Here is a 57,497-nt window from a genome sequence, read left to right on the forward strand (position 1 = left end):
AAAATATAATTGGGAAAATAGAGTTGTTAATTTTTTTTAGTTTGGTATCTACGACATTTGTTATAGTATTTAAAGAACTCTTTACGTCGAGGTAACGAGTTTATCTAGATAATATTTTTTATTCAAACTCTTTACTTTGAGGTGACGGATTCCAATAAAATATAGTTTTTTTAATCAATTTTTATCACATTGGAAGTGAAATTTTAAAAAATATATTTTTATTAAAACTCGTCACCTTAAAGTGACGAGTTTCATGTACTGTAAAAAATACAATAGATCGTTAAAAAAATGACAACCTATTTTCTTAATTATATTTTTGGACTGTCGTATTAAGGGGGAACCCAAATTACACACTTTGAAAACCTTCTCCCACCACCCACTAATATTGGGAAGAACCAAAAATTGGGGACAACACCGTCGACTAGCAACCAAAAGGGGCTTGGCGTCAACACAAGCATACCAGAATCCAGTGGCGAGCGTATATTGGAGTTACGTGGGCACATATTTACCCTAATTTTTTTTGGAATTTGATCTTTTTTTAATTCAAAGTTTTTTTAATATATATTTGTCTATTCTAAAATCTTATCATATTCGTCCTAAAATTTGATCGTATTTATTTAAATATAAATTTGAAAATTTTTCTAAATCCACCACTATCATAATCACTGTAATATTTCAGTAGCAACAAATTATGCATGAATATTTCACTCAACAAAGAACCAACCAGAGAACACTCAAAGCCACAATAACCAGGGAGGCACAGCTGTAAAAAATTATATATTCAATAAAATTTAGTTTAATAGAGTTTTAGTTCATATAAAAATAAATATTTAAATTTAAAAAATACAAAAAATTATTAAATATTTAGTTAAGTAGGGGTAGAACTAAAGAAAAATAATATCATGTTTTCAAAAATTTTAATCTAATGACAATTTAGATCATTATAAGTTTAAATATTAAACAAACTAAATATTATCTTCTGAATTTTAAATTTAAATATATAATAATCTATTGTATTTTTTTTTAAATCTAATATTCAACCTCAGTCAATATTTCATTTTGGTTTCGTGACAACGCCATTTAACTTGAGCAATATCGGCCACTCAAATATCGAATCCTTAAAATATCCTGACGAGAAGCAGAAGCAGAAGCAGCAGAGTCTATTTAACAAAACCAAATACCAAATAAAATTACCGGTAAACAACACCAATAACCATTTAATTATAAGAATATTTTATTTTGATTTAATTTTGCCAATCAAACCATTTAATTATTTTAATATTATCAATCAAGACAGCTACATTATCATTTAACCGATATACTAACGTAATAGTTAACAAAATTGATATAATTATACATTTGATCCTTATTATTTACATATTTAATGTGTAATTTTAATTTAATTTAAAACATTGACCCTCTGATTAAAAAATGACACGTACCAATACTTTATAAATAATATATCATTTAAAATACCCACCAGTCAGGTGATGACACGTTTTACTATAGCACAATAGAGTCTTGTCGATTTTTAGAAAAAACAAAGAAACATGATGAGAGAGATGAGAGCCTTTTTTTTAAGAGGGGGAAAATGAATTTTTTGATGGAATTTTGGTTTTAAATAGGCCCTCTCGCACGATATCATTTTGGATGTCTTCTTTCAGATCCTTAATGATACAAGTTTAGTCATAATCTGAAATTCGACTTAATTTTTTTTAAAGATCTACATGTTTTAAATTTCATACGTTAACACAACTTTTATAAGAAATTTGAAGAATTTAACAAATAAATTGAATCAACCGAGTTTCTGAAGTATAGTATTTTTATTATCCCAAATTTTGTTTTAAATTTCAATATGCATCTTTATTTGGGAAATTTTGGCTCTCCCAACCTCTATATATATATATATATATATATATATATATATATATATATATTATGAATTGCAGTCACTCCCAACCTATCATCTCCAAGGTTGAATTTTAACATTTTAGAGCATTGATTTTCTATCAAATTAGGTTGTGTTAATACAAAACATATACTAGTCACTATATTAAAAATATCCAAATGAAGTGTTTATTATTAGATAATAATTTGACTTAATTTTTTAAAAATATTAAATTAAATTAGATAAAAATTCGACTTTTAAACATTTATAACTCATATTATATATTCACCATGAATTGGTCTGAATTTATGGGTAAACCATGAACATGGATGGCCAAATAAAGTCACTATGTTAAAATTCAATAGAAAACAAGCATGACTATCCCATCGATTTTGTCATAGTCGATCAAGTCAATTATATAGGCGTCGATTATTCTCGATTTGATCAAATGTTACGGTTTTCAAATCTTGTTTTCATAAAGATATAATTTTAAAAATATTTTTATTATTTTTATATATTTTTAAATTATTATTAAAAATATTAAATATACTTTTAATTATAATTAAGGGATCAAAAGAGATATTAACTATTTAGCTGACGTGTCAATTTAATTCCTTAACAACAGTTAAGACTATAGTGATAATTTTATAATTATTAAAAAAATTAATAATTATTTACAGTTTCAAAAAAATAAAGTGATTAAAAAATTTATTTAAGTATAATTTAGTGATCTTTGGGTTTAATAAACTAACTTTACACATGCATTGCTTTTGCTAGAAACAATTTGATTACTATTTGCCTCCTTTTCTGGGCATTCCGCAAACTTTAGCCATAAACTAAACAGGCTGCCCTCCCAATTAAAACTTCTCATTTGCCTTTGTTTTCATTTAGAGCAATGCGAGTGTTGCAGATGTATACCTGAATAATTAACTTTCAGATTATTTGGATACAAATGTGAGTGTCTATTACGAATATGCTTTTATATATATATTTGAAGGATCATAAATATAAAAATGAAGAGTAGCATATTGAGATTGCAAGATCAGGAAGAATTGGCCAATAATTAAAAGATGTACCACAATATCTGATATCAGCAACATCCTTATTGAAATCAGTATGTGATAGACAAATATCGAAACAACATAGTATTCAGAAATATATACAATCTTATGAATTTCGATAGAAAATATAAAATAAATACCTTAATTATACGATAATTTTAAAATACAAAAATCAGGGCTATGGAAACCCGAACAACATTTCATTTCATCCCAATTATCTGATCAGTCTTTCACAAATTGAACCGAAGAAGAAGCTTATATATACAGAGAGAGAGAGAGAGAATTCAGTTCATCAAAGACATTGGAACCCATAAACAGAACAAATAACATATATGACTATTAGACAAACCAGGGATGAGAAAAGGCAGATTCAGTAGCAATACTTCATTGTGAAACATTTTCCACAAACGCAGTAGTAAGGACGCCGGCAAGAATCGGCCGACAACCAACGAACAACGAATAAAATAGCCAAAACTGCGATCAAAACAAGCCAAGTCATACTAGCCTCGGCACTTTCCATATCGATCTCAAATTTGATTAAAGATGACAGGGCAAGAAGCATCAATGCCAGAGCCAAGAACAGCAGAACCGAGTACGGGAGAGGAGCCGAGGTGCGATGATGGCATCTTCCGCAATAGCAGTGTCCATAATAGCAGTGAACCATGATGGATCGATTTGAGAAGATGTTTCGAAGGCAAAGGCCTTAAATCCCAGGTTTGTTGATTATCCAGATCTTCAGACGGACTCAATATTCCATACAAAAGTAGGGTAATTAATGGGTGAAAATGATGTGTGTTTATGCAATTGAGAAGGTGGGAACATAAGCACATGGTGGTTGGGCGATCAATCTCATTATCCTTTAGCTACCAAATGAAGGCACTAAAACCATCCATTGAAAGAGTAATACACATGGATCAATAAAGATTCTTGATTTGACTAATTCTTGCTGGCCCTATTTATGTAAAAATCCAAAACAAGGCGGCCTCACCCCATCCCACAAACGTAGAAAGTGGGTAGTTTTGAGAAACCAGGAGGGTGGTTTTGGGAAGTTTGATGGTACACACCATCATTCATGGCTGCTAATTTCATCCAATAAGTAGCAGCCAAGAGGCGCCTAAAAGTCTAGGGCACAAAAGTACAATTCAACTAACTCCAGTAATTCCATAAGCCAACCACACTGGGTGAAGTCCCATACTTGACAATCGGTTCAAAAGCCCCTTTAAAGTTTAGTTTTAACAAGATTGAGTTAATTGCATTAAACATCCCCATATCATAACTTTTATTTTGAATTTGTCTCTAAACTTTTGAATTTTCTATTCCAACCCTAAACTATGACTCTTGTTAAGGTCCCCAAACTTTTTAATATTCTAAAATAAACCCCAAAATATGACATTCTATATTAGTCTCAAAAATTTTATTGTTCCAATTTCAGCCCCAAACTTTTGAATATTTTGAGGGACATTGTTGGAATATTTAAAGTTTGCACATTAGTTTAGAGTGAAGGTCATAGTTTGAGGATGAATTCGGAATGTTAAAAAATTTGGCGATAAATTTAGAATGATATTTGTAGTTTAGAGATGAAATTGAAATATTTAAAAGTTTAAATCTCAATTTAAAATTATAATCATAGTTTGAGAGTGTATTGTGCCAATAATTCTTAAAACAATAAAAGAAAAGTAGATACATTACCAAGCTCCACCCGAACATTTAAAGAATTAAGTGTTAATTGCATCATATGTCCTCAAAGTATAACCATCATTTTAAATTAGTCCTTAAACTTTTAAATATTACAAATTTATCCCTAAATTATGACTACCATTATAAATTAGTTTTCAAAATTTTGAACATTTCAATTTCATCCCCAAACTATGACATTCATTCTAAACTACTCCCCAAACTTGTTGAACAATACATATACACTAATCACATCCCTTGTTAATACTGACTGCCGGAGGTCTTCCACGGAAGCTACTCTCAACCTGGCGTTGGGGGCAGCCTACTACCCTACCTCCCCCTTACCCCATTGCATATGGGAATTGGGTTTTGTTGTTGTTGTTGTTGTATCCCTTGTTAATAAAATCGGTAGGTCAAGTTATATGTATATGTTTGAAAAAAAAACAAAGTTTAGGTTAAATTATTGTCAAAACTAATTATATATTTGGATGAATTTGGGATGAAATTAGAATATTCAAAAAAATTGGGGACCAATTTATAAATAGGAACATAGTTTAGGGATGAAATTGAAATGTTCAAAAGTTTGAAAATCAATTTAGAATAAGAGACATAGTTTGATGATGAAAATAGAATATTCAGAAGTTTAAGGACCAATTTAAAATGAGAGTTATAGTTTGAGGATATATGATGCAATTAACTCAAGAATTAATTATAAATATATTTAATTTTCATTATTTTAAATAGTTAATAATTCATATTTTGTTTAAATACATTTAAAATTAAATTTAAATATTATAATAAATATGCACAATATGATATAAATTGAAAATGAAAAATAAAAGTATATCATGAGATTTTTTTTTTTAATCTTAGATAATTATAAGGTAATATTTGTTAGTAATCTCTTTTAATAATTGACAACACACATATACCCTTAGACATAACTACTTGAACACGAGATCTTTACAAAAAAAATACTTCCTTTAACCATTGACGTTGCTTGTTGAATTCATATTATGAGTAAACCCTTTTTGACTAAATATAAGGAGAGACATTTTTTTGGATCAACATTAAGGGAGATAAATAAGAAATTTACTTTTATTGATATTGATCTCACAATTTAAGAGAGAGAAAATGTCAACCAAATTTTTTAATTAAATATTCTAGAAATTATTGACAATATTACGAAAAACTTAAAACATGATTCTATACAATATAAATAAAAATGAAATAAATATATGATCTCTTCTATCCTTCTAAAACCATTAATATCTATAAACAAATAATTTAATCATGTGAATCAACTCACATGTGATTATATAGACTGTAGTTTAAATAAATCAAAATAAAATTTTCATATAGAATTAAATATGAGTTTTAAAGGCGATATTTCTTTTATAAATTTAGAATAATATAAAATAATATTTATCTAAAGTTTATCAATTATTTGATAACAATATTTATATGTATGTGTTAACTTTTACGAACAACCGAAATATGTTAAGAGGGGTGAACCAACCTTTTAAAAATTTTGTGGAAGCAATCGAAAAATAGAAAGATTTGCACAATGATTTAGAATGGTTCAATTTTAAACCAAGGTTACATCTACTACTTAACATCTACACTAAGAATTTATCAAATCCACTAGACTTGATAACCTTTGAGGATAAGGTGTAACCTTACAACAACACACAAATTTTATATCCAAAACCTTGCTTATACTCTCTACAAGAGGAATTACGAATAAAGCAAATAATTGAGAAAACCTCACAAGGCAAATATGTTTGCACAATTTAAGCACTCACCCAAATTATACTTGATCAAAAATGAATAATGTAGCTCACAAGCGTGTTACAATGAAAAGATTAAAAAATTAAGTACAAAGACTTATTTAATATTAGTATGATTGTTAAATATGGTTCTTGTTGATCTTGGTATGTTTTGACCTTCAATTATACATTCTCCATAAATTTTAACCGTTTGGAATCATTGTGGATTATTAGTCGTTATTTACAATCAAAAACAACATTTAATGCACAATGGATTGATCATTTTGTAAAAGGGATTGATAATTTTTCATACAATCGACCGTTGCAAGAAAGAGATCAATCATTTTCATCGAGGGATATATCATTTTCCTCGTGGGATCGATCCAAAACTTATTGGAATCCAAGGGATCGATCTTTTTTCAAGAGGATCGATCCGTTTGTTAAGAAATCTGTAATACCCTAATTTAGGGTTATGTTTCTTATAGATTAAATATGAAGTTGGTTGAAAAATAATTGTTTTATTAGACCATTATTTTATTAAACAAATGGAGGATAATGAGTTTGGCTGAAGTGGACAAATTATTGGGTGTGATGGGATTAAATTATGATAATGGCATTGCTATAATCCATTGTTTCCAGCTTTTATTTTCAGCTAGTATCCACCATTGTTTCCAGCAGAATGGTCCAAATGAAATTATAAAATAATGTAGTGTTGGATGATGATTGCAGTGGTTGAGTAGCCTCATATCATTGCTCAATATTTAATTATTTTATGGGGATTATTTGTTGGTGGGTTCAAGGAATGAAAATAGACACTGCAACCACTTCATCTCTGTTGCTTTCCTCAGCTGCCACTTATGGAAGTTTATGGACCATTAATTTCATGTTTTTGGGTTTGTCGAAACCTCCTCCATTTCCCAACCCTCTGGTGGGTCGAACCTTCAAACAACTAGTAAAGCACAATCAACACACTCCGGGGCTAAGCAACCGTCATCGAGCACATCTTCAAGCCAACACCAAAAGAAAGTAGTTGAAGATGTGAGGCTTTCAAAAGTTCCTTCACAGTTGGCTAAACCACCTTCACGTTCAACATCCTTAAATAATAAGAAAGCAGCTACTGCATCTGAAACAACCAGCCAACATGTGGAAACTGAATTGTTGCTACCTCTGGAGAATGGATGTGCAGACTCTCCCCCAAAAGAAACTCTAATTGAAGAAAGCATTCGACTCATGGATGGTAAATTAAGGAAACCTAGATCTGCAGGTCAATGAAATAATGGAGATCGACCGGACTAATAGACTATCAAGCTAAACATCCTGAGCCATATCGTTAAACCACATCAGCCTTTGATCAACATCATTACAGTAGCTGAGATGCAAATTACCACCAGGCTTAGTTGAGCTCCAACAGTATCAACAATCGACGATGTGAGCTCCATATCGAGTACAATTCCATTATCTGTAGCTATTTATAAATATTACCGATGATCAAAGGCTGGATTTCTGATAGGAAATGAGGTGATTCAAATTGTATAATTTGGGTTTCGACTGACGATTAGCGACGACGGCCGATGTGGTGTCCACCGGCAGAAAATGGAAGCCGATGATCAGCCGTTGGAATATCCTTGCGAGAGATATTAACAACACAGAATAATAAAGAAAACAATATAGAAATGGTGGAAGGTTGCGTGAAATGAAGAAGTGGTTTCATAATTTCTTTTGAAATTCACGTGGTTGTGGGGTGTAGAAATAGTAAGATGAGCAAATCATAGTTTCAGTCCTCTATGTTTGGTAAGGTTAACTTGTCCTTAAGTTTTAATAAATTTCAATCAAGCTATGATAAGTTTAAATTAATTCGATATAGTACCTGATTTTAGTTATTAAATATTTTAGCGACTCTAAAAGTTTTAGTTTTATCATTTGGATTCCCAAACTATTAAGTTAGTTCTAATAATAATTTTTATCACAAGGGGAAATATATTGGATTCAAGTTTGTATATTTTATGGTCCGGGTTCGTGAGAGAAAAAAATTGGAATCTCGACCCAGCACCTTCCGATCCATCTGTATGTATCGAGGACGTTCGAATGGAGTTTAAATGGTCGATCAGTATGGCATGAAAATCGAGGTAATACTTTACTACCTCTTTATGCTTTATGGAACATGTTGATATTTGTAAATGCATGAATAAGATAACGTTGGTCACTTTTGTGGAGTTGAATAATTTATTCACTCAATATGAATGTGGTAGAAATTCTGTAACTGAATACGGATCGAATGACTAATATAAGAGATTGAGGAATTGTTAGAATTAAATTACAAGTTTGTGATAAGTGATAAAGAAATCAACCCTGGATTTGTAACTTATATTTTATATCATCAAAGGTTAAATGTTAAAGGTACTTATATGAGAAATTATGATAATTTCGATTAGGTAAAATTACGAAATTACCCTTATGTTGGAAAATGACTAGAATTGTCCCTGGAAGTGGATTAGTAAATCTGAAAAGACATATTGATCTGATAACTTTATTGATGTGCATAAGAAATGTTAGTTTTACTTGGAAATTATGGATAACTGGTTTTTAACCTCAATAGGGATTTTGCAAGATACTAGAAGTCTGTTAAGGAATCATTTCAAGATCAGAGAATGTTCGAGGAAACAATTAACCATAGGATCTTTAAATTATAAGTATGCTCGTTAAGAGTTAATACCGAAATCATCTGGTTAAGAAATTATGAAAATGCCCTTGAAAGGTAAAAATAGCTCGAGTTGACCCTGAATGAGAAAGTTCTTTGAGGATTTGTACTTAACTCAATGAATTACGTATTTAATTGTTAAGATCTTGTCTTTGTACATAAAATTTCTGATAACCTGTGGGTAACATCTGAGAAGACAATCGATCTGAAAATCTTCGAGTTAAGAATAAATTATCGAGGGTGCTCTTTTGTCAGAATTATTGAAAGGTCTGGAATAAATGATAAGTTAGAATTAAATAATAAGACAGAATTAAAGGAAAGAATTGAAATACACTGGATCTGTAAAATGACCAGAATACCCCTATAATGAAAAAGACTCAAGAATATTACCAAGCTCAGGAATGATTGAATATCCTCGAGCTCTGAAAAGAATGGAATAAAACTGGGCACCAGATTGACCAAAATACCCTTATGACCTAAAATTAGTAGAAGTGTTGGATTAATTAAGGAATCCAAATAAACATGGATATGGTACTGCTCTTAAAAGTTATGGATCACATATTAAGCCGAGCAATCAATGCTAGTGTATATGTCAGTACCTGAAATGTATAGATGTTACTTGAATGCGTGTTCGTCTTCTCAAGTGTGGTTCAATGATAATTTTGAAAGTACTTAGCTCAACTCAACTCTAGGTCGCATTCGATAATAAGAAATGAATATTTGTTAGACAAATCAACCACGAAGACCAAATTAAATTAAACGGAAGTACAATATATATATATGAAATTCAGAAACGTCTAGATTATCTGGAAAGCTCTAAAGTAATCGGGATAGACTTGACTGATAAACGAACTGAGTAACCTCAATGACTATGGATTAAATAGGTGATTTGATGAGTTTGGGAACACTGTTGAACTTACATGATGAATTATCCTTATGGGTCATAAAACATGAATCAAGTACGTATGTATTTCCTGATATCGTTGAAATATGGAAATGAAATAAAGACTATTGGAAGATCTATTCAGCGATGATTACGAAGATGATTTATGGACAAGAATTTTGGTATTTAAAAGTAAATACTCTGAAAAGGCAGTAAATTGACGGGTCGACATGCATTAGTTCAGAAGCTTGTTCAGTTCGAATTGTTCGATAAACCGATCGATTAACATGGATTGTAAATGTCTTGAAGCTTCGTTTCTCCTTTATTAGCTCAAATTACTCTGGGCATTCTGGAACGCTTTCCTGATGCACATGAATCATAGTGGAATTCTAAAGTATCAACTTTAAATGTCTGATTAGATCGGTTAATAATCGATTCTCTCCAATAGGACCTTGTTCTTAGAATCCGATCAAATTGTACGAGCTTCATGTTATCCTTACCGATAATTACAAAATGCCTCTGAAAAATACTTGGATCCTCTAGTGTGTTCCCTAAGTACTATTTAATTATTTTATCTGTTTTGAAATATGGTACATTGAAAGCTATGATTTATTTTTATTGATGGTTTATGGATAATGACTGATATATGACTATTGGTTTCATTAATATGATAACGATGTTTACTGATTTATGGAAATTATGCTTACTGCATAGTATTTTTGAAATACTGATTTTAGGTTGGATTGAATTACGGAAGTATAGCTCTGATCAAGCTGGTAAACCTTACGGACTTAATGGACTCTTGGGTAGGCTCACGAGCCCCAAGATGCTCTATTAGGTTGGCCCTCTTTGCTGTGTGCTTAGAGTAAGCCCTACAGTCCAAAAGCTTATCCTTATGTAGGATTCCTTTTTGCTGTGTGCTTAAGGTAGCCCTACGGACGTAGTTCTGAGGAACTGCGGATGGTGTACATGAAAGGATTTAAACTACGAGTTTCAAAAGTGAAACTTCATTATGGTTTTATGATGATTTACTGAACTGTTACTCGTTTATTGTACCTATTATGATTTTATTGTATTGTTGGAACACACTAGACATCCTATTCGATATCCTAAAAATGTGATACTATGAATGCTTCCTATGAACTGAGATATTCATGGATTCTATTCGATGAACTACCAGTGGAACCTCAGATTATTCTGAAAATTTGTATACGTCTGATTCAATAAGAAAATTATGGCTTTCCATTTATCTGCATGTCCTTTAACATTATCAGGTAGTTCTGTATTACTGAGCTTTCCGAAGCTCACTCTATTACTCATCATTGCAAGTTAAAAGAATTGTACCAATGCAGTTATCGATATCAATAAGGGAGTTCTTCCGGCGTTGCTTACAGAGTATGGTACATGCGATTAGGGGGCATGTAATTATATTTTGTTTTATATACGAGTATGAAAACATGTTTTATTTCTGAACAATGATAAATCAATTTGTTAGTTACATGTTTTAATAAAAGTTTTAAATTTTCTGAGATTTTTACAGTGGGTCACTCCGGTGGCCCTAATGTGACACTCCAGATCGGATCGAGTTATCCATATCGGTTTGAGGGGGTTACAAAATCGATCATTTGAGCAAAAAACATTGGAAACTCAACTTTAAAGCACGAACATGATCAAATATATTTTTGGAAAGGTTTGACTAAGTTAGAAAATATTTTTAAAAAAATCAAGTTAATTTGTACTTTGAATTATTTTTTGTGAATTTTTGACAAATTCGATTAAATTCAAAATTAATTTTACAATTTATTGTTACATCAAAATCTTAATTTAACATTTTACATATGTGGTGCTCGAACTCAAAGTCTAAAGAGATAATAACAAATCTATTAACCATTAAGAGATCGTTTGATTCATGCTAGAAAAAAATAATCAAATTAATATTATTTAAATAGTTTTACTTTTTTCGAATGGCTAGTTATTTGCATTAAATTAGCATATGATCGACTCTTTAAATACATAATTAGAACTTAAATAACTCTTTAAATACATATTTAGAACTATAATTTAAATGCACAAATCAAGTTACTTAAATGATAAAAGGGATCTCTAAAACAAATAGTTTAAATTTTAAAATAGTAAAGTAATAAAAATAGTTTAAATATTATTCTCTAAATCAAATTTTCATAAAAATATTTAAATATTGATACAATACTAAATTTTATGATAAAAGTATTATTTTAATCTCTTGATTATGAAATTATTAAATTCAAATAGTTAACGAAAAAACAATATTTAAATTTAACGTGAATAATAAATAATTAAAACAAATTTATACATTTAAAATTATCTATATTCACACGAGTTACCATCCCCAAACATAACAAAAAAATCGTCTAGGGGTGGAAAGTGATAAGGTAAGTATTTTTTTATTATTTTGAGAAAATATAAGATAATATATATTATAAATAATTTCTCATTATTTGATATTAAACGTTTATATATATATATATATATATATGATATTTTTTGCGTTCAAATTTAGGATTATCTCATTTAAAAGTATTTTTTAATTTTATACTCATTCTAAATTAATTTTTATTTCGACATATTTTTATGTTATAAAGTGAAATGTACTTTCTTACATGAAAGAAGCTTTCTATAAATAACGTCTTTTATTTACATGACACACAAAAATTAAATCTCTAATGTTGGGTTAAAAAATAAAGGTAACAAATATAAAAAATATATACAAATTTTATTAAAAAATATGCATAAAATATATCGAATAAAAATAATTATACTAGCATGAGGACGAGTTACGTAGTGGGTAGTGGTAGTAACTCAAGTATATTAAACTTATGTTCAATAACTCATAAATGCATGTATAAAAAGTTATATCTAAATACTTAAAAACTTACGTAAATAAATAATGTGAGATTCGCGGTATCTTAACTAGGAGTAAACTAAACTAAACATACCCACTCTCTCTTCCATTTCTTTATTTTTTTTCTTTACAATGTGTCATATTCTATATATTAAATCAACTTTTTTTCTTTGAGTTTATTTAGTCGGCGATGTCACCGTTTTTGTTGTTGGTTGTCGATAGTCTATTATCTTTTCTATTTATTTTTTTAATTTTTCTTTTAGTTTTTTAATAAGAATAATTATGTCATTAGGACACGTTTATCCTTGACTTTGTGGCACATATGTGTCTAACTTTGCGACACATTTTTATCTATCTTTTGGCAGTTTTAAGTTGTTTGACCGTTATTTTTCGTTTATTTTTTTCTCAGTGTTGGATTTGACTTCGCCATGATTAATCAAGATGACGCTTATTTGTTATTATGCCGACATTCCTTGCTTTAGACTCTCATATTGATTTGGATACACATTTTGTGTTATTGGATAGTTTTCTCACGTCGTTTGATTCTGATTTATAATTTGTTGGTGGTCTTTCAATAGTTTCACCTCTTTTATAGTTCGTTTGTCGATGCAATCATATTTGTTTATATCTTTATTTCGTTCGAGCATTTTAGTTAGGTTTTTTAACATTTTACTTCTTTGGTCCATGTGTGATCTAGGCGACTAATTTTTATGTTAATAGTTATAGGAAAATGTTCTAATTATAATTTAGTTTATATTTAACTCGTAAATTTTTATTATAATTCTGAATATTTTCTATTTTTAATAAAACTAATAAAATTCTTTTGAAAAAATAATGTGAGATTTGAGTTGAGTGTCATCGACCAAGTAAGTTTACTTTTTAGACTATATATATATATATATTTCCTTTTTTTTTCTTTTTATTTTAGTCCAATACAATCATATATTATTACCATGTAGAAGACATGTCGTGCAGGATACACTTTTGTCATATGACCGAAACATATACTAGATTAAAAAATAATTGTCAATTGGTGTTAAAATAGAAAATTATTTTTAAATAGATATATTTAAATAAAAAAGTTAATAATGTTGAACACTTTGCATATACTTAACCTTACCCATTCATTTGTTTAGGCCGAATAAGTTTATTTTTTGGGTCGCCAAACATCATATATCCCATATCCTTATTTCTCGCCGTTGATCCATCTTGCAAACCCCGTAGAAATAAATAAAATAATCTAATTTAATTTATTGTTCGTAAAATTAAGATTTAGATCAGTGCAATGAAAACATAACTTTGACGTCGACCCCCCAAAAGACTTGCATTAGCAATCCACAAAATCCACTTTCCCCAAATCCAAAATTTTTCCCACACTTTCTCTCCGGGGAAGGAAAAAAAAAAAAAAGAATATAAACATGAGGACACATCATAGGCCGATCCACGCGGTGTCGATGTGGGTGAGACGACAGCCGCCGAAGGTGAAGGCTTTTCTGGCGGTCATATCGGGGATGGCGGCGCTTGTTCTTCTTCGATTCATCGTACACGACCATGACAACCTCTTCGTTGCCGCTGAGGCTGTCCACTCCATCGGAATCTCTGTCCTAATCTATAAGCTCACAAGGGAGAAGACTTGTGCTGGTAATTTCGAATAAAGCTTTAGTTTTTATGTTTCTTAATGCAGAAATTCTAGATTTTGTTATTAGAATGGTTTTTTTAGCTAAAATTAATACGTGGGTGCTTCCCCCCCCCCCCAATTTAGCAATTCAAAAAACTCATGAAGGGCAATCAATATGCAACATTTTACTGATTTAGGTTTGGCAACTTTGTGCCTAGTGATGGTAGACTTTTGCTTTTTAGCTGCGTCTGGTTGAATTTCTGGCTTGGTTTCCATTTGATTTAGAATTTCTTGTTTGGTGACTTTAATTGTAATTCCTGATGCATAAAGTTTAATGTTTTTCCTAATTATTCTCAACTATCATTACCAAGGAGTGGAAGAGTTATACTGCTGTTGGAGAAGTTCAGACTTCATAGGACATTCTGCTCTTGTGGCAGGCTTTGATGGATTTTTTGTTTTATTGAGGGTTTTCAAATTTATCTGTGGTGCCTAGAATTAGATTATATAAGTACTTTTTGTTTGCTTCACTAGTTTCATGAATTTTATGTGATTGGTATGTTTTTATCCTATGGTAATTCTTCTGCAGGAGTAGCCTTTGCTATTTTTAGGGTTTTACTTATCCCTAAGTGTTGTATTGCAAGAATGATTGATAAATAGATGTTTTTGGTGTGAAAGTATTTTTTTCTCTCACGCACATATGTGAAAATCCTAGCCTACATAATACTTGTTTGATGTTAAAATGTTGCGTGCCTGTTAATTTTGGTCACCTCCTTACACTACATAAATGAATGAATTAATTAGCTCTAGGTTATGGTTAAATACGTGAAGAAAGTTTTTATTGGGTTTCTCATTCAATAAAAAATTGAATGGTTGCAGGACTATCGCTTAAATCCCAGGAACTAACAGCTATCTTTTTAGCTGTTAGACTTTATTGTAGCTTTGTCATGGAATATGATATCCATACCCTACTTGATTGGCCACATTGGCTACAACTTTATGGGTTATTTATATGATACATTTCAAACTAAAGTCCAGCTACATGGAAGAGAAGGACAACTTTGCTTTATATTATGTTGTGAGTTTTCTTTCCGTCTTATCAACTTTTTCTTTACTTGCAATTAAATGTAACTATATATGCGGCCCTGTCTTATGTATTGCTGGATCTAGAAGTGAATTTTACCAGTTTTTTCTCCTGTATTTCATCTTTTAGTAGTCGAGATGGTTATGTTTGCAGTAGAGCTTGTGCTTTTCCTCTCTATCAACGAAGGTGTATGTAACTTGAAACAGCTACCCTTGCTTACAGAGGCAGATTGCTAATGTTATTCTCCATTACATGATGGTGTTTTCCATTGGCGTGCAGATCTACAAATTTGAAAAATATGAAATCTACCCCCCTCCACATGTTGCTCTTTAAATCATGGGTAGTCTTCTTAGTGTCTATTGAGTTATTATTGGTCTTCAATTTTCTTATTGCTGTTTGTTTCTAATTCCACCATAAAAGTCACCTTGTACCTCATCCTTCGTGTTTTGATTTATGGATACAATCATGTAACCAATTGAAGACAATTACTGACTTCTTTGTGTTGCAATGCACGGGCACATACTAACTGCACAATTATCTTCTTTGTTGCTCAAGTGGATTCTTTTTCTGAACATGTTCCGGAGTCATATCCTGACATTTGAATTTGAATGCAGCTTGTCCCATGTGCAGTATTGGCTCTACTTATTCACCCCTCAACATCTCATAATCTAGTGAACCGGATTTTCTGTGCATTCTGTGTGTATCTAGAAGCTGTTTCAGTTTTACCCCAGTTGCGAGTGATGCAAATACTAAGGTATAAATTACTTAAATGCTAGATAAACATTTAGTAATCTTCATCTGCAACTCATCTTATTTTTTGTGCTTTCAGATTGTTGAGCCTTTCACAGCTCATTATGTATTTGCACTGGGTGTTGCAAGATTCCTCAGCTGTGCTCACTGGGTTCTCCAGGTTTGATCTTGTGCTCTGAAGTTGAATGTGATTGGTTTCGGTTAATTTTGTTATTAAAGTTCAGCAGTTTTGAAATTGACGTACAGTAATCTTTTGGTAAAATTTGTCAGCTTCTTAAATAATCGTGCTAGTCAGAACTGGATTGGACCAGCTGGTTGAACTGGTGGGTTAAAATCGGAAATTGTGAAACCATTAAAAATGGAAACTGGGGTAAAAAACCGGTGGTTCAACCAATTGAACTATTTTTAATTCTTTTTCCAATTAATTATTGTTGAACCGGAAGCTGGTGATCTAACCAGTTTGACCACCGTTCCGGTTCTTAGAACATTGGAAATAATAGACAACTTGAGTCTGCTTGATGAATAATGATCCTGAAGGTTGAACTGATTGCATATTGCTCAAGATAAGTTCTAGATGTTCATTCATGTCATTTCAATTAGCTACATTCTATGTTAACATAAGTAGTTCTGCATGGAGGGGAAAATTTTGCATGATGCTGGTTGGAGCAGTGTTGTGAATTTTACAAGGGCAATCACATTATGATATTAATTCATTCCTACTGCTTTCAACAGGTTTTAGACAGTCGAGGACATTTGCTGGTAGCCCTGGGTTACGGATTGTGGCCCTCGATGGTTCTTATATCGGAAATTGTCCAAACTTTCATTTTAGCAGACTTCTGTTACTATTATATCAAGAGGTTGGTTACATTCACATTATAATGTGTGGTATACAAGTATAACTAAATACCATAATTAACCTAACGTCATTTATGTTTGCTTATATATTCCTTTATGTTTTGCAGTGTCTTTGGAGGGCAGCTCGTTCTCCGTCTTCCCTCTGGTAGTATAAGTGAAGATGCGTTTTTCTTTGGTTGACGAGCTCGCTGTGGGAAGGAAGTTCTAACTTGTATCATTGTATAAGTTCTGCTTTTTCTCGGGACACATTTCGTATGACTGGAAATTAGCGGATTGTTTGTAAATTTGGGGTGCTGAAGATTTGGGTGGATATTTATTTATAAAAACATTGCATAGATGGATTAATTTTCGGTGTCGAACGCTAATCTTCAGCTTATATGAAGTTAATTATTATATACTGTTCCTAAATGTGATATGTATTTTTCTCTTATATAGGCATACAAATTTTCACTTTCACAGAATATAAGGAAAGAGATGTGATCACGTAGATTAAGAGTTTGAACTTTTCACATAGATTCCTTGTGAAACATGAATTGATTAAGGTCTCCCATTGCATAGGGGAGTTGATTTTCAGTATGATATGATGGTAAAAGATGCAACTTTTTTAAAATATAAGACGACATTATTCTTATATCGTCAGGTTTCTTGCAAGAATACCCTCGAAGTAACTCCTGGTCCAAAAGCTAAAATCAAGCTCCATTCACTCTCTTCTCCGTTCTCTTCCTTCTTCAAGCTCTCTTCTATCATGTATTCCAGCACATACACGGTCTTGTTGCTGCTAGCATTTCCATAATCCATCAAAGCTCTTCTACTGGCAGTTAGTTTCTGTGGGAACAAATCTAGTCGTTTTTCGATTCGCTTCAAGATTGCAGGTCCCCCAGGATGAACTGCCCAAAACATCTTGTTATAGTCCTTGTCAGTCAATCCAACAGTTCCTATCAGTTTCTCACAGAAACTTTCAACGTTATCTTCAATTATCTAAGGAAGCTCCCTGGAAAGCTTGAAACGAATCCCCTCTTCCATAAGTTTCCCATCGATCGTCTTCTCTGTATTGGGCAGGAAATTCTGGATTGCAGTGTGAAGCTCGAAGAGGGGTGTCTTGATGCTCAAATCTGGAGCAGAGCCAATGATCATAGCTCCAGCACCATCGCCGAAAAGTGCTGCACCAACCAGGTCATACGGTCTATCTGCACTTGGCGGTTTGAAACCGATAATTGTAGTTTCAGAAGTAGCTAACAAGATCCAGCTTCCAGAATTGTTTTCAGCAATGTCTTTTGCTACACGAAGGCCAGCTGCACCCCCAGAGCAACCCATGAAATAGAGCAATACACGTTGAGTCTCGAGGCTGAGTCCTAGTCCTTTTGCCAAGTAAAGGTCACCACCAGGAAGCCGAACTTCACTCGAGGATACGTACACCAAGTGAGTTAATTCCGATATCGGCCTACCCCATTTTTCGATACAAACTCGAGAGGCTTCAACGGCCATCTCCGTCACCGCATCATTACAGATATCCAATCGCTGCTTCACAGTGGGGAGTCCCTCAATGGCAAGGTCAGGGTACTGCTTCAGGATTTCTTCCGACATCACCACATACCTTGTCTTAACAATAGTGTCTTGCCTGTCAATAGCCAAAATGCATGGAAACGTGTTAATAGCATTTGTTTTTCATTTAAGACCAAAAAAATGAATCAAAAGTTGATGGAAGTTTCATGGTATTACAGAGTCGGGTTATCTTCTGAGATCAGGGTCATCGCAGTTGTTGTTCTTAAAATATCCATCAACCAGAAACTCCTGCATGACAAGCTGATGAGGGAAAGCCATGCCGAGAGCCAGGATTGTAGCCTTTCCAGGGTTCACCATCTTCGAGAATCCTTGTTGTGGTTCTTCACTCCCCATGTTTTTCTTTCAATTGAAGCGTTACTGAGTTTTCTCGTATGCTGCTGTATATATATTATGTTCAATGCCATTTTTTTAGAATAAGCTCAAAGGGAGTTGTGGATTGCTGATTCCAAGTAGTGAAAATGTAAAAGGTACCGTTGTTATTATATAGAGAAAGGGTCGTTGAGAAGCAAGAACTTCGTGCACTTGATTTTAACAAGCGTCGGTTGGGGGTTTGGTTTGAGGTTTAGATCTGCATTTTTACTGTATTACTATTGCAAAACCCTTAATTTACTTGGTGGAGTTTTGCCGATCAGAAATAACAAATCTGCATCACATGCCATGCTATTCTACTACCTACAATGTTGGTATGCTTACATCAAGTCGCATATAAGGGTTGGTGTATAAGTTCCATCTTTATATATATATATATATACATAAAGGGTTCGTCTTTGTAAATATGTTAGAAAAAAACCCCTCATACCTTACAATGAATTATAGCCTTGTACTTGAATATATGACAAATGTTTCACCTTTGATATTGAATGCATTATGATGACTCAAAAGTTCATAGAGAACTTTTATTTGGCACAATGCAGAATTAATTTCTAACGTTTATTCGGGTGATCATTTTAATTTTTATTCTTCTTTTAGGACTGATCTCTATCTTTACCACTTGATCAAAATGATCATTATTGGATTAAAACTGTTAGTTAACTAACATTTAATGCATATTACTAATGTGTCATTTTTACATGTGTTGAATTGCTTACATGGGACGAAGCCATTCTTTGTATGGGAGGGGTTATTGTCTCTCCCAAATATTTTGATATAGTAGCATTCTAGGTACCTTTTAATTTATATATTAATCAAGTAAGAGCTTTGTCATTCCCAATTTTTTTTATAGACTCTTATCCTTCTCAATATTCAATCTTAGTATCATGCGTGCTAACATGTTACATGTATGTCATATCATCTAATATGATGACGTGATATGCGTCACATCAATAATTAAATATAAGTATATATGTCATGTTAGTAATATGAATCGGTCGGTCAATCAGTTAACAATTTCCATCTAATAAAAATCATTTTAATAAAAATTTAAAATTTAAAACATTTGGATTAAAATGCAAAAAAGAAAGAATGGGACTAAAATGATCATTTAGATAAACAAAACATTGGAAGAATCATTTTGACATTAAACCCTTTTATTTATCAAAGCCAGATAGCAAATGTCTTGAAAGCCAGATAGATGAAAAGAAGAAAAACAGGGTTGGTAGGTTTCAAGGTGGAGCAGTGATTTGGTAGCATGGGGAAAGCATCTGGAAGAGGCATTTGACAGTTTTCACCATTGAAATACACTCTTCGAGGCAACGCCCAACCATTCCCAAGTGTGAAGGAATCTAAATCCTTAGTAAAATCTGTGTGGACACTGAACCAGGTTCATCTTCCTCAGCACTAATCAGCTCCTCATTATAGTACTCAATTCCCCAGAATAGAGCAACCTCATCTGCAACAGTTCCTCCCATATCAACCCTCATCATTACAAGGAATATTGGAAAATGAATCAAAATATTTGGTTACAAAACAAGTACCTGAGATTCCAAAAGAGGGAAGCATTGTACTGTTAAAGCTATAGGCTGTTGTACTCTGACTGAATCCAGGATGCTGAATCAGCACATTCCAGTTTGAGTAGTTTCTTTTGTAATTGTAGTTTGAGATGGTTAGCTTCACTTTACAGTGTGTGAAGTAGTTGTTCATAACATGCCAGTGAATTCGAACCAGGCACATATGATCTGCATTGCACTGTATCTTGATTACCGAATGAATCCGATTCTCTGGTGGCATTGCATGAAGAAACAGAAGATGAGTGACGTTGAAGGTAGGAAACGATGGTTTTGGATTTCAGATGAAGACAATTTTGACCCACCTTATGCATGAAACTCTGTTTTTATCTGCTTCTCTGCATCCATAGCTGCAATCAGGGCAAAATGTGATCTTGGGGTTGTAAAACGTTGAGAGTGAAACAGCATACAGGTGCTAGATTGGCAACAAAGCTGGAATAAGTGCATGTTGATTTCCATGTTCCTAACAGAAGAAAACTTGATTTGTATGTTACTCGGACTCGAGTGAGAGTTTCGAATACGGGTATTTAGTGAATGAAATGGATAGTAATGGAGTCGAATTGTGTACTTACCGTAAGCTTGGACTTGTCTTTTACCCCCAATATCAGAATAAGCTGTGGGATCAGCTTCTTCAATTGAGCTACAAGTATAACTAGGGCTAGGAGCCATTAAAGTAAGATTGATTGGCGCTTGCACTTTCGGATTCGCCCCCAAGTTTCCGATACTCATTTCGAATGATGACAACGACTTAGAAGCTTTGATAGCCCAGGCAGCAAGAAGATCACCTGTTTGGTAAGGCATCCGGCATAAGACCAGCAATGGGGGATTTTCTCGCAGGAATGCGGCACGGTTTGCGACTTGAATGACGAGCAGTTCCCTTGTTTGGTCGCGAAAGCCCCGGACATAGACAAGATTATCTCATCATTAGCCCATGTCCAACCCAATGTCCAACCAGGTTCATCAACATGGTGATATTGATAGTAATTCTGAATTCAGAAAATATAATATTTGATTATTTTCGTTTTCATTTAATTTAATTAAGACGTGATCATTTTCATTTAATTTCCTCACTTTTTCTTATTAAGGCAGTCAAAATTATAGTGACTAAACATTTAAAAGTCGATAAGGTAAGTGACCACATATTAATTAAATAAAAATGAATATAATCATATCTCAGTTAAATAAAAATGAATATAATCATATCTTAGTTAAATAAAATGAATATAATCATATCTTAGTTAAATAAAAAAGAAAGTGTCATGATATTATATTTTTTGAATCCAACAAGAAAATGTGTACAAAATTAAAACGAAAGTGACCAATTTTATATTTTACCCTAAACTTTAAAGTGTATTATATTAGTTCAAATCACAAAAAATAGGCTTATTGATTAGCTCCTTTCCACTTTTTCCTTCCTTCCTTTCTGCAATAAAAGACTTCCTTTACTAATCAAGCAAGCATAAAAAAGAGATTTCAAATCAAACATAAGATTGAGAGAAACATTATAACAAATTTAGAAAGATGAGAATGTCATGGATGAAACTTACAATATCCCAATGACTAAAACCCTCATAAAACTCCAAGCTTGTCTTACATCATCTTTCATGGAAGATGTGGAGCATTTCTTGAAGCTTATAAGATCAACATCTTACCTTCTTCAACCCGAGATGATGATTTAGATACTAAAAATGATCTTTTTGAACTCTTGAGAATTATGGTTCCTATTGAAGATTTGGGAGAGAGAAGGATAAAGGGAAGATGAAGGAAATGGGGAGAACGAGCTAAACGCTCAATATTTTACCCTCTCCCATGCTCTCAAAAAGTGACAAAATTGAAAAAAATTCAACTTCATTTTCATCAATGATATAATTATCTTTGGTTCATCATCTTTTAATCTTAATTCAAAACTCTCCATTTTTTATGATCCAATCACACCCTATTATCTCTTGTAAACCCATGCTTTGCCTAACAGGTCCACTCATATTTTCTCATCGGTTTATAAATCTATCGGGTCAACTCTCATTCGTTGGCTCAGAAATTCCTCAAGGAGCTTCGAAAGATCAACAATCTTTTACAACATCCTCCTCCTTTTAGGCACGAAAGAAAGATCGTGCGATTCAAAGTGTGCATTAACACTTGTTAACTTATGGTGGATAGGAACGGACACATGATTTTATATTAGGGGAACACATTTTCTTACTCTAGTAAAGGCAAGAGACCAACTTATTATAAATCAATAACGCCGATGACCAATTCGTTACTTTTAAAATATCAATAGGGGAACCATTTACTCTAACGTCAGAAACCATTTGTATAATTCACCTTATTCCCCCCCCCATAAACTATTGATTACTTTGTTTGGGTTTGGATTTGATGATAATGTCATAAGAACGCAAGGGTTTATGATATTTTTACCTGTAGGTTTTAAAGTTTTGTTATTGTTGTATTTTACTGGATCTTCTCAACAAGTTTCATAGACAACTCCGAAACAAACATTATTGCATGTCACAGGAAAGAATTGGCATATTAATTATCTCCTTCACCACCATGAACTAAAACCGGGTCAAGGAGTATAGACGTACTCTGCTTTTATTTCAAAATACAAATCATATATATAATCAAATGTCCTTAAGAATTGAGGATATGCAAAATGTAATCCATTTTTATGAACCAAGTATTGGGTCTAAGATCAACCACTACACTTTTTCTTCCTGAAAGCCAAGTATCAAATGATATATAATTGCTCTACGCAAATTACTGATGCCACTATCAAGTATAAGAAGCAATGTAACGTCTGGTATTCGAAAACTAATGTACCGTCTTTCTTCGTGATCGCCATCAGAGGAACTCACTTGTCAGAGATTTGCCCCTGAACTTCTCGGTGATTGATGCTATAGGAGTTTTGTCCTGCTGAGAATATTCCTTCTCCATGTCATCCAAATGAGCCTTGGTCTTGGCAACCAGTTCCTGAGCACAGGCAGCCTCCTTTTCTTTCTCAGCTAGATTTTCCATTTGAGATTCCAGTTCTTTCTTTACCGACTCTAACGAACTTTCATACTTTACCTTTTGGCTTCAAAGTTTGTAGTTGATTAACAAGATCAACGGCTTCCGAGATTTCATTGAGCGGACCACGCAGCCAACTAACATCAATATTTGCAGATTCAACATCCTTGAGAACAGCAAACATTTCTTTAATTTTTACTTTGGTCAGTTGCTTGAATGAAGTGAACTGAAGATCTTGAACTACAGCACACAAGCACTCTAAATAATATGCACGCATGGAAGCAGATTCCAACTGACAGTTAGCTGCTATGTCTCCATGTTTATCGAGAATTGACTGTAGGGTTGAGGAGACGCTTGCTTTCACATTGTATTTTCCAACTGATACACATGAATCAGAAATAACAGATTGACATCTTCCTGATCACTGTCTTCTAAAGCTCGAATGATCCCTGAGAAACTAAAAGTTAAGCTAGTTGCATCCTCGGTATTTGCATCTGAACTTACCTTTGCGGAATTTAGAACCTTCTTTGCTTCATATTTGGTATCACCAGGAGACTGCCAAATAGGGGAGGATTTACATGCATAAAAATGTGGGAATTACTAAACTTTCACATGTAAGGGTTTGCGAGTTCATGAAAAAAGTGAGGGACCAACCGTGATTTTGTCAGACATAGGCAATGGTTGGGAGTACTGAATTTGGGCCTTGTCGGAAGATTGATCTCGGGAATAAATCTCTTCAGAGTGTCGCTCAGAAGAAGAAAAAGACTCACCATTCTCTTCTTCCATCTTCTCCCTATATAAATGAGACTGAAGGGATTTCTGGTCACCATGGTAAACTGCGCCTAGGGCAGGAGCAATCTCAAGTGCTTGAGGGGATTTCGGCTGAGACTCAGATCCCTTCTTTTTCCGGTCAAAGCTTTTGGAACCATCAACAAATTTGGAACCTACAATGAGAAGACTGTAGTCATGAAAATATAACAGTGAATTTGTGCAAGTTGAAAGAAATCAAACATCTCGAGGGAGAATCAAATCGTTAGATGTCATCAAGCCTGTGGAGATACACCTAAAAGGTGTATCCGACTTAAAATTACCTCGAAACAGAATATCTTAATCATGTACAAATACAACAAATCTCTTAATCATATCATCAGAAACCTGATTCTGCTATGGCCTCTGTACTTCTTTCGAAGCAATTTTCATCACATTCATGATATGGATTTGATGACTTTATGCAATTTTGGTGCACTCGTCCCTTGTCATTCTTCTTTCTGATAGAGTCACCTTGTTTTATACCGTTGCGATTATCTAACAAATAAAAAGACATAGACAGCTAGTTTTAGAAGGAGATCAACACAACTTAAAATAAAGTAACTTTTAATAATGATTGGAAACCTGATTCTTTTACAATCCCCAGAGTAGCAGCTCTGGAAGTTTTCTGGATGCAATTTTCATCGCATTCATGGTAAGGGTTAGATGCTTTAGGGCAATTTGGTTGCGCTCTGTTCCCATCATTAGTCCTTTTGTTATGCACAGCTTCTCCTTTACCATAGCGGTTACCTAACAATTCAAGACAAAACCCCGTTCTTAGAAAGTGATTAGCAAAGCTTTGATTTTTACCTTGTTCTTATATCATTGAGATAAGCTAACAAAACCAAAGTTTCTAGGTTAGACTTAACATGTCTATATCTGCCAAGAACCAAGGGAACCTTAATGTTCAGGTATAGACAAAACTTATATTCTTCATACTCAACCAAGCTGCATTTGATACCGAAACAAAGATATTTTCCAAATATATCTTTTCCCTCAAGTCGAGCCAATAAAGACATAAAACGGCATGTTCCTTATTCATACTTTCTATCACGCAATTCAAGCTATCCTTTCTAGATTCATGGTCTCTGCTTTTTCTTCAGTGACCACATAAAAGATAGACGAAACCTCCTCTACATGGATGATGCATTAAATAATTTCACTTTTTAGACTAATTAGTTCCACACATCAACTTTTATTTGTTTACTTAAACCATCAACTAGATTTCAATCATCCACCTTGCATAAATCACGTCAAATCAATCGTGAACCAGCAGTTCATGAAGGATAAGGGATTCCAGTGTTTTCCTATGCAGTCCTAAAACTAATTGATCATCTTCGAAAATGCTAAAAAAATAATTATAATTGAACAACTTCAAGGGATTCTGTGGAATAACATGTTTTGTAAAGATAAATTCAGAAAAACGAGCATGAGGGTGAAAGATTAATTACCTAAAATGACCTTTTTGTCATTTTCTTTATATCCCTTGCCATCAGTATTCTTTTCTAGGCAATATGCACCACATTCATGGTAGGGATTAGCAGCTTTAGCACAATTTTGGTGTACTTTTCCATTCTCACCCATATCTCCTTATTGTTGATTCCGAGCTTACCTGTATAAGAAATCAAAATAAATTAGCACAAATCCAACTCACTAAAAGCTATCTCATGCCATTGCATAGGATGCTCGAAGATCATAGATTGCTATGATCTCCCATTTCTTAGTCAGAATCTTTATCATACACCAACTCTTTTATCGTTTATCGAAATACCTTAAAACCAAAATCCATTTGTAAATTTACAAAGATAATTCAAGTTTAATCTAAAAGTAACAAAGTATGAAAAAGAACTTGAAAAGTACCAAGCATGAGAAATCATTACCATAGATTAGGTAAAGGGGAACGAAATATGGTAAACAACAACCGTTTCTCTCCGATAAATAAGCAGCCAAAAACACTTTTTGCCTTTTGTTAATTTAAATAAATCAAAACCAAAAAGTTAAAAAGTCAAGAAGAACAAAGAAGACCAAAAGAAATCCCAGAAAACAGAAGCTTTAGAACAGCAAGATTCTTTGCATTTCCAAGCTCTTTCTCCCCTTCCAAACAGAGGATAATTGTATTCCAAAAGAACAAAACATCAACTAAAAAATCTCATCTAATATATAAAAAAAAAAATCTCGTAAAACAACTCAGACAAACATAAACAACATACAAGCAATTGAAATTAATAAATAAACCAAAGGAGAGAGGGAGAAGGGAGGAATACCAGAAGGGGGGGGGGGGAATACAAAAGAAGAGAAGAAGATGGGTATGAGAGTTTATGGTTGACAGTCTTGTATCATAAATAAAGTTTGACCAATGAACCCTCCCTGAATAAACAGAAACCAAAATGAAATTCTCTCTGGTCTTTGAGATTGTCGCACTTTGACCCTCTCCCAGATTCCTTCTAGATTGTTTGTATCATCACAGTATTTTATTTCCTTCTTATACATTAAGTATGTAATTACTATTTTGCTGTAAGAATGGAAAGAATATGTGTCATTCATCTGTCCCCGTTTTTTCACCATTCCATTCTGTTTTTTTTAATTAAACTAGAATGATTAGGAGTAGAGACAAAATCATGATTTTAGTTCAAGAGATAAAATATAATTAACAATATAAAATTAGGATAAAATTATAATAAATTCAAAATTGAAGTCTTGAATGGTAATTTTCCAAAACTTTTAATGATAAAAAAATTTGAGAGAGGGGGCCTTGCAATGGCCCAAGGTACCGCGTACCTCCGTCCTTGATTACAAGTAGAATTAGTAATATAAAAATTATTTGATAATTAATGTTTAAATACCATATAATTGTCGTCGCTTAAACTTAAGATCTATAAAAATAACATTTATCCTTTAAACATTAATGTTGCTTAGTTTGTGCTTCTATTATATTTTCTATTAAGTCATTTGTTTTGTAAAATTAAATTTGGTATAATTATCTATATTTGATAAGTATTACACATATATTATTAGGGATGTGCACTAGACTCGAACCGAAGGTTTATGATATGACTCAATTGAGTCAGAGTTTTTTAGGGTGAAAAATATTTGACCCGACCCAATCCGAAAAATAATTTAAATTTACCTTATATACTTAGAGATAATTGTAATAATAACCCTTTATTTATTATTTTTTCAATTAGATCACTATTTTTATTGAATAAAAATAATATTTATATATATCAAGTCAGGTCAGTTGGGTTTCGGGTGAATGATATATTTTTTGGTCGAATCGGATTGATCGAAAACCCGACCCGAAGTCGACCCATACCCATCTCTATCTTTTACATAGACGACCATTCCAATACAATTTACTCCATTTATAACATTAAGATTTAAATTTTCAACCTTAAAAATTTAATCATCATCTTATTATACCAATAAGTTGTTGGTATATAAACACCTTTTAATAGATTATATGATTGTATCAATAGAAATATTTCTACACTTTTAATTTTTTTTTATTTTTAAATTAATATCTATTAAATAATTTAATTATATCTATTTTTTAATAATCTACAATGAAATATTTTAAATACTTAATCTTTTATTAACTATCAATATTTATTTATGAAATAATTAATCTAATTATAAGGATATATTATAAAAAATACTATCCAAGTCATTGTATTATATTCATTCACCATACTATTATTGATATTTCTAGATGTCTTTAAAATTTTATTTTAATAATTAAGTGAATATTTAATTTTTAACAACTAAAATTTATTTTATTAAAACATCTGAATTGAATTAATATAACGATTCAAATGATACATAAGTTTGAATTGACTGTTTAAGGTGCAGAAAATAGAACACTCGCTTCACATTTATTACTTAACCTAACATTAAATTAATTATACAAAACCCATATCTAAAACGTGTCCTACCATTTAATATTTGGTGTTATTATAAATTTGCGCTGGCTGTAGGCGTAGCTGCCAAATTCGTCGTATAACTTATAATTATTTTCTGTGAAATGTTACCACAAAGAGACTTTCTTCTATATCAATTTGATGTGTTGAGGTGATACCACGTAAGCATGATATTCCACGTTTGGTAATGATGTTTAAAATATTTTTATTTAGAAAAATTATTTTGATCGTAAAGTTAATGTTATTCGGGTAAAAATTTAATAATTGTAGAAAGGGTGATTCTAATGAACCGAAAAAGTTTATTTGTTTGATTCTGGAAAATATTATTATTTTGTTTTCTATTTTATTTTCAAAATAATTTTCATTCTCAGTTTTTTAAAATTTAGAAAACATGTTAGTTATATAGATGAAAATTTAAATTCAAAAAATAAAAATAGTGGAAATATATTTAGTATCAATTTTTAAAATATAGATGAACAAATAGTTATTAAATAATTAAATAAAATATAATTATTAATAAATTTAACTTGTGAGTTATACAATTATAAAAAATAAAATTATTAAGATATTTAACACAAAAATTGTTTTAGTTTATAATAAAATATCATTAAAATAAAAAGTAAAAATATATTTAGTGATGTTTAAGGCCCTCAAACTGAGAAAAAAAATTTGCGGACTTATTTATTTTTTAGAAAAATAAGAAATTATTTAAATTTAAAATATAAAATATAAATAATTATTAAGATACTCGGTATATTAAATATAAAAATATTTAAAAAAATCAGTTTAAGGATCACATTGAATATAAAAAATTTTAGGGACTATATTGATTTTTTTTTAAAGTTTGAGGATTTCATATACCATTAAGTCAAAAATTTATTGTTAGAAGGATTTGAACTCGTGTAAGTTAAGTTAAAAAATCTAGATTTCATATTTTCTTATTTCTAAATTTTTAAAAATAACTTTAATGAAAATACTTAAAACTTTTTTATGTTTTCATATTTTTGCTTAATTTTGTTTTCATTTTCTGGAAATCATTTTCTGGAAATCATTTTGTTTGCTAAGGAAATTAAAATGAAAATACCCTATATTTTTTAAAACCAAACAAACCCTGATTTTTAGTTTTTTTTTTCATTTTAAACTTTGCGTTTAGAAATAAACTTATATTTTTACTCTTTCTAATCAAATTTTGGGAGGAAGCAAGTTTCACTAGCTTCTATTTGTAGTTTTGTACAACATGCAATGATGCATATCCTAGAAAAGCTTGATAATGATCATGCAAATGAATAATTACAGGTTTCACAATTTGAAATTCTCCTACTCCTACCTTAGATACACAGAAACCAAGAAGTGGGAGAAGAGGATGAATTCGCCGACAACGGTAGTCGGAGAGTGTATTCCAAGAAACGGGACGATATCTACCTGCAACCAGTTTTCAACAGCCGATCTAATCAATGTAGCCTTACCTGCAAAGACAAGGAGGAAAACCTAAGTTTTAAACAAATGAAATTTGTACAATCACGCAGCCTAATCTATTCGCATGCTTTGGCAGAAATGAGCATAAAATCCCAATGGCATGCCAACTTCCTTCGGCTCGAGCAAAGCATGAAAACTTAGCTCAAAGAGAGAAATGAACTAAGAATCTTATATAGCGAGCAATATAATCCATATGCATGAAACCTCATTACCTAACTTCACATTCTTCCGGCTCGTGAAATACAAGGAAGCACCAAAGCTACTTGCTAAGATAAGCCCGGGAACGTCAGGTCTGGCATAAGGAATCACCGAGGATGTAGAAGCTCCGTTCACATAAGTTAGAACCATAAGTGCTCCATACACACTGGCCTGTATTCCCAATTCACTAGAAACTGGAGTTTCCACTGAAACAGGTAAATTCTTCACAGTTGTTTGTACCCACCGAGGCATCAATTCCACCCCGGGAGGGTTAACAGGTTTAACATCTGCTTATCAAATGCTTCTGTCCACGACTTTCCCAGTTCGTCGTTGGGTTAAGCTCCGCATGAGCAGCATATCATATGCAGCCTCAACCTAAAACATAAACAACAAAAACTAAAGACAACCATACAGTACATATTTATCAGGAAAAAAAAATGGTGGTTCTTGTCTATTGAATCTTCTTAGTTAAGTGAAACACAGATATAGATGAACACCATAAGCATCATATTTTTATTTCATGGCAACAAAATAATAAGCATTTGTCTAATCCAGAAAATGGGAAAGGTTCAGGTAATCGACATTCGACACAAAGTAAAAACTGAAATCCCAAATTTGAGAATAGAAATAAATATAGGAATTTGCAAATTTCCATAGAGAAGATTGGGAATGCTAACAAGTAGAAAAATGAACAAATTTACACAAAAAGTTGAATATTCTATCACCCAAATCTTTCTAACGTTAGAAAATTGTCAAACTGAAAAGAGAAAGGCAATGAATAAAACTCAGCAATAGCTCCTTGGTCATCCTTAATAGAGGCAACAATCGAGTGCTTGGCGAGAAGAATATCATCAAAAGAAGCACTTTCGGAGACTCCAAGGAGCTTGAGTGCGTTCTCAACAGACATCTCGAACGGAGCCGAGTCATCGGCTCGTGAACCAGCTCGAGCGGCTAATATTCGCCGGGCGTGGAGGATTGGCGCGGCTCTCCAGGGCTCGGTCTTCGTGGATTTAAAAGAAGGATGTGTTTGGTTGACCGGCGGTCTAGGAATAGAGCTGCCCGGAGTGAGACGGTTCGGCCTGAAGGAGAGTGTAGCTGCAGCCATATTTGGAAAAAAATACCTTCTTTTATTTTTGAGGGCAACAAAAAATCTAAGGTGAATTTAATCAATCGATCAGACATGAGAAAAAGCTTATGCTTTGCGCTTGGGTCAGGAGTATGTTTTCTTTTGATTAGGACCGTTCAATTGTCTGACCATATGATCCTTGTAAATTTTCTTCTTATAAACAGTGCATTAAAAATTCAGGAATTAAAACAAAACTGTCTTTTTAATAGATCTCAGGCATGGCATAGCTTAAGATGAGAGCACGCGGGTGAGTATTCTATTGAATTAAATTGAGTTAAAAAAATTATGAATTATTTAGGTTGATGAATTTTATCTTATAATTTTAAATTTTATTTAGTTTTTTTGAGTAGATTGAATATTGATTTAATCTTGAAAATTAATTTATTAATTATTAAAATTTTATTTTATAATTCGATTTAAGTGTAAAATATTTTTTTCCACTCGAATTTCTAAAATTATGAAATCAAGCCGAGGTTTTTTCGAATCAAACGAAATAAAAAAATAATAGTTTTTTAAAGTAAAATCGAGTTTTATCCATCGGGAGGACATGTTAAAATGAAAGGGAAAAAACCACTAAAAATTTGTGGCTATGAGAGTGAACAGTGAACACCACGTCTCTAATTTCTGGACAGTCCCTTAATTAAACAAAAGAGAGAGTAGGAGCAGTTGAAAGGCGTCACGTTGAAGAACAAACGTGAAGAAAACCATGTTGGCTATGAGTAAATGGTTCACGCTGACACCTTTTATGTCAAACAGATACAATAAGAGAGTTGGGTTTTTAGGCAGAGCTGATTCTGTTCGAGTCCATGCCAATGGAGGAGGAGACAACAACAGTAAAAGCATCGACAAGAGGAAGAAAGTTGTTGTGGTTGGTTCGGGGTGGGCTGGTCTCGGTGCTGCTCACCACCTCTGCAATCAGGTACTTAGTCCACTATCAAAATAGCAGCCGTTATATAGCGGTATCGTCCAAAACAGTTATTGCACTACCGCAGCGGCTATTTAAATCCCTACTTGCTATATTGCTTATAAGGGAAATAATGTTGCCTTTCCTTGATTTAACTTTCAGTTTTGTGATTTTTTTGCTTTGTTTTCAGGGATTTGATGTTACAGTTATTGATGGAGGTGATTGTATTGGCAATCCAGATGATCTCGGCATCCAAGGTAAATCATTCCAACACCAATTTTGATGCTTTTCTGCCATTATTGAATCATACAGATGCAGTGTAAGCAAATAACAGAAATCCCATATTCATTTGCCACAGAAGGAATGGTTTTCCCATTGATAAGAATCAACGACGAGCTTATATAACTGTGAACTTTGTTTCATATGAATCCCATTTTCTAGAACTATAGGCTAAGTTAGCAGTGGTGCAACCACATCTTTGTTCTTGATGTTAGACTTAGAGGACCTAACAGGTCTCAAAATATTTTGATTAATTCACTTAAATTTAGTTGTACAACGTTGTGCAGTAGTATACTTTATGTTGCTCCAATAACAATTTGTTTATTAGATTCTCTCATTGAAGATTGAGGACTGATCTCCATCTTTTGTTTGGGGGGATAGGGTTTTGGTATCCCTATAAAAATATATTTAGTCTTGTTGATGAGTTGGGTTTAAAACCCTTCACTAGCTGGACAAGATCTGCACAGTATTCAGATGAAGGATTGGAGGTATTTACCGGGAAGTCTGCAGGTTGAATATCATTAGCCTCCAATAAAGTTGCTTGTGGTTTTCTAAACGGATTCAGGATAACCATGCAGGTCGAATTCCCGGTGTACCAGGAACTCCCACAATTGCCAACTCCATTGGGAACCTTGTACCTCACACAAGTATTTCTTAATTCCATCTTCATGTTTTTTGTTAGACTGTAAAGTCATACTTCTCTTTTTTAACATTTGGAGATTGTACCATATTTGCAGTTCGTCAGGCTCCCGTTCCTGGATAGATTATCATCACTTCCTCTGATGGCTTCAGGCAAGTAGCAATGATTCATTCTCCTTGACGAGAGGCGAATATCGTAACTTGATGTTTAAGCTATTGTTCTATGTCGATCTTTCTTCGCTTTCTAGTTATTTCAGTCATCAGTTGACTCCTCTTTCTGTTTCCAGTAATCGACTTCGACAACACCGATGTTGCCTGGAAAAAGTATGATTCAAGTAAGGATTCCCTTTCTGTAGTAGAATCCATCATTGAGGTGAACTTTTCAAGTTCCTTATTCAGAGCTTTAACTGGTAGTTACTGCAAGGGAGCTTTTTAAACAGTTTGGATGCTCCGAGAGGCTCTATCAGGATATTTTCAGTCCATTACTTCAAGTGGGTTTGTTTGCTCCAGCAGAGCAATGTAGTGCTGCAGCAACTCTTGGATTGCTGTATTATCTAATTCTTGCCCACCAGGTTTGATTGTTGAAATCTTCTATATCCGATCTTTTATCTGTTCGTTCTTCGAATGGAATCGGTGGAGTTTTATTTATGGATGGTTATAGAAGCATTTCGATGTAGTATTTTGCCGTGGCTCCACAAAGGATATGATCTTGGAGTCTCTGAAGGCTAAAGGTTGTGAAATACTGGAGGGTAAAAGGGTGACAGATTTCAAAGTTGATAAGGAAACGGGTTGCATAACGGAAGTAGTTTCGGGCAAAGAGACCTACACTGTTGATGCAGCTATATTGACTGTCGGGATTGCCACACTTCAAGAAACGATCAAGAACAGGTTTTCCCTTCTGGACTTTTCTTACATAGGATGCATTTTCATGCAATATAGTTTTAGTATGTTAATATGTTGATGGAAAGCTAAGTTCAAAGTTTTGATTAGATGGTCATCCATGCTTTATGTTTTCTCCACATCTTTAGTATAGTTTTAGTGGTTCAGTTGATGGCTCTTTTCAGCTATCCTGTTTAACTGGCAGTTGAGTCCTGTTTAGTGCAGCATTATGTAAACAGGAAGAGTTTCGTAAAGTTCTGAACTTGGCCGGCGTGGATTTGGTTACCGTCAAGTTACGGCTGGATAGGAAGGTCGGTGCACAGATCTTCCCTTGGTTTAGAACTGAATATCATGACAGAAATCTTGTGCATTTCTGTAGTGGATTTCCTTGTTTTAATCAAGACTATGCTTTGACAAGGTGCTAAAGTTGACATTATGTATTGAATACACCAGGTTTTCATCCCGAATTCGAGCAACGCTTGTGCTGGGTTCGATGATCTATTTGGGTGTACCTTCTTTGACTTGACCGCAATTTATGATGAGCATAAAGGTGATACGGAAACCATATTACAAGCTGATTTTGTAAGTTTTTGCATTCAAACATGGATTTATCTTTGTCATTGGAAGGAAAGAATTTTGAAACTTGTACTAAAATATGGATATGATCTTTATCTTGCCATGCAGTATCATGCCAATGAGTTTCTGCCTTTGAAAGATGAACTTGTAACTGAAAAAGTCATGTCATGTCTTTCTAATTGCATAGATGGCCTTGAGAGAGCCAATGTGGTGGACAAAGAAATCAGAAGGTTTCCGAATGGATTGACTCATTTTTTCCCAGGTGAGTAATCAACAGCCTAATCGAATCTAACCATGATATTTGATGACAACGAAGGTATGTTTTGCCAAAGAATTTATAACTTCAGGCTTAAAAATTAATCTTGCAAGATGTTTTAACAACCCAAGGAAGATTATGATGAGGATGTGGGGGAAGAAAACCTATAAATATACCCGATCAATATCATCTTGTACCTTTTTCAAGCATTCTGCAATATGTTTTACTTTTGGACTAAATCAACACCTAATTCTGTGTTCTTGCTTCTTGAAAAGGTTCGTACAAGTACATGATGAGCGGATCTACATCATTCCCTAATTTGTTTATGGCCGGAGACTGGATTATAACCCGACATGGTTCCTGGTCACAGGTTTGCTTTTCTGATCTCGAATTGCATATCATTTAGAAAGGGACTTTGAAAGAATTATATAACCGGTTCGAACACGGTTTCCTGTTTCTTATAATAGGAGAAAGAATTGCCAGAGTGATTCCTGTGGAGGAAGATGAGCCTCACATCGAAGCACTTCGCAACTTAAATAGAAGGCTTAATGAGATTATCAGCCAAGTTCCGTTGTCCGGTTATTTTCTTCAATAGATCTAATACAAATAACTTATGCAAATTCCTACATTCATGCAGCATATTTCACTTATGAATTGGGATATTATGTATAGGTAAAAATAATTATTATCGACTTCAATATTAATAATGCTCAGGAGATAACTTCCTTTCTTTTCCATCTATTGTACAAAAGTTTACAAGGGCATCCGTGCTAAGAAAATTAGGAAAGGATCCATAAAAGAAACCATGTAATAAATGTTTCTAGTGCAAGGAGATCATGATTGCTTACGATAAACATCAGCCAGCTTTCGATGTTCTTACCACCAGAGGCAGGGTAACAGAATCAAGATTCCTGGGATAGGGAGTCCACAACCCGAATCCACCTCTACTTTCTTTCATGCTACTACCACTGCCCCTGAACTCAAGCTTTTCACCCACTCTAATTTAGAAGAATGTTCCCGGGTATGCGGGTGCAGGACAAAAAGTGAGTAGTACTCGCAATATCGAAACATAAAGAACTTAAACAACCCCTTTAACCTGTATACAACGTAGGCAAAGCTCAGCTGGTCTCTAGGTGTGAAGAGATTAACCTCATTGAACCACAAGCAATAAACAAATTATTCAATGCGGTATGTTCCCTTATAATTATGGCTCCCTCAGGCACATCTGCATTTAGTTTTTGTGTTAGTACCAAGAAACATAAAATGCATCAATAGAAGAAAAAAAAAAAGAATGTTACGCATCCTTTATGAACTCTGGAAGGTCATGCACTTCACTACTTAAGGTAACCCTTCCATAATTCATAGAAGAACACCATGTCTCTCTTCATACCGCTAATCGTATTTTTCTTCAAACTCCATGGCTCCATTCCCTCAGAGTAATATATCTTCATGTGCAGATCAATAATAGGTCTGGCATATCGCTTCCTCCGCTTGTTTGCATCAGCCTCCTCATATATACTCCTATGATGTTTGTGCTGAGCAATAGCATAGGTATGCTTATCACGCCATAGGTATCTGCCAATAGAAATATTCATATAATCCAACAGTCTCTGCATCAAGATAATTCAAACATTCTATAGCTAGAAAAAGGTTAAAGCAATAAGCTACATAGTTCATAACAGTTCAATAAGATGACAATATCTTTGCAGGTCGTCTTTCCTCTCATTAGTCAACAAGGAAAATAATGGAAAAAGCAAAGTTGTTAACAATTTAATCAGACATGAATATATCTTTCAAGAATGAGCAATGGATCAACTATCAGCTCCTTTTTGCCATCAATCCAAATGCTGTACTGTGCTTGAGGGAATAACCTGTGGGTTAAAATTTTGGGAACCTTCCCTTTCCTTCTGGGTTCATCATAAGGTGGATGCTTCAATGGGATAAGACGCCATATACCTACCCACATCCCCTTATCTTTATCCTTCCTCACGGTCACATTACTTTTAATAAATTTGAGAGATACTTCATCAACAACCATCAGAAAACAGAAGAGCTTCTTAGAACGAGTACTTATATTTGATGGCTGATGAGGCACATCATATCCATAAAAAATCCCAGATGCAACCACAAACCTACATCTGTTGACATATTCGATGTCCACAGGATTCATGTCAGCACCACCATTTTGCAGAAATCCACAGTGCACCTAAACGGACTTTTTTTACATGATAAACCACTTAAATCAATTTCCAGCCATCTATTTTGTCTGGTGTTCTTCCGTCTGGAATAACTATTTTGTCAGGGTCATCAACTACTAGAATTGGACAACCTATTAGATTAATTTACAATCAATATTACTCATTAAAATGGAGTGATCAGCATTTTGATAAACAAGAGTTTGCATGAACTTTACGATGTTCTGGTTTCGGAACCAATCCAAGCAAGTCCATTGCAATGAATACATTGCTCTCTTTGTTACACGTGGCTGAATATGAAGGGAACAACACATCGTCTCAAACCAATAAGAAAAAACGGTTACAATTTACAGGTCGAAAATTTAGATTGCTTGGGACATTTTCACTAGTTATGAATATAACCTTGATAAATGAAAAATCCTGACTAAATCAAGAATTAGCAGAGGACAGCAAAAAGGAAGCCAAAAACCTCCCTAATACAGAAAAGAATCAAACCAATCTTTATATCCCAAGTACTTATCTGATTAATTAATTAACAAATATAAAAGATGTCACTACATCAAACAAACATCATTCATTAAGTAATGTAATTATGCTGCTGTTCAACGTTGAAACATAAATTTCAGTCAAATTTACAATGACCCGTTGCCGGAGCAAAAGTTAGTGCACTAGATCAGTATCTGTTCAAATTTTAGATCAAAATAGCAGAAAAGCAATATGAACTCTATTCATTATCCTAACTCGTATTTCTGTAGAAACTAACAGAATTTGACTATTTAAATCCGAACAAGATAAACTTAGGAACACTCGAAAGTAAAGACAGGTCAAATAAAAAAAAATGAAACCGTACCTGACAAGAAAGAAATCGAAGATTGGCAAGACCAAACATGAAACAATAACACAATAAGAATAAGTAACATCCATAGAATGCCTGCGACAAGAACCAATCGAACAAACTCCTGTTTACACACAGTCTTGATTGCACTATCTTGCGGCAACCTCATTGAAGAAAACAAACCACTTTCATCATCTGCATCAAGACAATCCAAAACCCTAAAAAATTGCATCTTATTAAGTGATGCCGAAATCCAAAATCCTTGAAATGAAGCAGGTAGCAGATACAAATTACCCTTTTAAAGACTAGAGATATACAAACATACAACATAAACCAATGGAATAATCATGACCCAAGTTTTCACGAAAGTTTTATAGATTCTACTTACCTTTAGAAAATGGGCGTTGATTATTCCGCTCCCTACGGCTTAACCGATAAGAATGAGGGGATTGGAGCTTAGTATCCATTAGTACTCACTTTCACATCTGTAAAATCTGAAAAAATGAAATGGTAAGTTGAAGATCATTACATCATATTTACAACACATAATATTATCATTCTACTGAGAAATGCTTGCTGAAAACTGAGGTGTATTGATGACATTCATTGTCATATCAACTGCATTTCCAAGAGAATACTTGATGTCCTTCTATTCTGATCTGAGGTTGCTCAAAATAGGTCCATTGTTGAAAAGAAAGCACTTGCCTGGTCATTCAACTCCTCCAACATTCACCGTTAGCTTGAGAAATCCTTTGAGACGGGCAACACCCGACCGGTGGAACACTTACTATGCCGAACTTCCGTGCCCCGAGACTAATTAGATTCTGCATATAGCATTACTTCAGTTCAAACTGATAAATATAATTGCTTGTTAAACATGACATAGCTGTTCATCTTAAGCTGTGTTACTCGGACTTTGGTTGAGTGTCGAATACAGGTACAACGCCTACAACTATTTATATGTGTGTTAGTCACTGGTGACCTAAACAGTTTTGTGATTATACCTTAGGATCTCTTATATGATGCAGATGTTATTCAAACAAGAAGAAAGAATGAAATCTCTCACCCTTAAGACTTTCTCATGTATAAGTCCTAAATTCGGTATGAACCGTTCTTTTGGTATCGGATTGCTTGAATAGTAATTCCCCAGAATGTCATTGTTACCAATGCTGATGAAGAACAGAGACTTTGAGAGAAACTTTTCAGTTTCTGATGGACCTTTGAATGCCAAGAGATCATTTGTAAACTATAGAGAATTGGTACAACTGTTCCCCCATAGGTACAAAATTCTTTCCCTGTGCCTAGAAAATCGATTTAGGATGTGTTAATTGAAAAGATATATCGAGAAACCAAAGTTTCAATTTAAGTTGTGCAGAAATCAAGAGGCCTTACCATTGTTTGACCGGTCGAGTCGAGAATGCCACATCCAGCTGAGGAGAAGTTTATACCCCGGAACTTAGGCCTCTTAACAGAAGATGTTACGTTCTGAGAAAGAAACGTTGGTGGACTTCTCTTGAAACCAAATAGTTTAGCTGGCAATGATGAATGATCACAGCTTTTCATGTTATAAGAAGCAGTTTGCAAGTTTCGAATTCGAATGTGGATATCTGAAAAGGATGGGAGTAGAACTAAATAGTAATGTACTAACCAAGATAATCGGCAGTATTGAAGCCAATTGCTGAATCTGCCGGTTGCCCTTGCAAAAGGGAAATCGACCCCATTGAGCGGGAAGTTAGCTTTTATGTTACTCTGAGGCAAGTAATTGTTGGTTCCGATATTGGATGTCGAGTCTCCAAGCACGAAGATGGCCGGCACTTCCCCATTTGCTAATTGAAGAGCACCAGCCATGACCAATAAGAACATCACTGCCAATACAAACACCTTCTCCATGGGAATTTGAGGAAAGAAATTGGTTTCCCTTTAACCCTTTTATCTATATTATCATCATCTTACCAACTATTTATATGCAGATAAGTCATAGGAAACCATAGGAAATACCGTCACGGTGGTCCAAATTACGAGTTTATATTTGCTGTTATGTGCTATTTGGTGGAAGACAATATTCCAAGGACGGATTGACCGTTTCTTCAGCCTTTCTTTCTCATAATTGAGTTATTTGGATTTTTGTTATGATAGAGACAAGGAGACCTGCTTCATTTGTTTACAAATATCCTTATATATAAACGAGCTGGTTCATATGGATGGTGAGGGTATTTAGTTACGGTACTACTCTCGGAAATTTTAATTTTCATATAATTTGAACATTTTTTTTTATTTTCCATCAATGATCTAATTTTATATACCCTGAAATTTTATAATTCCATACTCTCTAAATTTTTTATATGACTTTCTAAATTCACACGTCTAACATAAAGTCACAAATAAATCCTTACCGGTTAACATTACCATTCTTCAAAAATAATATCTATCAAGCTCGGAATTTGAATACGATATCTACATGTCTTTTAGTACAGTAATATAACTATGTCTTTTTTTTTATTGAATGTCATGTAGAGATTTTTATGTTAACATTTGATACACGAATTCAAATAAGAATGTTTCCTCACCAAAAGAATGTTTAATTTAATACATTTATTTGGAAACCTTTAGTTACAAATCCAAATACAAATTGAAAAAAGATTTGAGTTGGGACCTCAAAGTTGTGCTCATCTCATACTTGGTATAAAAGGTTTATTCTAACCAATTTCTCTCATAGTAGCCAAATACGAACTCGAAGTTTTAACTTAAAAGCAAACTTATAAAATTTTAGTAAACATGTTTATAAAATTCGAAAAGGTAAAAATAAATTATCAAAAAATATATATATATATATATAATAAATAATTAAATTAAATAAGAATTAGACATCTTCGGGAGTCGACTTTCAATCCATCCCAGGGTGCTAAATTTTCAGAGAGTTGAAGTGCTTTTGCTATGGGCTCTGCCGCAGAGCAAAGCATTGTTTGGAATGGGAAATTCGTCCCTGAGTGAGTTCACAGCTGTGTAAACCCTCAAATAAAATTGTTGCCCAAGATATTGCCTTGCCCAGAACTCACTTCTCACGTTCCACATTCCAACATTATCAACAGCTATGTAAATGGAAGTCCATGATCTAGGGTATACCTGTGCAAAACAACACCCATTATTTTAGTTCCCTCAAACATGTTGGTAAAGGTGGACCAAAACATATTGATCTATCAAGTTTTCTAACCTGTGTGGTTGATCGAGAAATTGCATCTCTTAAATTATATTGTTCACGACAGTTCGGAGTCCACAATCCTCCATTCATGCTGCAATTCACAAGTAATGTTAAGTTGAGCGAAATTTTCGAGGATGAGACGAGTCAATTAGTTGTTTTGGACAAAAAGTTGAAGTTGTTTTTCAATACTAAAACACCATTAGGCTTGCAACGATTTTTTGATTGCGAACCGGACATTTCTGATTCAATAGAGACAGTTGGTCTTAACACAATAAGACATTAACTCAGAAATGTCCAAATTCCATTCAAAAAATCTTCACATGTCTGCAAATATTTCAGCTTTAAGAAACAGTTTTAATTGTTTATCAAAGAGGTCTAATTTGACTCCTCTCATCCTCGTATCGTATTCTAGTTTGGTTATTAGTATTCAAGTTCTTACCCCACAACCCAAAAGGCATATCCATCAATATGCCAGCTCTGGACACTGTTTTCATGGTTCTCAAACACAACTTCCACAAAGGTTCGATAATCGGCACCCATAACCGATGTGCCGAGGTACATGTTTTGACCGGTCGGGTTGTCCAAGATACTTCCGACTCGAAAAACACCTCCAATCTTGAAGTAATCTGCTAGTTTCAGAGGTGTATCAGCTGGAACAAAAGAGACACTGTTAACACCATATCTTTGCTTCCCGTTTACTTGATCAGCCGTGCTCACTAGCTTGATTGTTCTAGTAATGTTAATGAGACCATAGTTGTATGAGCCCTGTGGATTCGGCCTTGGACCACTTGCAGACAAGTTTGTCCTGAAATAACACCATTACACGATCAAGAACATCAAAAGACAATTAAAGGGTTTTCAAATAGGCATTAAACAAGGAACAAGAAGCTTGTACCTGATGGATCGAGCCTGGTTAAGAGACCAATCGATTTGGTCAGTTGGTCCAACAGGAATTGGACCTGAAACTGGTTTGTTTGAGTTACTGTAATGAAGAGAGGCAGTGCTGAAAAGGATCTTGTCTGTGAACCGAGTTGAGGCAAGAATGTAGAAATCTTGAGCAGCTTGATCCATGGTAACAAGCACAGAATAGGACTGACCGACATGGACATCAAGTGATTCATAGATGGTTTGAACGGTGTGGGTTCCCTCTACTTCCACTAGCTTCATTTTGTGACCCTGAATGCGGAAATTTAATGAATTTTGAAGCCCAACGTTGGATATCCTAAACCTGTAAGTTTTACCTATGAAGATTGAAGAATATCAATAATGTTCATCATCTTTGCACAATCAAATAGAAACCTATCAGCTGCCAAATTTTATTCAAGGGAAAAATGGACCACCTTGTTCAACTGTAAAGGAAGCACCATTTGATCCATGACCATTGATTAGAATACCATCAGGGGAAGGAAGCTTATGACCGCCATCTAGCTTAGCTTTCAATTGCTGCAATAATGATAAGCTGAATTCATATAACTAAGCAATAATATAATTCTGATAAGATATCAACTTTGTGTTATAATTTACCCTGTGGTCATGATTAAACCAGTCTCCAATAAGAAGGGTGAAATCGCCAGCAGGTTCTGGGAAAGGCACCGGAATTCTGGGTCGACTAACGATCCTGATGCCTCCGAAGCCGCCAGCCGCTTTGTGGAAAGCAAGAGAAGGGAAATAGAAAAAGCTTCCTATTTGATCCTTCACCTGTAAAATGTAGGTGAAATTCTTGCCTGGTGGGATTGGACATGTAGTTCCGTACACCCCATCTTGGTACGAGTTTCTCCTTTGTTGCAACCCGTTCCTGGTTCATATTGGCAACCACACTCAGTTACATAACACGAAAACAAATTCCAACATAAAAAATGTTCATTGGTTCAAATTACTTACCATGATAGAAGAAAAGGTTCATCCAAATTGTTGTGGACATTGATAATTAGATTGTCATTGGTAACAGAATAGATATCAGGACCTGGAAATTGTCCATTGATAAGAATTCCCTGAAAAAGAGAAGCCAGATGAGATACCAAAACAAAGAAAATCAATAATAATAACTTACAGAGCATATAATATTAAGTTTTGAAAACCTGCTGGCGGACACCAAGTGGGGAAATATCACCGTAAGTAATACTCCAGTCGAAGAACCTGTAAGGACTCTCGGCCTCGACGACGATAACAACAACAGCAAGAAACAAAAAAGCAATATATGTTTGCCAAAACATTCTCTTTTACCACTAAAACTACAAAGACTTGAATGAGGTGTCTAGTAACTGTTGACTGAGTTATTCAGAATACTGAACAAATTAATGAAATAAAGAATGAAAGAGAGTTGGACGATTTGGAGAAATTAATCGTGTTTTATAGTGAGAATGGTGATGAGCATGAGCACTCTTTATGGAATATGGACGGCTCATGATTTTTGTGCAAGTTCAATGGATGGATGATGATTTGGTTTATGGAAATTTTGGTTAAGGAAATAATTGTACGCGGAGAGTGTAAAGAAAAATGGGTTCTGTAATTGGGCAGTTAACTATTGGCAGCATGGTGACAGTGGGTTTTCATGTGTGAATTTATTATACCCTGCTGCTAAATTCAGTCACTTGAAAGGAGAAAATAATATAAATTACCTCAAGTATTATAGAGAGAAAATGGTGATGAAAAAAAACAAAATAGGATTATAATTAAATTTACTACCAAAGAAATGGAAAAGAAATCAATGCACATGTTTGCTATCTCCTCATTTTTATAATTTTCATTGTTATGTTATATCTAGATTCTCACAAAATCACTTAAATATTATTATGGAGAAAAATAATTCCTCAATATTATCCCATCAAAATTATTTTTTAAAATATGATAAAATGAATTATATTAGATAAAATCGTATGATGATTCGACGTCTTCACAGAGAAGACGTCAATCTTACATACGTCTTTATAAAGATTATAAGATGTCAAATGTTCAATTATGCACTATACCCGTCACTGTATTTGATAAAATAAATCCAAGAAATCACTAAATAGAGATTTTTTTTTTCAATTCATTATTGTAGTGATTTTGCCTTTGATTTCTTTTTGGAGTTGGTCAGGGACGGAATCAGGATTAAATCATGATGGGATAAATTGTTTAACTTTAAAATAAATAAGGTCCTAAAAGATATTTGACTACACAAATTAAGAGACGGATTTAAAATTTAAAGTTCTTTAAAAACAATTAAATCACAAATTTAGGATAAAAGATTAAGTCTATTAATTTTAAAAATTGACAATGTCCTAGTAAAAAATTTTAGGAAGGACAAAAGTTATTTGTAATGGTTCAAAACTATGAGTTACCTAAAATGTAATTAGTCTATCAAAATTAGAAGGAGTGTTGACTACTATTCTCGATAAGGATCTCTTTCTCAATAGTGATGATGACTCTCACTTGTATTCAGACGAATCTATACTCTAGTCTACTTGGATCATGGCCTTGCTCATGCCTCAAAATAATTGAATATATATATATATATCTAATAAATAATTTATATATATAATAATATTTTAATGTTTAAGGCGTTCAAAATTTTAATAAAATGATATAATTTTTAAGAATTTTCTGATACTCAGTTGCTGCATATATATTTCTATATGGAAGTAGTAGATTTGACAAGATTATAATCTAAGATTTAGCAAAACTTGAAAAAAAAATCTTTTAATTAGTAAAAAAAATAAACTTTATACCGCCATTATATTAAATTCGAGTAAATTTAAATAATTTATGATAATTTTCATAAAATTGTAAGTCAAATTCATATATAAAAATCAAGCTCAAATACAAATTAAATTTATATTACCTCAATAAATTTTATATTATGAGCTAGATATTTAAATACTATGTTTAAAAAATAATATCAGAGATGTCGTCAATAAAACATTAATAAAAATACATTAATTGTTAAAACATTATTTAAATGTTAAACTAATATAAAATAAAAATATTTAACAAATTTACACCGCAAATTAGAAATATGCAACAAAAGAACTAATATGAATACGAGAAACATTCTCAAGGAGGAATCTGATTGGAAACTGAGAAAACCATATGCAGCTGAATTCGAGAGTGTATGGTCATATACCAGGAGGCTCGGCACAAGACGAGTTTCCGAAAATGTAATATCTCTCTACTTAATAAAAATGTAAAAACAAAGTTGCATATTGGCTAACAGGTACAATGATATAGAGTGCAGAATTATTGTCTACTGATATATCTTCACAATCAGAGTTGTTTACAATAAGATATCTGTACTTTTAGGTACTTAAGCCGTTAAAGCACCACTGGCACAAAATCTGTACAGATGCAATTATATTTGACAAGATAAACAATTACAACTAGAGAAATATGAAAGGAGACCGATACGGCCTATTATTAGTCTTATCCCGAAAGTAGATGGCAATAATTTTATACTAAATTACAAGATATTCGACGAGCAAACTTAGCTTGATAATCAGGGAAATACATCCCAATCATGAAGCAGAAGTAGAATACGAGCTACGTCGATTCTCCATTGTCTAGTTGTGCCTGTTGCACCTACCAAAGATTCTCGTATAAGAACGGATTGCAGCAAAATCTTGGTAAATAACTAAACACCACAAACACACTGCAAGTAGTCAAGAAGAGGCAAAATCTCTAAACTTCCATTAACAGTCAATGCAATAATATGAAAACGTGCATTTCTGAATTGACCCTTTTTTGGCAACCTCATCGACAGAGTGTATACCAAAATAACCCTACGTTGAATCCCAATCCAAATTCAAATTGCAACCCATCGACGGTAACCATTTAAATGCATTGCTTCAAACTAACAAGGCCATGCCATCAAGTGTTGTGCTTTCCTCTAGTTTCAGAACACTTTACAGACAATTTACTTGCATAACAGAATATGAGATTCACAAACATTTCAACAGAATTGTTCATGATTTTGTGCTCAGTGTTTCCATGATTCCTCTTAATTCAATGCACAAAGAAATATGAGTGTTGCAACAGCGTAGATAATTGAAAACGATAAAAAAAAATACTCAACCAAGATTTCAGCAATGTGAAGGAAAATACTTACATCCATTAGTCTTGTTGAAGTCCACCAAGGTGGCGGCCAAAACAGCTTGGAATATGGAGGAAACTTCTGTAATGGTCCTATAGAACCATATTCTATATCAAATACACCAACATCACACCGCTCCGAAGATTCGTCATCTCCAAGAGATAAAAGAAATTATCTGCAAAAATGATGCAGTTCCCTCTACACACATTCAAATCTTCCACGGAGGCAGAAAAGGAACAGTCGTCACCCAGAAACAACACTCGATCGTCCAAATTCTTAACATCAACCCACTGCTTACCTACTTCATCCAACTTAAAAACGTTAAATCTCACCGTCCTCTCATTCATATAAAAAGCAATATTTTCGAAATACTCATCAACAAAGTCTAAACCAGCCCACGAACACGATCCCTCCGGGGCTTCAATACTCAAATACTTATCGACCAACAATAACTCACCCTTTGACTCGACCAAAAACTTCTTGTCACCACCAAAAACAGGCATGGCAGCCTCACTTGTTTCGAAGCCCAATCCCACAAGCACAGTCCTACCATTATTATCAACAGCATAGAAGTTCCCTTCATACAATATCACATCATCATAAGGAGATGACATGTCTTGAATGATGGTCCATTTCTTATCACTAGACTTAAACATTGCTAATTTCCCAGAAACATGGATTGTAAGCAAAACATAACCATTGTAAGGGTTATTTTCTAAACATGATATAACAACTTTTTCCATGTACAAGTTGCCCGCATCACCTAGATAACTGAGGCGATTTAAATAATGAAGCACGTATTCTTCACCCAATTCAACGATGCTAAATTCCAATAAGTTAAAAGATTTGGGGAAATTATCAGGGAGAGAATCGAAACGGGACCTTGAGAGAGGATTCAAGAGCTGGACTCTGTTGTTTGGTCCATCTTCTTCGATTTTGACTACCCAGGAGGTCGACCGGTCTGTTTCGGTATTGGATTTGGACGATCGCAACAGAAAACGATGCGTTTTGATAGGGAAAACCCGTAGGAGGTATTCGCCATGCCACCCTCATCGGGGAGGACTGGGAAACTCGGAGCTAAACGGTGGCGTTTAGGTGATGTTACGGTGGACCGCCACGTTGAGCAAATGGAACGGAAACGATTGACGTCGAAGGAGTTGTGTAGACGCTTGGAAATAAGGTAAAGGAGTTCGCCGGGGAGTTGGGTCCAATCAGCCATCGCCGATTTTCCCGAGAAAGTGATGGAAAAGTAGCAGAACAACGTGGTTGGGAGGAACCGTGTACATAAAAGAAGAGGGGGTGCCCTCAAATGGGCTATTTGTTTGGGCCAAGTCCAGTTATAAAGTTATCTCCTTTGCTTAAAGCAACCATTATCTATTTATTTACTTTCCAACTCGGTGTTGGAATCCATGGAGACGATGCTTCTTTGAAATATAGAAATAAAATGAAATATAGAAATAAAATGATACAATTCATTTCTCGATGAAAGAAAAGCTGCTTCTTTGAAAACATTTGGAAGCTGTTCAATCAATGGAGACGATGCTTAAAGCTTAGTGGGAGCATCATCGAGAAATGAATTGTTTCTTCCAACAAAAATACTAGCAAATCCATTCAACAACCTCAGCCTTCAGTTCTTCTAGGTTGTTATTGGGGGTTATTCGGTTAACTTGTATGTTCTGTCATGGAACAACAGAGGACTTTGACTCAAGAATCACTGTCAACAATATTAGCAAATAATTTCACCAAGCTTCAGTCCTTCCCTGCGTATGAGCAGGGTGCGTTTCCTTGTATATACTGAACTAAGGACTTTGACTAAAGAATCACTGTCAACAGCATATCACAATATCCTTTATGACTACAATAATATTATATCTACGATTACTATAAACGCAATTCAATTGAAAACACAATCTAAACGCAACTTAAATCCCTATTCTTTCTTTTGACTGTTGCACTTGCACACAATCACTCTCATGGACCTTTGTCAAGATCTTAAAACCAACACTGATAAAAGGAGAGAAGGAGAGACAGAACTCTCTCTTACTTTTATTGAAAAACTTCCGTGCTATCTCCAAAGGAAACCAGCCCTTATATACAAGGAAACTCTTTAGTTAGAAACGGTCTAACAACCTTAATCGTTTCTTACTTCAATTGAGGGAACTTACTCTAATACTCCCCTTGAAACAAACAAAGGAAAGGGAGGGGGGAAAACAACAGCACTAAACAATTAAGAACAAACAATTAAAAGCCAGTGGTAAAAGTGTGAGGCCTGCACCTTTCAGCAACCATTCAACTCTTCTGCCATTGACATTTCACCAGCAAGCAGCACAGGAATAACAGACAATTTAGCTCGATGCCTGGCTTGGTGAGAACATATGCCACCTGCTCATACGCAGGGATTTCATTCACTCGTAGCCTTTTGGCAGCAACCTATTCACGAACAAAAAAAATCCAACTCGACATGTTTAAACTTCGAGTGCAGAACTGGATTGGATGACACTGTTAACACACTAGAATTGTCGCACCATAGAACCGGTAACCCTTCAGACTTTACTCTTAACAAACTCAACAAAGACTGAAGCCAGATGATTTCAGTCGCAGCACAGGCAACGCTACGATAATCAGCTTCTTCTGTTGACCTAGCCACAACTTGTTTACGGTACCCCATTAAACAGGATTACCACAAAAGAAAATGCAGTATCCTGCTGTAGACCTTCTGTCATCCGAGTCACTTCCCTAATTAGCATCAACAAACCCTGCAAGAGACTAATAGTTGAACACTGATGAGGTGAAAACTTCAAACCAAAATCAACCGTGCTTTGTAAATAACGAAGAATACGTTTAACAACAAGCAAATGAGTATCACAAAGAGTTTGCATGAAGCCATGAACTGACAAACCCGATTGACAGCAAACGCTGATCACAATGTACTGAAGAGCCCCAACAATACTTTTAATCTCAGTAGCATCATCAACTGGACTTCCGTCATTCAAAGATAGCCTGCAACTGGTGATCATGGGTGTAGGAAGACTCTTAGCATTGTCAAACCCATACTTTCTTAACAAGTTAAGAATATATTTCCTTTGACTTATGTGCAACCCCCCATTAGGCTCATACTGGACCTCAATCCCTAAAAATATTTAAACAGGCCGAGATCTTTGAGCGTGAAAGCTTCATTCAACTTAGTAACAACATTTTGAATTTCAACAATGTTATCTCCAGTGATGATGATATCATCCACATACATCAGTAGATAAAATAAACTGGTGGCAGTTCTTTTCACGAAAAGGGACACATCTGCTTTGCTGAGACTGAACTGCTTGCTTAAACGCATAGATGGCCTTGTTTAATTTACACACGAAAGGACGTCCATCCGAAACAACCTGCTCACAACTAGGGGTTGTGGCATATAGACTTCAACAAATCCCCATGTAAAAAGACATTATTAACACCTTAGTGCCTTGGCATCCAACCTTTATTCACTGCTATTGAGAGAATTGTCTGAATTGTAACTGGTTTGATAACAGAACTGAATACTTCATTTTGATAACAGAACTGAATACTTCATTAAAATCGACTCCAAGTTCCTGTAAATAACCTTTCGCAACCAGCCTGGCCTTGTACCTTTCCACTGTACCATCTGGATTCTTTTTTCCCTTGAATATCCACTTAAAATTAATTGCCTTCCTATCACGAGGCATTAGAAACAAATCCCATGTCTTATTCTTCACAAGTGCTTCATATCAGCATTTGCAGCATCCCTCCAATGAGAATTTTTCAATGCTTCTCGTATATTCCTAGGCTCCTCAGTGGACTGAAGAAAAAAAAATTTAGGCTTGCATATACCATTCTTGCTTCGAGTTGTCATAGGATGTGTATTTCCTTCAGCAGGATGAGAAATAACTACACGTTCATTTTCAACCTCTAAACCTATTTGAACACTAGTTTCAGCCTCATTCTCAACAATTGGTAGAAGTTTCTCTTGCAGATCACCAAGAGCTTCCTGAACACTAGTTTCAGCCTTATTCTCAATAATCAATAGAAGTTCCTCTTGCAGATCACCAAGAACTTCCTGAGACATGACAGACTGCTGCAAACCAAGAGTGTTCGGTTGTAGATTCCTAAGAAATTCTAGATCAGCATCTGGTTGAATAGACTTTGTTGGGAACCCTTGATGCCTAATAGCAGATATTTCATTCTGAAACTGATCACAAGAAGAACCAACATGCACATGAGATTGACCATCTTCAGGAAAATCATTTGTAAAAATAGAAGATTTCCACAACCCTGTTGTCTTGGCATTAAAGAACTTACAAACAATGGAAGATCTTGAACAGAGAAAGACAATTCAGCAGAAACATTATTTCTACACTTCTCAACAAACGGAAACAAGAATTCATCAAATATAACATGCATAGATATAAAAAGTTTTCCAGATTCATCCATGCACCTATAACCCCTATGCGAAGGACTATAGCCTAAAAATGTGCGCTTCTTCGATCTGAAGTCCAGCTTAAGCCTACTGAAAGGTCTCAGGAATGGAAAACAAGCACAGCCAAACACACGCATAGAAGAATAGTCTGGTACCTTACTGTAGAGCTGTTCATACGGAGATTTTCCTTCCAGAATTTCAGCTGGTAGCCTGTTGATGAGATAAACAGTTGTTGTAAAAGCATAACTCCAGAACCTTAAAGGCAAACCAGCTAGAGCAAGCAAAGTCAGCCCCATTTCAACAATGTGACGATGCTTTCGTTCAGCTTTTCCATTTTGTTCTGATGTATGAGGATAAGCTAACCGAAGCTGCACCCCATTAAATAACAACCAATTGGTTAACGGTCTGTATTCGGTTCCTCTATCTGTCTGCAATGCTTGATTTTGCAACCAAATTGCGCTTCAACTAATTTATAAAAATTTAAGAAACATTGCACAACATCAGACTTTCGTTTTACGAGATACAACCAAGTGTGTCTACTGTCTACTACAAACATCAACAAACGACACATACTATAAAAAACCATAAGAGTTAACCGGTGCAGGTACTCAAAGATCCGAAACAACAAGATCAAAAGAATTCTTATATTCAACAACAGACTTAGAAAAAGGGAGCTTATGAGCTTTCCCTTGTAAACAGGCTGCACAAACATGTTGCGTCTTATTTTCACTAGTACGAACATTGCAGGAACTAAGAACAGTCTTAAGGACTTTATTAAAAGGATGTCCTAGACAGTTATGCCACAATACAAAATCATTTGATGATTCTAAAACATAAAATACTGCAGCAGGCGATTTGAAATACATACACTTATTTGTTGCTGGAGGTAGCAACTTATACAACCCTTCATGAGTGAGCCTCCTTTGAGAAACATTTTCCGAGTCCGATTGTCCTTAACACAACAACCATCAGCACAAAACTCAAACACAACATTATTATCTTTAACAAGTTGTGATACATATAATAAATTCTTTCTTATTTTTGGAATATGCAATATATTGTTCAAAATCAAGGGTTTTCCAGAAGTAAACATGGTCCCTTGACCAACATGTGAAATTGTAACCCCATCTCCATTACCCATGAGTAACCTGCAATTACCTGAATAGGGTATCCCAACTCGAATACTGGACGAAGTATGAGTAACACGATGCAAACAATGGTTTCAAACTAACCGCTAAAACTATAATTTCTAACTTTTTTAATTTCAACTTTGCGTTTGAAAGAAAATTATAATCTTACCCTTAATAATACATCTTATTTTTGGAATATGCAAGAGATTGTTCAAAATCAAGGGTTTTCCAGAAGTAAACAGAGTCGCTTGACCAACATGAGAAATTGTAACCCCATCTCCATTACTCATGAGTAACCTGCAATTACCTGAATAGGGTATCCCAACTTGAATATTGGACTAAGTATGAGTAACACGGTGGAAACAATATTTCAAACTAAATGCAAAAGTTAGGATTTTTAGTTTTTTCAGTTTTAGCTTTGTGTTTGAAAAAAAATTATAATTTTACCTGTAATGCATGAACTAATTCAATTATATATTTACATTTTATTTTAATAATTTATTACTAACATCCTTAAAAATAATTTCTTACTTAATAATTTATTTTAATTACTAATGTTTTTATAATATTTTTTATCAAAATAAATATTTAAATTATTATTTAGTAATAATTTTATGTCTACATGTTAAAAAGTGTTAATAATATATTTTTCTTAATACAATATTTCATATATAAAAATATTATTAATTAGTTATCTTAAAATATTTTTTATATTATTATTAAAGTTTAAGTTGATGTATTTTTTATATCAATGTCTTAATAAGTGTAAATATTGTAACACCTCAATTTAGGGGTCAAATTTTAAGTTTTAAAATCTTATAGTCAGTTTTAGGAAATCCGGGGACCCAGCCCGAATTTGGTCATTTCTTTTAGTAGTGAAAATTAAATTCCCTTTTTGTGTATAAATTTTACCCGTGAACCCCAAAACCCATTCCCCTGAACCAGCCGATTCTACCGTCAAATCACCTTGCTTTGGCTGCCGTTTCTGTGCCCCGACCCTACCAATGTGATCGATGTCCTTCTGCAACCTAACTCCGGTCGGTTGCTCATCGGAATCAGCCACCGTTTGGCTTGTTTCATGATTTGTAGACATTAGAAACCCCTCACTGCTTCTCTGTCTCCGCTCGCCGGTGAACGACACCGACCCCCAAGCGAAGCACCATTAAAGCCCGATCAAAACCCACCCACCAGATCGACGAAAGTGGATGTCGTTCGTCGTGGGTAGCCTTCGACAGCTTCAACGGAAAAAAAATATACCCAAAGTTTTTCATGATTCCAACCACCACGATCGTCGATTCATCACACCGCCTCCCTCGTTGAATTCTCGATGTTCTTTCGACCAAAACTTGGTCAGGACGTCGCTTACCGCCATTGCAATCGTCGTTCGCCGTTAAGGGTAATCGGATTATTTTTTTCAATAGTTTTACACCATTATGGTTGATGATTAAGGTTGATTTGGATCGATTATGATGATTTTTTAATCAGGGAGTAATCGGCCGATCAAAATAGCCCTTGTCGCTGTCGCACGCGTTGACAATGGGCATGGGGATCCTCCGCCGGTCCAAGAAGTTTCAAGAATCGGTCCAGTCAGACTGAATCGGTCTGAACTGGGTCTAGGTCACCCGATCGAGTCAACCCAAACTGAGTCAACTCGTTGACTTTGACCCAAAAAGTCGACTTTTTCGAAAATGTCATATTTTATGTTTTTCGACGTCATGAGTCCGAATATGAAGTCAGTTTTGTCAAATTCGCATCTGGTAAGCCATTTTTCAATGTTTTATCTTCGGATTCAAATTAATTTCTCAATTAAGTTCAGTTTCTGTCGTAAATTCGATTGCTTTGTATCCGAGGAATTATTGGACATTAAATTAAAGTTCGAAGGCGATCGAATAGAATTTAAATGGTTGATTAATATGGTACAAAAACCGAGGTAATACTCTACTGTTTTCTTGTATACTTTTTGGAACTCATTGATATATGGTAATTGCATGAATGGAAATGATTGGTCCATTAGATGTATTTAATTATCATTGGACTCAGACGTAAATTGGATTAAGGACAGAACACGGTATAAGACTCAGACGACTCGATAAAGAGAAATTGGAAGATTAATCGGAAAAAATTATAAGGTCAGTGACTCAATAGTAAATGAATTGGTTTCAAGATCCGTAAATTTTGATAAATTACTTTAAAGGTTAAATATCGGGATTATTTGGATAAGAAATTACCAAAATAGCTCTATAGAGTAAAAATACGAAAATGCCCTTGTATTGTAAAAGACCATAACTTCCCCTGATGGTGAAGAATAACCTAGAAAGGACAAACTTGACAAATTATCATAAAAATACATATTGTTTGGATTGAAAGGAATTACCGAAATGACCTCGAGCTACGAAATAACCTCGATTTGTTCAAAGACCAAAATAACCTGAACTTTAAAGGAACTATAATATTTTGAAGCCTAAATTATCGGGAGTAGTGCTACTGATATAATTAAATGAAATGGCGATAATACACTTAAAATGTAAAAATGATTATGATGGCTATGATAAGGGAGATGGCCTAAAAAATTAAGTCTTGATCCACTTGAACCTCATAATCATCGATTTAAAATATGGATCGGTATTGGAATATATGGAAGTGTATAATGACTTAAAGAATGACTAAGCACTAGAATAACTAAAAACCCTTCAACTCTTAAATGAATAATTCAACCTCGAATTCCAAATGACCAAGTTGAATTGAATGGAAGTATCATATGTATTCGAATTTCAGAAACGTCTGAATTTCTCTGGAAGCTCTGAAGTGACTGAGATGGATTTGACTATTAAATGACCTAAATACCCTCATGACCTAGAAATAAGTGAAGGTTATTAGATAAATTCTAGAAATACCGAGAAAACCCGAGTTTTGTATTACCCCTAAAAGGTTGAAGATTATTGCAATTCATAAATTGAGCTAATACCATCGGAATAAGTAGAGTTCCTCAAGCTTCGTTCAACGAAGGTTTTGAAGATGATCGGTTTGAGTCAATCTGGTATCCTAATAAATTGGCATTAGTCATCGTTATTCCCTTATTGGATTAAATTACTAATAATTCTTCAAGAACCAAATGTCTAAAATGCCTCTGATTTGCCTGAATATTGAAAACACTCATGTTATGTCTAAATCTTCAATAATCCCGATGTAAACGATTATGAACGCCTTCTTGATACTCAGTTGATTATGAATTATATCTGAATACAATATGATCTTGATAAACCATTTCTCAAATAAATGATGAATCAGTCAACTATCAAACCACCTTTTTTAGGGATCTTGATTTTGAAATCTTATTAAATTACTAAAATTTCATGATCCCTTGCTTGAAAATTACCAAGTATCTTCGAATAATAATATTTGGACCATCTACTGTGTTCCTTATACAACATGTAAATGTTTTACTGGTTTTAAATGTGATTTTCCGAAATCACTGATTTCCTGATCTACTGGTTTTATGAACTATGGTTATCTGAAATGTGTTATCGGGTTTCCTATTTTCACTAAAAAATTATGATCGTTACTAATTTATGGATCATGAAATCTATTGGTTACTACTTGAATTGTTTTATTAGGACATTATTTGGGTAGACTGGAATATAGAGGTTCAACTCTGATCAAGCTGGTAAATCCTTACAAGCCTAAGGTGATCCTTGGGTAGCTCTAAGGTCCCGAGAAACTATCTTGGGTAGGCTCTCAAGCCCCAAGGCATTCCCCTTGGGTTACTCATGGGACTACATATGGTGTACGGGTTGAGGACAGTTATATGGTTTACTTCATTGTCACTCTTATGAGATTTTACTGGATGGTTGTCCAGATCTTACTGTTATTGTTAAATCTTATTTCTACTGGATATTGTATGGGTAGGATTCTGGAGTATGGAGGTTCAACTCTGATCAAGCTGGTAAATCCTTACGGACCTAAGGATACCCTTAGGTAGGCTCATATGCCCCAAGACATTCCTTTAGGATGGCTCCATTTTTATGTGTGCTTAGGGTAAGCCCTTATGGATGCAGTTATATGGAACTGCATAACGGTGTTCGGTTAGAGGGTTTTATTTTGGTTTTGAAAATATTTTTAAACGGTTATTGTTTTAAAAATATATATATTCTTTCATTGGTTTTTGTTGGAACACACTAGACATCCTATTTTAATCTCCTAAAAATAGGGTTCTCTGAATATTTCCTATGTACTGAGAACTTTATGACTTTCACTCGATGAACTACCAGTAGAACCCCAGCTCATCCTGAAAACTTGTGTACACCTGAATCAATAAGGAAATTTTATTGTTTTCCATTTATTTGCATGTCATGTAGCATCAATTGGTAATATTGTATTACTGAGCTTCCCAAAGCTCACTCTTTTACTCATATTTCAAGTAGAAAAGATCAAATCAGTGCAACTATCGACTTCAATAAGAGAGTTCTATCGGCGTTGCTTGCGGAGTACGGTGCATGTGATTAATGGGCATATAACTTGCATTTTGTTTTTATATCTGAGTTCGGAATCTGTTTTATTTCTGAATATTGTTAATTTTTTTAATAAATTGTTTTATGATTTTACATGTTTTAAATAAAAAAATTTTGAATTTTCTGGGATTTTTACAATGGGTCGCTCCGAAGGCCCTAATGTGACACCTTGAATCGGATCGGGCCACCCGTATCGGCATGTGGGTGTTACAAATATAATTTAAATGTTATATTTTTAATTTATAGCATAATATCTATAACGGACATTTTATATTTTCAAACTCATTTTTTAACAATAATCCCAAATAATTAAATTTTAAATTACACTTTTATACAACGCTTTTAAAAATCCGTTTCTACATCATAATTAAAAATCACTTTTTAAAAGTTGCGCTAAAGTGAAGCTTAATATGATTTATTGTTTGCAAATGATTTAATAATGATTTAAAACTCCAAATGAACATCGGGATTAACACGATAGCTCAACAATCTTTTAAAATCCCAAGGTCTAGGTCTTCATTTTAAGGTTCAAAAGAACAGAATTAGTTGTAAAAGGTAACATTAGGAAAGAAATGATGATACTAACATAGATATGAATTTAGGTTTGGTTTTGTGAACTCTTGATTAGAAATGTTTGGGTATTGAGAAATTAAGAGAGAATTGAGAAAATTTGATGATAGTGAACAAAAAGAAAGAAATGAACCAAATGGGATAAAATAACCGTCCGATTATGACATACTTAAATTTTGGTTTTATTTCTTCATAAAACCATCATATCTTCTCCCTTGTTTTGTTTAGTCCTCCCCTTTCCTTCTAATTCCACTTTTTATTCAATTTAATCCTTACTTCTACCTTCCTACTGCCTTTGATGCTAATCAGTCCCTCTAATACTAGGTACTAGACCCGGGTGATTAATTCCCACATATGATAATTAATCGGATATAACTTAAGTTCTCGAGAAGTTTAATAACAAAAATTTGTTAAAATTCAAGATGTTATATTAATTTTTTTAACGATAATAATGAAATTTGAGACGCGACGTTAACTTAATGAATGATATGAGATTTAACAACTACAAACGATAAAATAAATGAAATAAAAACAAAAGAGGAAATGAAGGAAAAAACATAAACTAGATTAATTAAAAATAAAACGTAATTATTTCTAGGAGCCAAGTAATGGCTCGGTTTAATACGGGAGTTGTAGGAATACATTGCTGTATAATTATAGTTTTTACTGTATTTAATTGGTCCATAAATATTCCACGTTGTCTTTAAGGAAAAGGTAAGAGAACTCACAATATCCGAAATAACTTACAAAATTAGAATAGGATAAACTGTGCATTTAGTCCTCCATTTATTTTTACAGTTCAATTTTGAACACTTATTTCTTAAGTACGGATAATC

The 57,497-nt window shown here is 33.8% G+C and overlaps 3 protein-coding genes and 7 pseudogenes across 4 annotated transcripts; 2 read left to right on the forward strand and 8 right to left on the reverse strand.

Annotated features, from left to right (window-relative positions):
- Positions 1 to 14,146: 14,146 nt before the first annotated feature.
- Positions 14,147 to 17,557, forward strand: LOC120119679 (annotated as a pseudogene).
- A 229-nt stretch (positions 17,558 to 17,786) lies between these two features.
- LOC120119675 lies at positions 17,787 to 19,072 on the reverse strand (annotated as a pseudogene).
- Positions 19,073 to 20,254: 1,182 nt separating this feature from the next.
- On the reverse strand, positions 20,255 to 23,944 carry LOC120120077 (annotated as a pseudogene).
- On the reverse strand, positions 23,728 to 38,805 carry LOC120119677. Of its 2 annotated transcripts, none has more exons than XM_039139479.1 (6): positions 38,796 to 38,805; positions 25,926 to 26,086; positions 25,060 to 25,224; positions 24,823 to 24,972; positions 24,322 to 24,611; positions 23,728 to 24,222 (listed from the first exon to the last, which is right to left on the reverse strand). In XM_039139479.1, exons 2-6 carry the CDS (start codon positions 26,056 to 26,058, stop codon positions 24,028 to 24,030), a joined length of 933 nt encoding a protein of 310 aa, XP_038995410.1. In that variant the 5' UTR covers positions 26,059 to 26,086; positions 38,796 to 38,805; the 3' UTR covers positions 23,728 to 24,027. The 2 variants fall into 2 exon arrangements, with proteins under 2 accessions (XP_038995410.1, XP_038995411.1); XM_039139480.1 differs by lacking the exon at positions 38,796 to 38,805 and adding an exon at positions 26,739 to 26,851 and having other exon boundaries at positions 25,926 to 26,081.
- Positions 29,585 to 31,189, reverse strand: LOC120119678 (protein CHAPERONE-LIKE PROTEIN OF POR1, chloroplastic-like). The gene is given in 3 exon segments (XM_039139481.1): positions 29,585 to 29,857; positions 30,080 to 30,442; positions 30,852 to 31,189. Coding segments are annotated over 3 exon segments (825 nt in total). The 5' UTR covers positions 31,171 to 31,189; the 3' UTR covers positions 29,585 to 29,714.
- On the forward strand, positions 31,888 to 35,413 carry LOC120119672 (annotated as a pseudogene).
- LOC120119676 lies at positions 35,440 to 36,951 on the reverse strand (annotated as a pseudogene).
- Positions 38,314 to 39,644, reverse strand: LOC120120078 (annotated as a pseudogene).
- A 1,015-nt stretch (positions 39,645 to 40,659) lies between these two features.
- LOC120120079 (L-ascorbate oxidase homolog) lies at positions 40,660 to 43,166 on the reverse strand. The gene is made up of 8 exons (XM_039139822.1): positions 43,032 to 43,166; positions 42,835 to 42,944; positions 42,478 to 42,748; positions 42,294 to 42,396; positions 41,849 to 42,194; positions 41,393 to 41,758; positions 40,966 to 41,044; positions 40,660 to 40,877 (listed from the first exon to the last, which is right to left on the reverse strand). Exons 1-8 carry the CDS (start codon positions 43,164 to 43,166, stop codon positions 40,665 to 40,667), a joined length of 1,623 nt encoding a protein of 540 aa, XP_038995753.1. The 3' UTR covers positions 40,660 to 40,664.
- Positions 43,167 to 45,217: 2,051 nt separating this feature from the next.
- On the reverse strand, positions 45,218 to 47,320 carry LOC120119674 (annotated as a pseudogene).
- Between the last annotated feature and the right edge of the window lie 10,177 nt (positions 47,321 to 57,497).

This window comes from Hibiscus syriacus, unplaced genomic scaffold (assembly GCF_006381635.1).
Source record: "Hibiscus syriacus cultivar Baekdansim isolate YM2019G1 unplaced genomic scaffold, ASM638163v2 tig00110332_pilon, whole genome shotgun sequence".
NCBI classification, from domain to species: Eukaryota; Viridiplantae; Streptophyta; class Magnoliopsida; order Malvales; family Malvaceae; genus Hibiscus; species Hibiscus syriacus.

What these genes read in the sequence shown, in the direction of transcription:
- LOC120119677 (XM_039139479.1), bottom strand. Translation starts at nt 26,058, where the DNA reads ATGGGTGAGAATGGAAAAGTACACCAAAATTGTGCTAAAGCTGCTAAT. An exon ending in TGACAAAAAGGTCATTTTAG is followed by an intron (nt 25,225 to 25,925) that starts GTAATTAATCTT and finishes TTGAATTGTTAG; the next exon opens with GTAACCGCTATGGTAAAGGA. An exon ending in CTATGTCTGACAAAATCACG is followed by an intron (nt 24,223 to 24,321) that starts GTTGGTCCCTCA and finishes CCTATTTGGCAG; the next exon opens with TCTCCTGGTGATACCAAATA.
- LOC120120079 (XM_039139822.1), bottom strand. Translation starts at nt 43,166, where the DNA reads ATGTTTTGGCAAACATATATTGCTTTTTTGTTTCTTGCTGTTGTTGTT. An exon ending in GAACCTTTTCTTCTATCATG is followed by an intron (nt 42,749 to 42,834) that starts GTAAGTAATTTG and finishes AATATGAACCAG; the next exon opens with GAACGGGTTGCAACAAAGGA. An exon ending in TTTCTCGATCAACCACACAG is followed by an intron (nt 40,878 to 40,965) that starts GTTAGAAAACTT and finishes TGTTTTGCACAG; the next exon opens with GTATACCCTAGATCATGGAC.